Source organism: Oncorhynchus mykiss, chromosome Y (genome assembly GCF_013265735.2).
Source record: "Oncorhynchus mykiss isolate Arlee chromosome Y, USDA_OmykA_1.1, whole genome shotgun sequence".
In the NCBI taxonomy this organism is placed as follows: Eukaryota; Metazoa; Chordata; class Actinopteri; order Salmoniformes; family Salmonidae; genus Oncorhynchus; species Oncorhynchus mykiss.
The window spans coordinates 22,646,241-22,718,329 of record NC_048593.1 but is presented as its reverse complement, the minus strand read 5'-3'; positions in this window follow the sequence as shown (position 1 = coordinate 22,718,329).

Here is a 72,089-nt window from a genome sequence, read left to right as displayed (position 1 = left end):
ATCATGATGTCAAGCAAAGAGGCACTGAGTTTGAAGGTAGGCCTTGAAGTACATCCACAGTTGCACCTTCAATTGACTCAAATGATGTCAATTCGCCTATCATAATCTTCTAAAGCCAAGACAATTTTCTGGAATTCTCCAAGCTGTTTAAAGGCACAGTTAACTTAGTGTTCTGTAAACTTCTGACCCACTGGAATTGGGTACATTGAATACATTGAATTATAAGTGGAATAATCTGTCTGTAAACAATTTCTGGAAAAATTACTTGTGTCATGCACAAAGTAGATGTCCTAACCGATTTGCCAAAACTATAGATTGTTAACAAGAAATTTGTTTAGTGGTTGAAAAACAAGTTTTATTGACTCCAACCTAAGTGAATGTAAACTTCCGATTTCTACTGTACATAGGCGTACAGAGGCCCATTATCAACAACCATCACTCCTGTGTTCCAATGGCATGTTGTGTTAGCTATTCCAAGTTTATTGGAATGCATGATTTGTCACCAGAACTTGAAAACTTGAAGAAAAATATTTTCTGACATTGATTTATTGATACAAGTGGCCCTTTCCGGTGTTATGATACTGATGATTTGTCTCCAGAGTTGGTTTGTTTACGTTTCTACCATTGAGGTTAGGTGTAGTAGCTAGGCCTACAACAGCTATTTCTAGTGGTTGTGTCAGGGACAACAGTTGCTGACAACTGTAGCATTTTAGCAAAGCCTAAACATAACAATTTTCCTTACCTTTACATTATCTTAATTTCCTACGTTAATTCACCTAACCTGCTGCGTAAATTATCTTAACCTGCCACATTAATTATCCTAACCTGCTATGTAAACAAACCAACTCTGGAGACAAATCATCAGTATCATAACACCGGCAGCCAATCACTGACACTCAGTGTTGTTGTTTATGTATGTAGCTAGTGGGCTAAGCTGTAGCGTTAGCATGGTCTTTCAAAAGAAGACAACTCACAAATGGGATTTTTGTCAATTTAAAAAATGATTGAGTTTTGAGACATTGAGGAATCAGATTCTGACAGTGAAGAGCTGCCCCCAAACCTTGTGGCCATTGAGAACCCTGAATCAGAGGACCCCTTGGCCACCAACAAAGTCCCAGGTCCCTCTGAAGACGCTGGTGGTGATGGAGCCAGACCAACAGTGGATGAAGTACTGTACAGTAGGTTTACGGTAGCTGGAAGGCCTCCAGCCTTTTCACCCCTCCTGGCCCTGCTGTTGGCTTTGATGAGTCCCAGTCTGGAGTGCAAAGCCCCTTGCCATCTCCTTTTGAGGCAGAGTGCTTCAAGCTGTTTCTGACATAGGAGCTGGTGGGAGACATAGTGGAGGAGACCAATTGCTATGCCTTGGAGCTACAGAAGAAGACCGAGCCCCAGGGTAGGTGGACCACCTCACGGGAGAGAGAAAGACCAAATCAGACTGTGTAGTTGACTATAATAGCAAAATGGGGGCAGTGGATAAACATCTTTGTGGCATGCGCTCAGAAAACACCCAAGTGGTATAATATATATTTTTTCTTCCATCTGATCAACACAGCTCTCCTCAATGGCTACATAGTTCACCACAAGTTCATCAAGTGAGATGATTCATTAATGTTTTTTGTAATAGGACATACAGTTCACATACAAATCAAACACAGTTCCGTTATGCAATTATATTGAAAATATCTCACCAAACTTCGATTACAACTAACGATTACATTTTGGAACAGTGAGTGAATTCTGACATCATGCGCATAAGAAAACTCACGATGGGAGGACCCCAAAAGATATTTGATGTGACAAGGTTAAAAACGAAAATATTAAATGTCTCTCAGTATTCAACCCCTTTGTTATGATAAGCCTACATAAGTTCAGGAGTAAAAATGTGCTTATTAACAAGTCATAATAACATGCTTGGACTCTATGTGCAATAATAGTGTTTAACATGATTTTTGAATGGAGACCTCATCTCTGTATCCCACACATACTGTACAATTATCTGTAAGGTCCCTCAGTTGAGCAGTAAATTTCACACACAAAGACCAGGGAGGTTTTCCAATGCCTTGCAAAGAAGGGCACCTATTGGTAGATGGGTAAAATAATAAAAAGCAGACAATGAATATCCCTTTGAGCATGTTGTAATTAAAGTGGAACTGAAAGCGTTTTAGCAACATGAAATATTAAAAAAATCTGTTCATACAGTATATACCCCAGGACGAATACCACACTTTTATTTTTACATTTTCTGAGAAGTAAGCACTATTCACATTTTCATAAATTCATAAAACGTTTGGGAATTTGACATTTGAGACCGACCGGCTCGATTTGGTCCTACGTAGCAAAATTAGATAAAAGTAGAGAGTAGAAAATGGTAAATTATTCTGAGATGAAAGTTGATAAACTTGTAACCCCACGTTTGAGAAAATGGCCCTTGAGAGACCCTTTTTGTATACACGAATTCAATATCGTTCACACCCTCTTAAGCCTTAGCCCCACCCCTCTCTTGAAGGATTCATATGTGAGGCCATGTGCTGAACAGGGTGAGTAAGGTAGTGTATTAACAACCAAATGTTTCAAGACTTAAAGGGGTGAAAGTAGTAGCAAAAATACACTTCATCTAGTCCTTGGCCCATATCCTAATCTGACTTTGGTGCAGGTCATGTTGTTATTAACGTTACCGTCTCCGGGAAACACACACCATAGCAATTACAGCCTCGAGTCTTCTTGGGTATGATGCTACAAGCTTGCATACCTGTATTTGGGGAGTTTCTCCCATTCTTCTCTGCAGATGCTTTCATGCTCTGTCAGGTTGGATAGGGAGTGTCGCTGCACAACTATTTTCAGGTCTCTCCAGAGATGTTCAATCAGGTTCAGGTACAGCTCTGGCTGGGCCACACAAGGACATTAAGAGACTTGTCCCGAAGCCATTCCTTTTTGGTTACAGTGACCATTCTCTGGCTCAGGAACACATTTGAAACCAATACAAGTTCAAAGTTAATCAAGCTACAAACAAACCAAAAAGAAAAGAACCAAAAAGGGCACACAGGAAGTGATGCAGCCCAGGAGGCCGACGCGCCCATTTTCTTTAAACAGTTCATATCACAATCTCCAGCAGCCACTTGCTCTCTACAAACAGTGCTCCAGCATTCATCTGGACTGCATCCCCTCCTGTGGGCGGCCACCTAGAGCAAAAAAAGATGTGAGTTTAAATTAAAGTAGGGAATATACAACTTATCCAATGCGATCACTTCCTGCATTAACAAAGAAATGCTCAATAACATAGATTTAAACAAAGTTGTTTTAAGAAACACATTTCTGAGATCTTTTATTTCAACGTCTGAAACATGGGACGGAACCTTTAACTGTTGCGTTTATATTTTTCTTCAGTATATTTAGCTACTTACATCACAGTATGATAGCTAGCTAGCTACTCACCACACACCAGCCTTATTCTAAAATGGATTAAATTATATATTTTTTCCTTCATCGATCTATAAACTATACCCCATAATGACAAATAAAAAGCAGGTTTTTAGAAATGTTTGCAAATTTATAAAAAATAAACAACTGAAACATGACATTTACATAAGTATTCAGACCCTTTACTCAGTACTTTGTTGAAGCACCTTTGGCAGTGATTACAGACGCGAGTCTTTTTGGGTATGACGCTACAATCTTGGCACACATGTATTTGGCGAGTTTCTCCCATTCTTCTCTGCAGATCTTCTCAACTTCTGTCAGGTTGGATGGGGAGCGTTGCTGCACAACGATCTTTCCCTCGATCCTGACTAGTCTTCCAGTCCCTGCCGCTGAAAAACATTCCCACAGCATCACGCTGACACCCCCATGTTTCACCGTAGGGATGGTGCCAGGTTTCCTCCAGACATGAAGCTTGGCATTCAGGCCAAAGGATTCAATCTTGGTTTCATCAGACTAGAGAATCTTGTTTATCATACTCTGAGAGTCCTTTAGGTTCCTTTTGGCAAACTTCAAGCGGGCTGTCATGTGCCTGGAGCTCTGTCAAAGTGACCATCGGATTCTTGGTCACCTCCATGACCAAGGCCCTTCTCCCCCGATTGCTCAGTTTAACCAGACAGCCAGCTATAGGAAGAGTCTTGGTGGTTCAAACTTCTTCCATATAATAATGATGAAGGCCACTGTGTTCTTGGGGACCTTCAATGCTGCAGACATTTTCTGGTACCCTTCCCCAGATCTGTGCCTTGACACAATCCTGTCTCGGAGCTCTACAAACAATTCCTTTGACCTCATGGCTTGTTTTTCGCTCTGACATGCACTGTCAACTGTGGGACCTTATATAGACCGGTGTGTGCCTTTCCAAATCATGTTCAATTAATTGAATTTACCACAGGTGGACTCCAATCAAGTTGTAGAAATATCTCAAGGATGATCAATGGAAGCTCAATTTCGAGTCTCATAGCAAAAGGTCAGAATACTAATGTAATTAAGTTTTTTAAATATTTTAAATATAAATTTGCAAACATTCCTACAAACCTGTTTTTGCTTTGTCATTATGGGGTATTGTGTATAGATTAATGAGGAAAACAATGTATTTAATACATTTTAGAATAAGGCTGTAATGTAACAAAATGTGGAAAAAGTCAAGGGGTCTGAATACTTTCTGAATGCACTGTATGCACTGTGTGCTGGGATATATGCGGATGTTTGGTTAAAGTTAAACACTTTAATTGATTTATTTTCCTTTCAGGAAGTGACTAATGCCGGCAATAAGTACAGAATCCCAAAAGCCTTTGCAACTCTTAGAGAATTAATTTCGCAGTCAATTCACATTCCAAGGACCTGCTCCTGAAGACTTGCTCCTGAAAATGAGAAGCGTCAGGAAAACTTCTTCATGGCTCTTGGTATTTTGTGGGAATTGTTTTTGGGAGCTTACAGTTAAAAGAAAATTGCTTATTGAGATCAAGAATCTTCTAAAATAAAGACCTTAAAATACAAAATGTACAATCTTTTAAGATCCTCTTGTAACGCTCGTCAAAATGGGTAGACCAAGGCGCAGCGTGATTTGGGTCCATCATAATTTATTTAAATGTGAACCAGCAACAAAACAATAAAGAGAAACAAACAAACGAACGTACAGCCTTGAAGAGCTCAAAAGCAACAATACAAAAACAAGATCCCACAAACAACAGGTGGGAAAAGGCTGCCTAAATATGATCCTCAATCAGAGACAACGATAAACCGCTGCCTCTGATTGGGAACCATACCAGGCCAACACAGAAATACAAAAACTAGACTACACATAGAAATAATAAACTAGAACAACCTCCCCCAGTCACACCCTGACCTACTCCACCATAGAAAAGAAAGGCTTTCTATGGTCAGGACGTGACACCTCTGCAGGTGTCATCTCATGACAGCTTTATGACTGTATAAAAATGTTTTGAGTTGTCTAAAAAAAAAACACTGTCAGTGAAATCATGAACTGCTCCTTCAAAACAATAGATTGCCCAAAATAATGTGCATAGTCACATACGTTATTACATTTGTCAAGATATAACAACAGCATACTGCCGCAGGATCAGAGTCTATGGTGAGCTTCCCCCCCTAACTGGTTGTAATGTGGCGTCACAGGCGCGGCCTCATTAGGCGATGGGGCGGCACATTTGCTAACACAGCAGTAGACGTTGGCAGATGGGTAACATTCACCAGTCATCATGATCTCACAGGAGGGCACCTGCCTCCATCAGAAAGCAACGCTAATTAGATCAGTGTATTCTCCAGGAGGCCTCAAACAGAAACAAATGAAGGTTAAAATCAGCACACATTCAGCAATTAAAACCAAACACTGTTAAAATTAATTCCCTTAAGCAAAGATTGTGGAACTGTATTATACTCTGGGGTAAGGTAAAACATTAAAGCCACAGTATCACAATGGGCTTGCAAGTAGGGTAATCTGCCCTTTTAATGTTTCTGTTCACATTGTGCGTCCTGCCTTTTGTATGATTACAGTACATGGGAACAATTCACTTACAGGTACTGTATGAATCAGTACCCACAGGCAGACACTGGTTGAATCAATGTTGTTTCAATGTAATTTATCAACGAATTGTGTCGTAGAATCAATGTGAAAAATACATTGGATTTGAAACCAGTACTGTTTGCATCTCATTTCAACATGCATTGTAAACATTGACATTTAGGTAAAACTTAAATACAGTGACTTAACCTTAACCAGAACTATGTATAGTTTGAAATTGCACATAAACACATAAAAAAAAGTTTTTGGGTGGTTGATATGTTGAATTTCAGATTTTAATAGACAACTTTTCTTGCACAAGCTGTATGTGAAAGTAAATTCGGAGTGACATTGTGTTTATGTAGGCTAAATGGACATATGATATGCCCAACAAAGAACAGCATAATTTCAATGTGTAGCTATCAAATCAAATCAAATGTATTTATATAGCCCTTCGTACATCAGCTGATATCTCAAAGTGCTGTACAGAAACCCAGCCTAAAACCCCAAACAGCAAGCAATGCAGGTGTAGAAGCACGGTGGCTAGGAAAAACTCCCTAGAAAGGCAAAAACCTAGGAAGAAACCAAGAGAGGAACCAGGCTATGTGGGGTGGCCAGTCCTCTTCTGGCTGTGCCGGGTGGAGATTATAACAGAACGTGGCCAAGATGTTCAAATGTTCATAAATGACCAGCATGGTCCAATAATAATAAGGCAGAACAGTTGAAACTGGAGCAGCAGCACGGCCAGGTGGACTGGGGACAGCAAGGCGTCATCATGTCAGGTAGTCCTGAGGCATGGTCCTAGGGCTCAGGTCCTCCAAGAAAGAGAGAAAGAGAGAATTAGAGAGAGCACACTTAAATTCACACAGGACACCGAATAGGACAGGAGAAGTACTCCAGATATAGCAAACTGACCCTAGCCCCCTGACACATAAACTACTGCAGCATAAATACTGGAGGCTGAGACAGGAGGGGTCAGGAGACTCTGTGGCCCCATCCGAGGACACCCCCGGACAGGGCCAAACAGGAAGGATATAACCCCACCCACTTTGCCAAAGCAAAGTTAGCTAGGTATACTATCATTCATCCATGGATGACTGGATACACAGAACATTTGAAAGTGTTAATTTAACACCAGGCATGTTAATCTTAACACATGTCCAGTGTTTATATAGGTCCACTCACATCAGTGTTAATTTAACACTTGTTGTAGTGTTAATATTGAAACACTCCAAGTGTTAAGATATAACGCTTCAGGTGTTGTTCAAATGACCCATGTTTTTTTTTTCAACACTCATATAGGGTCACTCAGTGTTAATGTAACACTTTGAAATATGACATTTTAGATGTTGTTCAAATGACACATGGGAGTGTTTTTTCAACACCCTCAGTATTAAGCAGCAACACCTTTCAGTGTTGATGATCAACTCTAGAGAATGCATCCTGTACCTGAGTTGACACCAGGAAGTGCTAAATATTCACGCTATGAAAATCATATTTTGTCTGGTTCTCTCCCACTCATAAATCAAGCCTGCAAGTTGTAGGTGAGTTAAACAGGAGCAATAAAGGATTTGTTACAAGAGTAGTGACTGATTTGTTTAATTTATTTAGGCCACAAAGAGCGGGTGCATCAGAATGAAATTAGTGCATCACAGACACATTCAAATTAAATCAGTGCATCACAGACTCATCAGAATGAAATCAGTGCATCACAGGCGCATCAGAATGAAATCTGTGCATCACAGGCGCATCAAAATGAAATCAGTGCATCATAGGCACCTCAGTACATGTACTATATGAGAACAAGAGTATTTGCGGAGTTGCTATTTAACACAAGTGGAAGACTAGGTATGCAATTTTCTTGACAAAGTTGCCAATAATCTATTACTCAATCATGTCAAACAAAGGAACAACGTAAAGGCTCTCATCTGCACCATAAGCACTTTGAAGGACAAAAGGCTTATAAAATGTCAGATCGTCAACTTACACAACAACTTTGTCATAAACACCATCAACCACAGCAAATGCATGGTAATGTCCACTGAAATTATCAGTATGCAACTTGTCAAGCAATAGGTATACAATATTGTCAACCATAATGATCTTAGTTATTTTACAAAAGACTGGCATTTCATGCTCCATATTACTGCAAACTAACAGTCACTCTTTGTACTCCGTGCCATCTATCTTAACCAAGCTGGTAAAGAAAATGGCTTTCTTCATTGTGAACTGAAGTGAGGCTGCCAACTCCTCACCACGAGTATAATGACTCAGGGAAAATGCTTTCATCGTTACATACTCAGTTTGTGACAATGGTGATGTCTCCCTAGCAAATCTGTGTTTTTTGGCAAGGGACTTAGTAATGTTCTTGAAGGTTTTTAGAGTGTTCTAAAAGAGTTAGTGCTTTGCCTCGAACCTCATGCGCCACATACAGTCGAAATCAAAAGTTTACATAGACTTAGGTTGGAGTCAATAAAACTCATTTTTCAAGCACTCCACAAATTTCTTGTTAACAAACTATAGTTTTGGCAAGTCGGTTAGGACATCTACTTTGTGCATGACACAAGTAATTTTTCCAACAATTGTTTACAGACAGATTATTTCACCTATAATTCACTGTATCACAATTCCAGTGGGTCAGAAGTTTACAGAACACTAAGTTGACTGTGCCTTTAAACAGCATGGAAAATTCCAGAAAATTGTGTCATGGCTTTAGAAGCTTCTGATAGACTAATTGACATCATTTGAGTCATTTGGAGGTGTACCTGTGGATGAATTTCAAGGCCTACCTTCAAACTCAGTGCCTCTTTGCTTGACATCATGGGAAAATCAAAAGATATCAGCCAAGACCTCAGAAAAAAAAATTGTAGACCTCTACACGTCTGGTTCATCCTTGGGAGCAATTTCCAAGTGTCTGAAGGTACCACGTTCATCTGTACAAACAATTGCATGCAAGTATAAACACCATGGCACCACGCAGCCATCATACCGCTCAGGAAGTCTTCTAGAGATGAACGTACTTTGGTGCGAAAAGTGCAAATCAATACCAGAACAACAGTACCTCGTGGAGATGTTGGAGGAAACAGGTACAAAAGTATCTATATAGTAAAACTAGTCCTATATCGACATAACCTGAAAGGCTTCTTAGCAAGGATAAGCCACTACTCCAACATCGCCATAAATGAGCCAGACTACGGTTTGCAACTGCACATGAGGACAAAGATCATACTTTTTGGAGAAATGTAATCTGGTCTGATGAAACAAAAATAGAACTGTTTGGCCATAATGACCATTGTTATGTTTGGAGGAAAAGGGGGGAGGTTTGCAAGCCAAATAACACCATCCCAACCGTGAAGCACGGGGGTGGCAACATCATGTTGTGGGGGTGCTTTGCTGCAGGAGGGAAAACAGCACTTCACAAAATAGATGGCATCATGAGGTAAGAAAATGATGTGGCTATATTGAAGCAACATCTCAAGACATCAGTTAGAAAGTTAAAGCTTGGTCGCAAATGGGTCTTCCAAATGGACAATGACCCCAAGCATACTTCCAAAGTTGTGGCAAAATGGCTTAAGGACAACAAAGTCAAGGTATTGGAGTGGCCATCACAAAGCCATGACCTCAACCCTATAGAAACTTTGTGGGCAGAACTGAAAAAGCTTGTGCGAGCAAGGAGGCCGACAAACCTGACTCGGTTACACCAGCTCTGTCAGGAGGAATTGGCCAAAATTCACCCAATGTATTGTGGGAAGCTTGGGGAAGGCTTCCCGAAATGTTTGATCCAAGTAAAACATTTTAAAGGCAATGCTACCAAAAACGAATTGAGTGTATGTAATCTTCTGACCCACTGGGAATGTGATGAAAGAAATAAAAGCTGAAATAAATCTCTCTACTATTATTCTGACATTACACATTCTTATTAAAATAAAGTGGTGATCCTAACTGACCTAAGACAGGAAATTTTTACTTGGAATAAATGTCAGGAATAGTTAAAAACTGAGTTTAAATGTATTTGTCTAAGGTGTATGTACATTTCTGACTTCAACTGTATTTAATAAAGGACCTACAGTATTTGTCTTATGCATGCTGGGTAACGCATCATGTTTGGGTATTACGTTTTTATATGGGTAAAAATGTTTGAAAAGTGTGTTCAATTATCAAATGCTTCAGACACATAGTCATGCCCTGGCTAAGAAAAGGGGAAAAAACAATATTGATTATTTGCAGTAAGATGAGCAGCAAATTCCAGTTCTCATTTCCTGGTTGAACAACGTCACCCAAGGGAATATTTCTAACAAGACACAGAGTTTGAATAGAATTAAGTGCTATGCTATTTCTACTGTTCTCTAGGTTGACTTTTGTTGGACTGTCATGCATTATGTCCACATAAAAATGACTACAAACATGAAAGTGCTGCAAACTGTTTAGTTTAGAATTTGTCTTTACACCATACACAGATGGGAGCTGTGGGTCTGATTGCAGCTGATTCAAATGCATTTCAAATTGATCTTTACCATGCAAGACAATCCTCACTGTAAACCGTCTGAGCATTAGACTTTTCTATCAAACAGAACTGGCAACAGTAATGACCACTGAAGGACTCTGTGAAACCAAGGAATGCATGCATCCCCAAATCGTCTCCAGTTATTTTTCAGATAATGCCATAAACACTATCAGTTGAAAAAGGCAAATTTACACCACTCTCCAGTTTTCTCATCATTAACCAAGGGCTCTAGAATGGCATCACAGCCATATTTCTTAAGATCTTGATAATAAAATAATATACATCACAGCAGAGTTAAACTTGGGTGGCAGATTCCCGAGGACAAAATAAATGGCACCACACTTGGATCCAAACGGGTTGGCAGTTTCAAAGTCATCATAGTACAATTGGATCTGTAAAGCATTTATATGTTTTGAGAACAAAGGATGAGTCTAAAAGTAATTTCCATCACAAAGTCTTCATAAGTGTCTTTCAAAGATGCAAAGGTGCATTTTCCAATAACTTACAGATTTAATATGAACGTCAATGTTTCCAGTATATGAATATATAGAACAGTGTCTTTCACTGGGATTTGATCATACACGTCTGTTTGTTTATTTCGACTCCTATCATATCTAACTCCCAAACCTACTTCTACTGGCTCCACAACAACACCCCGTTTTTGGTTGAAGTACTTTGTTCCCTTGGTTTCTGTGCTAATGGGTTTTCAAAGTTCTCAAAACTATACTTTGCAGCAGATGTAGAGCGGTTATCCATAGGCATAACTGACAGAACATCTTGTTTAATTTGAGAGTGCATTCCAGTAGTAAGCTCTTCTAACTCACACACTATTGTTAAACAACACTATTTGCAACCCCACTAGCTTGCAACTTGGCAATGATGGAGGCACACATATCTTTAGCATGACTATGTCTATTCTTCTTTATGTGGGAAACCGATGTCGCCACCCATTTGTGGAGCTTCTGGCTGGACTGGAGAACCAGCAAAATGAGAGGGCCCTTCTAAGCTTAATGCTACTTGACCAATATCCTTATGAATACTATTGTCACGGTCGTCATAAACAGGAGACCAAGGCACAGCAAGCGTACATCCTACTTTAATAACCAACCGTGACGCTAATATGGCTAGTGCAGACAGGCAACTAAACACAGAATAACAACCCACAAAATAACCAAGGAATATGGCTACCTAAATAGGGTTCCCAATCAGAGACGATAAACAGCTGCATCTGATTGAGAACCAATCTAGGCAACCATAGACATATAAACACCTAGACTTGCGAAATCACCTAGACTAGCAAAAAACACTAGAAATACAAAAAAAACCTAGACAATACAAAAACTAAACAAACCACCACTGTCACACCCTGACCTAACCAAATAATAAAGAAAACAAAGATAACTAAGGTCGGGGCGTGAAAACTATTCAAATGTTTTCTAAATGTTTTCTGAAACCTGAGTATGTTGAAAACTTCAATTTACAACCATCTTGAGCACAGACCAATCTAAATTTGGTGGAGGGATAGAAGCTATGCTCAAATCTCAAATGAGATATCAATGACTGGCTGTTTCTGTGCAACGCTTGACAACCAAATCAAATCAAATCAAGTCAAATGTATTTATATAGCCCTTCGTACATCAGCTGATATCTCAAAGTGCTGTACAGAAACCCAGCCTAAAATGCCAAACAGCAAGCAATGCAGGTGTAGAAGCACGGTGGCTAGGAAAAACTCCCTAGAAAGGCCAAAACCTAGGAAGAAACCTAGAGAGGAACCAGGCTATGTGGGGTGGCCAGTCCTCTTCTGGCTGTGCCGGGTGGAGATTATAACAAAACATGGTCAAGATGTTCAAATGTTCATAAATGACCAGCATGGTCGAATAATAATAAGGCAGAATAGTTGAAACTGGAGCAGCAGCACAGTCAGGTGGACTGGGGACAGCAAGGAGTCATCATGTCAGGTAGTCCTGGGGCATGGTCCTAGGGCTCAGGTCCTCCGAGAGAGAGAAAGAAAGAGAGAATTAGAGAGAGCATATGTGGGATGGCCAGTCCTCTTCTGGCTGTGCCGGGTGGAGATTATAACAGAACATGGCCAAGATGTTCAAATGTTCATAAATGACCAGCATGGTCGAATAATAATAAGGCAGAACAGTTGAAACTGGAGCAGCAGCACAGCCAGGTGGACTGGGGACAGCAAGGAGTCATCATGTCAGGTAGTCCTGGGGCATGGTCCTAGGGCTCAGGTCCTCCGAGAGAGAGAAAGAGAGAAGGAGAGAATTAGAGAACGCACACTTAGATTCACACAGGACACCAAATAGGACAGGAGAAGTACTCCAGATATAACAAACTGACCCTAGCCCCCCGACACATAAACTACTGCAGCATAAATACTGGAGGCTGAGACAGGAGGGGTCAGGAGACACTGTGGCCCACTCCGAGGACACCCCCGGACAGGGCCAAACAGGAAGGATATAACCCCACCCACTTTGCCAAAGCACAGCCCCCACACCACTAGAGGGATATCTTCAACCACCAACTTACCATCCTGAGACAAGGCTGAGTATAGCCCACAAAGACCTCCGCCACGGCACAACCCAAGGGGGGGGGGGGGGGGGGGGGGGGGGGGCGCCAACCCAGACAGGATGACCACATCAGTGACTCAACCCACTCAGGTGACGCACCCCCTCCAGGGACGGCATGAGAGAGCCCCAGTAAAGCCAGTGACTCAGCCCCTGTAATAGGGTTAGAGGCAGAGAATCCCAGTGGAAAGAGGGGAACCGGCCAGGCAAAGACAGCAAGGGCGGTTCGTTGCTCCAGAGCCTTTCCGTTCACCCTCCCACTTCTGGGCCAGACTACACTCAATCATATGACCCACTGAAGAGATGAGTCTTCAGTAGAGACTTAAAGGTTGAGACCGAGTTTGCGTCTCTGACATGGGTAGGCAGACCGTTCCATAAAAATGGAGCTCTATAGGAGAAAGCCCTGCCTCCAGCTGTTTGCTTAAAAATTCTAGGGACAATTAGGAGGCCTGCGTCTTGTGACCGTAGCGTACGTGTAGGTATGTACGGCAGGACCAAATCAGAGAGATAGGTAGGAGCAAGCCCATGTAATGCTTTGTAGGTTAGCAGTAAAACCTTGAAATCAGCCCTTGCTTTGACAGGAAGCCAGTGTAGAGAGGCTAGCACTGGAGTAATATGATACATTTTTTTGGTTCTAGTCAGGATTCTAGCAGCCGTATTTAGCACTAACTGAAGTTTATTTAGTGCTTTATCCGGGTAGCCGGAAAGTAGAGCATTGCAGTAGTCTAACCTAGAAGTGACAAAAGCATGGATTCATTTTTCTAAAGCACCGAAACATACATTTATCGAGTTAAGAAGTTTTGTCCTCAACTCTGTCACGCTAGGGGCCTCTCTTGTTTTGCCTACATCAATGTTGTAGATGGTTGTCGGCACATATGTGTAGAATTTGACAAGAGCATCATCATACGTCAGGTTAAAGACAAAGTGGGCTTTGAACAGTTCATCAAACACACAGACCTCTAGTTGCCTGGCAGGGAACAAGCCTCGTGTCCACCACGATGTAGTAGTTGTCAATCTTGCTCTGTCTTTTTCCGACGGCAAGGAGGTATGGCTGTCGACCATGGCTCCCATTAAGATGGTCTTCAGTGCTGCATCATAACTGCAACACACGAATGACATTTTTAAGTCACTCTCCACATGTTAAGACAATGAGACAACCCAAACAATAAATTACATAACAATTACTGTATCATCTTACCTTAGGAAAGTGTACTTGTCTGCCCACAGCATTACTTGCGCTCATCTTCAAATCAAGTCAAAGTTTACGTGCGCCGAATACAACAGGTGTAGTAGGCCTTACAGTGAAATGCTTACTTACAGGCTCTAACCAATAGTGCAAAAAATGTATTAGGTGAACAATAGGTAGTTAAAGAAATAAAACAACAGGAAAAAGACAGGCTATATACAGTAGCTAGGCTATAAAAGTAGCGAGGCTACATACAGACACCGGTTAGTCAGGCTGATTGAGGTAGTATGTACATGTAGATATGGTTAAGGTGATTATGCATATATGAGGGGTTGGCGGGTGGTGGGTGGGACACAATGCAGATAGCCCGGTTAGCCAATGTGTGGTAGCACTGTGTGGTTGGCCCAATTGATGTAGTATGTACATGCATGTATAGTTAAAGTGACTATACATACAGTGGGGAGAACAAGTATTTGATACACAAGTATTTGATAAACTGCCGATTTTGCAGGTTTTCCTACTTACAAAGCATGTAGAGGTCTGTAATTTCTATCATAGGTACACTTCAACTGTAGTATATCAAATACTTGTTCTCCCCACTGTATATGATAGGCAGAGAGTAGCAGCAGCATAAAAATAAGGGTTGGGGGGGAACACAATGCAAATAGTCCTGGTAGCCATTTGATTACCTGTTCAGGACTCTTATGGCTTGGGGGTAAAAACTGTTGAGAAGCCTTTTTGTCCTGGACTTGGCACTCTGCGAACAGAGTGCCTCTCATAGAACAGTCTGTGACTGGGGTGGCTGCGGTCTTTGACATTTTTTAGGGCCTTCCTCTGACACCGTCTGGTGTAGCGGTCCTGGATGGCAGGCAGCTTAGCACCAATGATGTACTGGGCTATACGCACTACCCTCTGTAGTGCCTTGTGGTCAGAGGCCGAGCAATTGCCGTACCAGGCAGTGATGCAACCAGGTTCTCCTCCCTCCTGTTGGTGGTGGGAGGAGATGAAGCAGCAGCAGCAGCAGGGAGGACATATCATTGTCCCAGTCTGAGGGCAAGGAAAGGCAAACACCCCAAATCACATAAAACAATATCCTTGAGTTTGAAACATTGCACTACCCATGAGATAATCCACTTGTTTTCGCTGTCATTTTCTGGCAGTTTTTCTGCAGACTTCTGGAGGTGACGCAAATTGGTGGTTGTAGTCAGGGATTTTGACAGTTTGATGACTTTAGGCTTCAATATAGTGTCCCACTTTTCAAGGAGCTTAGAGGATGTTTCATCGTCGAGCATCCTGATTCACCTAAAACAAAGTGGATCAACTCAACTTCATGACCAAACAAAATCATGCTCTCAATCAGACAAATAGCCTGTAGTTCTGATTGCAAGATATATTTCATCACTCACCAATCCTTTAATGCCCAGAAACCTGGGAAAGACTGTGAGGACATCTGTGCTTCTGTCTGGACTATAAACTAGCTCCTGGCGATACTGGAACACTTCCTTCATCTTCTGATAGATTTGTTTTCATCGACAAAGTGGACAAGACATTATGTGGCCTCCTTGCAAACATCACCAACAAGCTGGTGATCCAGGTCAATCTTCCTCCTATGGGTTGGGCTGAAATACTCTTCTTGATGGGTCGAAGTGAGGTCTTCATTGATATCGTCTTCACGCGATAATTCAGAAATCCTTTGCCTGTGTTAGTATCATAGAAGTGTTCCTTGGATGTGGGAAAAGATTACCAACATGGTAGTCAAATGATTATTATTTGTAGACTTGATGCCCCTATCAGTCCACAGAACAAGTGTCAAAATATTAAAGCAAGCATGCTCTATCAGCACTTACATAGTCTTTGGTGGAAAAAGGATCTCTTAATTAATTAAAGAAGGAAAGAGGGTCACAATTCCAAGAGCATAACGTTCTCTATGTTCACGAGTGAGCTCAAAGTCTGCTCAAAAACAGTAAAGCATACACACGCCAAATATGTTTAACCAAAGTTTTGCTGATGAAGGTACTGTATCTTTCTACAGTCTCATAATGATGGCAAATAACGTGTCATGCTAATCACATCTGCGCACGTTAGCTCAACCATTTCGCTATAGGAACACCGATCCAGGATCAGACCTTTTTTTTTTTTTATCACAAAAAATACCCAAATCGAACTGCCTCTAGCTCAGGCCCTGAAGCAAGGATATGCACATTATTGGTACCATTTGAAAGGAAACACTTTGAAGTTTGTGGAAATGTGAAAGGAATGTAGGAGAATATAACACATTAGATCTGGAAAAAGATAATACCTTTTTTTGTACCATCATCTTTGAAATGCAAGAGAAAGGCCAAAATGTATTATTCCAGCCCAGCTGCAATTTAGATTTTGGCCACTAGATGGTAGCAGTGTATGTACAAAGTTTTATATTGATCCAATGAATCATTGCATTTCTGTTCAAAATATTGTATCAAGGCTGCCCAAATGTGCCTCATTGGTTTATTAATAACTTTTCATGTTCAAAACTGTGCACTCTCCTCAAACAATAGCATTGTATTCTTTCACTGTAATAGTGACTGTAAATTGGACAGTGCAGTTAAATTAACAAAATATCAGATATGTCTATGTCCTGGGAAATGTTCTTGTTACTTACAACCTCATACTAATCGCATTAGCCTATGTTAGCTCAACTGTCCTGCAGGGGACCCACTGATCCTGAAGAAGTCTCTTTTCCAAGCTTAATATGATAAACATTCAACATTTGCCATGCTGTCAATCCAGCATGATTTCTGCCATATTCAAAACAACTGGAAACTCAGAAATCTCAGACTTCAGTGAGTTCAAGACAACTGGGAACTCGGGAAAAAACGAGCTTCGACTGGCAAAATACGTTTTGAACGGTCATCAAACTCGGAATTCCAAGTTGGGAACTCGGGCCTCTTTCTAGAGATCCGACCTGAACGATCATTAAACGTAGTTTTTTTTTGTGTTCCCAGATGTCTTGAAAGCACCATAAATCCAGAGAATGTCAGACCTTGATGACAAAGTTTGATGACAATATTTGCCCACGAAGGATCGCCATGCCACCAAGATGAGTCTAAAAAGGACTTGTATGCTGCTGCATAAATGATGTAATATGCCAGGGAGATATGTATGCTGTAGCTAAGCTAGTAGCTAAGAAAGTCTGCTTCTATACCCTGCTTTATTTCTCCTACAGTTATGACAGTTATGTACAGGGAGAATACTGTAAGAATGGCCCATGTTCGGAATTCTGTCACTGTACATTTCAAAAGTGCTGAACAAATAACTATATTGACTACTTCCGTCCTAGCTCGCTCATTAATGTTCTTGTGGAAGTTCTTACAAAGGGACACCTGAAGTCAATCTTAAATGAATCAGTGTTTATTATCAGTTAATTGGAGAGGTTCCAACCAACTTGATGCATCATAGTGAACGTCTGTCAGGAGCTTTCTCGGAGCAGTCCCGTTAGATCTCTTATATACTTACACAGAAAGTAATATGTGCATGATTTAGATTATTCATTATTCATAATTAATTTATGATTAATGTTTGCTATCATTCATGTGACCGACCAATACTGGTTCATGCATGTGTAAGACCAATATCTCACGAGGCTTCTTCTCTCCAAGCTGAGACCATGAAACTGAGATATCGTTCTCAAAACAAGGGTCTGGGCATACTGCAAAATTGCAGATACTACAGTGAGGATTTCTTTCAGGCGTTCAATCAGTCACTTGCATAACACAGAAATTGGTTATTAGAAAAGCACAAACATACACATTCCATCCTCTTATCTTTTAAACCTTTCACATGAGCTCCAAATATCTCTAATGGTCGCCCCAGTGTTTTTTACGCATGTGATGTCAGAACGAGCTTACTGTTCCAAAATGTGATTGTTACGCAACAGGACAGTTAATTCGCGCTGCCCTCAAACTGCCTGCCCGCACACTGCCTGCTTTTATTTATAGGCTGATTCAACTTGTCAATTTAAAATGTTTTTCAAACAAGTTTTATTTTCTAACAACAGTTTGAATTGAGGTGTAGGACATTTCACTTTTGCGGACAATACATTTATTTAGGCATTACTAAGCCGGACAAACTTCCCAGGCACTTATTGTTCCCCAGATCAAGTATGCAGAAATGTGGGCATCTCCAGTCAGAACAGGACCTGCACAAACTTTTCACATTATCTAGCTGGTGCCCGCTTCGCCTTCACTGTTGTTTTCATTACTATATGATAATAACTTTTGACATGTGTGCGTTGCTATCAAAGTAAGTGCCTTGTTACGTTATAATAGTTTCTGTATGTCGTGTTATGACGTTTCTACTGTAGCTCCTTGTATGTATAGAGCATAATACATTTGTTTATATTCCTCATAACCGCGGACACGCGAGGTAAAGTTACTAATTTCATAACCTTCATGGTGTTATACTCAATCGTGCTTATGTAGCTAGCTACGATCTTCTATTAGCTCTGTAAAACAATGTAATTTGCGTCAGAGAATTATTCACTTGTGTTGTCTTTTGAAGCTACCCTGGCCTTATGACCATGGTTTGTTTTCATTTGGACTGTTTAGCAGAATTCTGTTCTGCCCTGCTTTGCCCCGTTGTGGAGCTCAACATTTACTGTTTCTTACTATTATAAAACTCATATTTGCGATTTTGTTTTTTGAATACAATATGTTATATTTATAGCAGTGTTATTATATTACTTCTTTGTAATATTGTTGTATTGCTATATCCTAATATTGTATTCTACTTACTAATAATTCCTCTTTAATTATGTACTTTCAGAAACCACATACGCAAACAATATTGAACATTATTTGCCGATATCACAAGTGGAACTGGACGTCTTTGGAGCTGAAGATTGAGGCCAGCTTTTGTATGAAAACACACCGAGAAAACACGTAGGCCAATATGTAATAGTCGTCTATCTTATTTGAAGTATTGGTGGTGGTTAAACAAAAACAACAACAAAAACTTGTTTTACTACAGGAACAAAAAACTGCAAGAAAGGACTGACAAGTTAGGGATATGCATAACCCATATTTCATATTCATGCAGGGATTGAACAACAACTGCATTTCCACCCAACACCTCTAAAGGCATAATATCATGGCAGATCACCGGTCATGTCACCTGTCACGTCAGTCAGTCAGTCAGTAATTGATGCAGATGTGCTCAGTAGTGCTTGAGCATATGGTACCCCCCAAAGCGTGATGAAACACATAGAGGTGTGTCACAAGCTAAACACTTGTACTTTGTCAACTTCCTCTGCTTCCTTGTCCTGGTGCCAGACAGTCAGACTTTGCAGTGCCTCCATGTGTGACTACCTTGAGCAGCAGTTTGAGGGACTTGCTGTGCAGTGAGGCGTAGGGGATTCTCTGCTGCAGGGCGCCCCCCAGTGGATGGGCGTCGAGGGGTGTGTTGTGCAGCTCCCGCATTAGGTTCTCTCTGTACTTTTGGTAGGTAATTACTTTACCTATGGGGGAGAGGGAGTGGGGAGGATGATGGAAGGGAGAGGATGATGAGGCAGTGGGTAGGTGGGTGAGATATTTTCACTATAATTGCATAATGAAACTGTATGTGATCTGTCCAATTACAAAACATACGTTTTTCGGTAATCATCTCACATGTTAGTTGGAGGTGAACTATGTGGCCATTGAGGCAGAAGTGTCAATCAGATGGGGAAATATCTTCTTGTACCAATTGCCAGCTTTCCAAGCACATTACACATAGCTATTTATCATGTTGGCCTTATCCGCAGCCCTCATTTGAAGTTATAGTCAAGCACACAGTCTGGTTTGATCTTTCTCTCTACTGTCTGGTGTTCCACCTTCCCTGTGGCCGGCATGGTTGCTGTATAGACAGTGGGCAAGACGTGGACGTCTCCTTTGTCATGCCACTTTACTGCCAGCTGTTGACCATTCTCCTTGAACTCCACCTTCCCTCTCTGCATCTTCCTGCATCCGAATGCCGGCATCCCCTTCCTGTTCGACCTGACTGTGCTACAGGCCCCTGTGCTGCTGGAGAGCAGATGCTGGAAGAGTGTGGGACTGCTGTACCAATTGTCCTCATATAAAGTGTGTCCCTTGCCGAGATGAGGAGCCAGCCTGGTCATCACCACTGACCCAGACACCCCAAGCCCCTCATAATGTTGGATGTCAGTGGTGGACCCTGTGCAGACTATGTTCTGGACAAATCCTGTCTTCACGTTGCACATGACAAAGAACTTGACCCCAAACCTGTGTCTTTTGGAGGGAATATATTGATGGAACGCCAGCCTACCCTTTCATAACATCAGGGACTCATCAATGCACAGGTCCTTGAATGGCACAAAGACCCAATCAAATGATGTCAGGCTGGTAAGAACGTTTCTTATTTTGTGTAAAGGGTCATTTAGGTTGGCAGTGTCCTTGCTGACAAATTACAGTCATCACAGCAGAACTAGGAAGCGGTCTTGGGAAAAGAGGGTGGCAAAGAAGGGAGTTACAAACATAGGATTTGTGCTCCAGTATTCTCTTAGGCAGTTCTTCTTTACTATTCCCATGACATGGACTGTCACCAGGAAGGTATACATTTCACTAATTGTGGTTGTCACCCATTTAGCGAGTTTCCCCACACTCCTGACTCTCTCTTCTCCTGTAGCTCCAAGGCATAGTGATTGGTCTCCTCTACTTTGTCTCCCACCAGGTCCTCTGTCAGAAACAGCTTGAAGCAATCTGCCTCAGAGGGAAATGACAAGGGGCTTTGCACTCCAGACTGGGACTCATCAAAGCAAACAGCAGGGTCAGGAGGGGTGAAATGGCTGGCGGCCGTCCTGCTACCACAAACCTCCCGTACTTGATCCACTGTCCGTCTGCCTCCATCACCAGCAGCATCTTCAAAGGGACCTGGGACTTCGTCAGTGCACAAGGGGTCCTCTGATTCAGGGTTCTCAGTGGCAAAAAAATTGGGGGGCAGCTCCTCACTGTCACTGTCAAAATCTGATTCCTGATTTTCATACTCAGACTCATTGTCAGAATTTATAAAAATCTCCAGAATTTCTGCATTTGTGAGTTGTTTCCTTTTGAAAGACATTACTAATACAGCTTAGCCCACTAGCTACATACATAAACAACAACACTGAATGGCTCAGATTGGGAGTTAAGGGTTACGTGATTGACTGTCAATAAATCACTATCAGAAAATGATTTGTGTGGTAATTGTTTATTTATTTACTGTTTTATTCACATTTTCAAGTACTGGTGAAAAATCATGCATTCCGATTTTGCATAGATTGTAATGGACACATATTATATGTAACATACTTTTTTGAAGGTTGTACTGATAATGATGAGCTAAGCTAATTCCAGCTATGTGTGGAGCCATGTTTGTTGATATACAATGCATTCTGGGTTTCATATCAACGTCTGACGGACCAAAAATGTAATATCGAAATGAGGTGAGTAAACTTCCGGAAGTGAAGGATGGGATGTGAACGATGGTAGACAACACACCCCCTTCAACATGCATACTGCAAACAGACCAACCTCATCTTGTCGTGAAAAAACAACCATGGCGGTGTGCACAAACTACTCGTCGTTGGATTACTTTTGATTTCAAGAAAGTGTTTTACTCAATTATTTCGAACAATAGTGAGCTCACCCATGATGTGATGAATTATAAATTGTAATTTCCATTAGCTAATTCATATTGTAGTTTCTGTCAGGCGAGAGTTATCTAAATCTGACCACTTGTGTTATGTACATTTTTCCTCAGTTACATTGTAGAATAATAGTGAAGACATCCAAACTATATACTAACAAATTTGGACTCATGTAGAAACCTCTTGCGATGAGCAATCCCGTATCCGGGAGCGTAATCATAGCCTCAAATGCATTAGCATAACGCAGCGGACATAAATACCCCTAGAAACTTTTCCTATTCATGAAAATCGCAAATGAAATGAAATAAATATATTCAAACACAAGCTTAGCCTTCTGTTAACAACACTGTCATCTCAGATTTTCAAAATATGTGTTACAGCCAACGCTAGACAAGCATTTGTGTAAGTTTATCATGGCATAATGCTATGCTAGGCTCTGCTGGCAGCAGGCAACATTTTCACGAAAATAAGAAAAGCAACCAAATTAAATCATTTACCTTTGAAGAACTTCAGATGCTTTCACTCAGGAGACTCCCAGTTAGATAGCAAATGTTCCTTTTTTCCCAAAATATTATTTTTGTAGGCGAAATAGCTCCCGTTTCTTCATCATGCATGGCTGAGAAATCGACCGGAAAATGCTACAACTATAACGCCAAATTATTTTCAAAATTCGCTCCATAATATCGACAGAAACAAGGCAAAGGTTGTTTAGGATCCGTCCTCAAGGTGTTTTTAACATATATATTCGATAATATATCCGTCGAGGCAAATGGTTTCTCATAAGAAGCGATTGGAAAAATGGCTACCTCAGTATTTTACGCAAGATTTTCTGCGGGAGACACCATGTGCTATACATGGTCCCTTACAGCCATTCTTCAATGGAAATGCCTAAAAAGACATTACAATGCTGTAGACACCTTGGGGAATACGTGGAAAACGTAAGCTCATTCGTAGCTCATTCACAGCCACATAAGGAGTCATTGGCATGAGGCGGTTTAAAAAAATGCAGCACTTCCTGGTTGGATTTTTATCTGGGTTTCGCCTATAACATCAGTTCTGTGGCACTCACAGACAATGTCTTGGCAGTTTTGGAAACGTCAGAGTGTCTTCTTTCCAAAGCTGGATAGTCAAGCATCTTTTTGTCGCAAAACATCTTGTTTAAAACGGGAACGTTTTTCATCCCAAAAATTAAAATAGCGCCCCTCAAACAAATCAAGATATATTTTAGATTTTAGATTCTTCAAAGTAGACACCCTTTGCCTTGATGACAGATTTGAACACTCTCTCAACCAGCTTCACCTGGAATGCTTTTCCAACAGTCTTGAAGGGGTTCCTACATATTCTGAGCACTTGTTTGCTGCTTTTCCTTCACTCTGCGGTCCGACTCATCCCAAACAATCTCAATTGGATTGAGTTCAGGGGATTGTGGAGGCCAGGTCATCTGATGCAGCACTCCTTCACTCTCCTTCTTGGTCAAATAGCCCTTACACAGCCTAGAGGTGTGTTGGGTCATTGTCCTGTAGAAAAACAATTGATAGTTGACTACGCGCAAACCAGATGGAATGGCGTATCGCTGCGGAATGATGTGGTAGCCATGCTGGTTAAGTGTGCCTTGAAATCTAAATAAACTACAGACATTGTCACCAGCAAAGCACACCCACACCATCACACATCCTCCTACGTGCTTCATGGTGGGAACCACACATGTGGAGATCATCCATTCACCAACTCTTTGTCTTACAAAGACACGGCGGTTGGAAACAAAAATCTAACATTTGGACTCATCAGACCAATTGACAGATTTCCACTGGTCTTGTGTCCATTGCTTGTGTTTCTTGGTCCATGCAAGTCTCTTCTTATTATTGGTGTGCTTTAGTAGTGGTTTCTTTTCAGCAATTTGACCATGAAAGCCTGATTCACACAAATTCCTCTGAACAGTTGATTTTGAGATGTGTCTATTACTTGAACTCCGTGAAACATGTATTTGGTCTGCAATTTATGAGGCTGGTAACTCTAATGAACTTATCCTCTGCAGCAAAGGTAACTATGGGTCTTCCTTTCCTGTGGCGGCCCTCATGAGAACCAGTTTCATCATAGCGCTTGATGGTTTTTGTGACTGCACTTGAAGAAACTTTCAAAGTTCTTGAAATGTTCTGTATTGACTGACCTTCATGTCTTAAAATAATTATGGCACACCTGTTAATTGAAATGCATTCCAGGTAACTACCTCGTTCCAGGTAACTACCTCATGCCAAGAGTGTGCAAAGCTGTCATCAAGGCAAATTATGGCTACTTTGAACAATCTCAATATGAAGTATATTTAGATTTGTACAACACTTTTTTAGTTACTACATTATTCCTTATGTGTTATTTCATAGTTTGGATGTCTTCATTATAATTCTGCAATGTAGAAAATAGTAAAAATAAAGAAAAACCCTGGAATGAGTAGGTGTGTCCAAACTTTTGACTGGTACTGTATGTGCTAATAACCGTAGATAACGTTATAGATTGAAAAACTCAGCTCACTGAACTGGTTGGGGTATTCTTCTTTCACTCACTCAGTAATCACACAACTTTCACATCCATTTACTACCATTCCCAAACACACTTCCCTTATTACCCCATGTGCATCTTGAACAATTCTCTTATCATTGCTTGCTATGCACCATATGTATCTCCTGTACATGTTTAATAAGACCATGTGCTATTGTTAGTGACATCAGACCATGTAGACATTTCTTATAAATGCCTACAGATAGCTGTCAGCGAGGCTTTCCATGGTACCGTTACGCCCTAGTGAATAATCTCATATCTATAAGACTATGGTTACCTTTTTATGTGTTACTCGCCTTGATTGAATTTTTGTCTCATTTATTTTTATATTTATACATTCATTTAAATTGACTTACTGAAATCAGTTGCAGTTTCGAAATTATTTTTCTCCTCCTGGGCAACTCACTGTAAGGGTCTGGTCTGAGTGGGTCTCGTCATCTTTTGGTCAGACAGATATTTCCCTCATGCTTCATAAAATGCACCACCGGTTTTCCTAGCAGAACCCAACTGGAAATCTCTGCAGACAGAATCAATCATCCTGTTTGTCGATACCAAATTGTTGTGTAAATTCTTACACAGCGACACTCAAAGTCAATCTTAAATTAATCAATGTTTATTATCAGCTCACTGGAGAGGTCCCAACAAACTTGATGCAACATAGTGAATGTCTGTCAGGAGCTCTCTTGGGGCAGTCCCGTCAGTTATCTTATATGGTTACACAGAAATAAATATTTGCATGATTTAGCTTATTCATTATTCACAATTAATTTATAATTAATGATTGTTATCATTCACTTATCCCAAGATGGCATAGCAGTTCAGACGTATTTTTGTCCTCGTCCTGTCGTGTATATAAATATATAGATATATTTACAACTTTTTTTCACATACATTTTTAATTTTCCAAAAACTCATCTTCAGAACACTCTCCTGCAATCCGCTTCACCAATTTATATTTATATAAAAAAGTATTATTTACCTCAGATCTGTAATCCTCCGAGAGGCTAGCCAGAAATTAGCCAGAAGCTAGCCGGGAGCTAGCCAGAAGCTGGTCCAGAAGCTACTCTGAAGCTGGATCAGAAGCTAGTTAGCTTATTTACTGGCTAATCGTTAGTACTCAGCTAACCACGGTTTGTGGTCATCGTCTGTCCTTTGGCTCGAGAATCTATCGCCAGTTTTGTACGGCGCGGTGCAGCGCAGCGCGGCTCGGAACATACCGGATTTCGGCCGCTGGCTCTGGACATCCATACCTGGATCTCACAGCTAGCTAGCTGCTATCCGTGTGACTATCGGCTTTCGTCGATTCCGGAGCTAACATCAATTGTTCCGGAGCTAGCCAGCTGAAGAGTTCCATCAATCACTCCTGGGCTGCAGTCACCTATCCGGACCCGTTTTTCTGCCTACGCGGAGCCCCACCGGGCCTTCACAGTTGGACTGCCGACGTTGTCTACCCGAGGGAATTGTCCGGCTGGCTCCTCCGGCACAACGTTGCCTGGGCGCCCATCTGCGGCCTGCTAGCCGTTGGCTATCTTATCGGCTGCTATCTGAATAGACAATCGGACAATTTTTATTTTATTTTATTTTTATTTATTTATTTATTTTTATTCTTGGGCCTCTATAACTATATCTATTGTTTTTATTTTTGTTGTTGTTGTGTGATTTGGATTAATCCCCTCTACCACACGGAAACCCACTAATCTACTGACGGAACGCAAGAGTTGGCTAATAACAGACCTCCATTCTATGCTAGCTTGCTCCTATGCTAGCTTGCTACCGATTTAGCTGTCTAAATCGCTGTGACCCCCAACCAACCTCTCCACTCACTGGACCCTTTTGATCACTCGACTGAGCATGCCTCTCCTTAATGTCAATATGCCTTGTCCAATGCTGTTCTGGTTAGTGTTTATTGGCTTATTTCACTGTAGAGCCTCTAGTCCTGCTCATTCTACCTTATCCAACCTATTAGTTCCACCACCCACACATGCAATGACATCTCCTGGTTTCAATGATGTTTCTAGAGACAATATCTCTCTCTTCATCACTCAATACCTAGGTTTACCTCCACTGTATTCACATCCTACCTTACCTTTGTCTGTACATTATACCTTGATGCTATTTTATTGCCCCCAGAAACCTCCTTTCACTCTCTGTTCCAGACGTTCTAAACGACCAATTCTTATTGTTTTTAGCCGCACCCTTATTCTACTCCTACTCTGTTCCTCTGGCGATGTAGAGGTGAATCCAGGCCCTGCAGTGCCTAGCTCCACTCCTATTCCCCAGGCGCTCTCTTTTGACGACTTCTGTAACCGTAATAGCCTTGGTTTCATGCATGTTAACATTAGAAGCCTCCTCCCTAAGTTTGTTCTATTCACTGCTTTAGCACACTCTGCCAACCCGGATGTTCTAGCTGTGTCTGAATCCTGGCTTAGGAAGACCACCAAAAATTCAGACATTTTAATTCCAATCTACAACATTTTCAGACAAGATAGAACTGCCAAAGGGGGCGGTGTTGCAATCTACTGCAAAGATAACCTGCAGAGTTCTGTCCTACTATCCAGGTCTGTACCCAAACAATTTGAACTTCTACTTTTAAAAATCCACCTCTCTAAAAACAAGTCTCTCACCGTTGCCGCCTGCTATAGACCACCCTCTGCCCCCAGCTGTGCTCTGGACACCATATGTGAACTGATTGCCCCCCATCTATCTTCAGAGCTCGTGCTGCTAGGCGACCTAAACTGGAACATGCTTAACACCCCAGCCATCCTACAATCTAAACTTGATGCCCTCAACCTCACACAAATTATCAATGAACCTACCAGGTACCTCCCCAAAGCCTTAAACACGGGCACCCTCATAGATATCATCCTAACCAACTTGCCCTCTAAATACACCTCTGCTGTTTTCAACCAAGATCTCAGCGATCACTGCCTCATTGCCTGCATCCGTAATGGGTCAGCGGTCAAACGACCTCCACTCATCACTGTAAAACGCTCCCTGAAACACTTCAGCGAGCAGGCCTTTCTAATCGACCTGGCCGGGGTATCCTGGAAGGATATTGATCTCATCCCGTCAGTAGAGGATGCCTGGATATTTTTTTTAAATGCCTTCCTAACCATCTTAAATAAACATGCCCCATTCAAGAAATTTAGAACCAGGAACAGATATAGCCCTTGGTTCTCCCCAGACCTGACTGCCCTTAACCAACACAAAAACATCCTATGGCGTTCTGCATTAGCATCGAACAGCCCCCGTGATATGCAGCTGTTCAGGGAAGCTAGAAACCATTATACACAGGCAGTTAGAAAAGCCAAGGCTAGCTTTTTCAAGCAGAAATTTGCTTCCTGCAACACTAACTCAAAAAGGTTCTGGGACACTGTAAAGTCCATGGAGAATAAGAACACCTCCTCCCAGCTGCCCACTGCACTGAAGATAGGAAACTCTTTCACCACTGATAAATCCACCATAATTGAAAATTTCAATAAGCATTTTTCTACGGCTGGCCATGCTTTCCACCTGGCTACTCCTACCCCGGTCAACAGCACTGCACCCCCCACAACAACTCGCCCAAGCCTTCCCCATTTCTCCTTCTCCCAAATCTGCTCAGCTGATGTTCTGAATGAGCTGCAAAATCTGGACCCCTACAAATCAGCTGGGCAAGACAATCTGGACCCTTTCTTTCTAAAATTATCTGCCAAAATTGTTGCCACCCCTATTACTAGCCTGTTCAACCTCTCTTTCGTGTCGTCTGAGATTCCCAAAGATTGGAAAGCAGCTGCGGTCATCCCCCTCTTCAAAGGGGGTGACACTCTTGACCCAAACTGCTACAGACCTATATCTATCCTACCATGCCTTTCTAAGGTCTTCGAAAGACAAGTCAACAAACAGATTACCGACCATTTCGAATCTCACCATACCTTCTCTGCTATGCAATCTGGTTTCAGAGCTGGTCATGGGTGCACCTCAGCCACGCTCAAGGTCCTAAATGATATCTTAACCGCCATCGATAAGAAACATTACTGAGCAGCCGTATTCAATTATCATGCAAAGGCTTTCGACTCTGTCAATCACCACATCCTCATCGGCAGACTCGACAGCCTTGGTTTCTCAAATGATTGCCTCGCCTGGTTCACCAACTACTTCTCTGATAGAGTTCAGTGTGTCAAATCAGAGGGTTCTTGGACCGACTCTCTTCTCTGTATACATCAATGAGGTCGCTCTTGCTGCTGGTGAGTCTCTGATCCACCTCTACGCAGACGACACCATTCTGTATACTTCTGGCCCTTCTTTGGACACTGTGTTAACAACCCTCCAGGCAAGCTTCAATGCCATACAACTCTCCTTCCGTGGCCTCCAATTGCTCTTAAATACAAGTAAAACTAAATGCATGCCCTTCAACCGATCGCTACCTGTACCTACCCGCCTGTCCAACATTACTACTCTGGACTGCTCTGACTTAGAATACGTGGACAACTACAAATACTTAGGTGTCTGGTTAGACTGTAAACTCTCCTTCCAGACCCATATCAAACATCTCCAATCCAAAGTTAAATCTAGAATTGGCTTCCTATTTCGCAACAAAGCATCCTTCACTCATGCTGCCAAACATACCCTTGTAAAACTGACCATCCTACCAATCCTCGACTTTGGCGATGTCATTTACAAAATAGCCTCCAATACCCTACTCAACAAATTGGATGCAGTCTATCACAGTGCAATCCGTTTTGTCACCAAAGCCCCATATACTACCCACCATTGCGACCTGTACGCTCTCGTTGGCTGGCCCTCGCTTCATACTCGTCGCCAAACCCACTGGCTCCATGTCATCTACAAGACCCTGCTAGGTAAAGTCCCCCCTTATCTCAGCTCGCTGGTCACCATTGCATCTCCCACCTGTAGCACACGCTCCAGCAGGTATATCCCTCTAGTCACCCCCAAAACCAATTATTTCTTTGGCCGCCTCTCCTTCCAGTTCTCTGCTGCCAATGACTGGAACGAACTACAAAAATCTCTGAAACTGGAAACACTTATCTCCCTCACTAGCTTTAAGCACCAACTGTCAGAGCAGCTCACAGATTACTGCACCTGTACATAGCCCACTTATAATTTAGCCCAAACAACTACCTCTTTCCCTACTGTATTTTATTTATTTATTTATTTTGCTCCTTTGCACCCCATTATTTTTATTTCTACTTTGCACATTCTCCCATTGCAAAGCTACCATTCCAGTGTTTTACTTGCTATATTGTATCTACTTTGCCACCATGGCCTTTTTGCCTTTGCCTCCCTTATCTCACCTCATTTGCTCACATCATATATAGACTTGTTTATACTGTATTATTGACTGTATGTTTGTTTTACTCCATGTGTAACTCCGTGTCGTTGTATGTGTCGAACTGCTTTGCTTTATCTTGGCCAGGTCGCAATTGTAAATGAGAACTTGTTCTCAACTTGCCTACCTGGTTAAATAAAGGTGAAATAAAAATTAAAAAAAATGTGACTGACCAATACTGGTTCATACATGTGGCAGATCAATACCTCATGAGGCTTCTTTTCTCCAAGCTGAGACCTTGAAACTGAGATATAGTTGTCAAAACAAGGGCCTGGGTGTACTGCTAAATTGCAAATACTACAGTGAGGATTTCTCCCAGGCGTTCAATCAGTCACTTGTATGAACACAGAAATTAGTTATTAGAAAAGCACAAACAGAACTCAGAAATTGGTTATTAGAAAAGCACAAACACAATTTTCCATCACAATGTTTAAATCGAAATGTAGGAATTGCCTCTTATCTGCTCATCGTCCCCTTATGCCATAGTTTGTACATCTCAATTGTCAGTAGAAACCACATTTGTTTATGCAAGTCAGCCATATCAGCTATGTTTTTTTTAAAGGCAATAAATGAGGACGAATGAACGGTTTCACTGCCAGACAAGGTTCTGCTGATAGTCAGGTGTAGCAGTGGTAAGTTGATGGGACAGCTTTATGTAGGCTCTAACAGTTTCTGGGAACTGTTTGTCACCATTATAGTGCAATTAATGTATAGTTTAGTGTTGTGTTGTCTTGTGTAGTGGCTTTCCTGACATGATATGATATGTTGGATTTGCGTCTCCAACTAAACCGAAAATAGTTAAAGAGTATGATTAAGCCAATGGCTCAGATGAAACTATCCTGAGTTGTCAACCAAACACAATTTATTAATATTTTTGTGACACAGTAAATCACCAAATAGTCTTTCTTTAAAATAACTTCAATCAAATCAAATTTTATTGGTCGCATACACATATTTAGCAGATGTTATTGCAGGTGTAGCGAAACTAATGTAACAGTATTTACTCAACATTAAAATGAGTAACACATCCATGGCCACATTTTGAGGTTACTGTAACTATAAATTTCTTCTTATGTAATCATAGAAAGCATGCACGTTCAAGATAGCATGCAAAGGTCGCAGGTCTGTGGAGATCTTCACAATTGCCGTAATAATCTGTGCAGAATGCTGAACAGCATTTATCACTTGCACTATATACTTTTAATGTTATCACAACTTCAATCTAGGTAATTTGGTTGTGCTTTTAGATGAAGCACAGTGATAACACATTAAGTTGTTGTATAAACACAAAATATCTGACATTGTATTCCAATTTGAACTTTGTTGTGGTTTCAAATGGTTGAAAGCGCAGATAACACATTTAGATGACAAATAAAGCAAAAATCTGACATTGAATTTGGTTGTTCTTTTAGATGTTTGAAAGCATAAAGAAAACACATTGGGAATTCAACAAACTTCTGGCTGTCATTTTGAGTGGGTGAATAAAGATTGAAATCTCATTGATCTACTGTCTCAACCAAACATTACCCAAAAGTACAGGTTGAAATTATCTGGTGTGCCCAGTGGGTTGTTTGTCCTATGAATGTAGACTCCATCAGATAAGAGCTTGAGAAGGGGACCCATCCCTCCGTGTGTCGACTCTGCTGTGCTGTTGAATGTGGCAGGTTTGATAATACAGCATTTGTTTCCTCTTTGAGTCAGATGTCTGCTACCACTGCACACGTCTCGTTTTCATTTACTTTTGGTTGAGTTGTCAACTAATGTGAAATTGTCATGAAATCAACAACAAATGTTGAATTTAGGTTAAAAGCTGGGTGAAAAAAATATTAAATACGTTGATGACTTTTTGCAAATCCAATCAGTTTTCCACATAGATTTTATGGGGTTGAAATGACGTGGAAACAGCATTGATTCAACCAGTTATTGCCCAGTGGGATGTACCAACCTGTAAGTCAGGTTTTTTAGTTGAAGTGTATTTCAGTTGAAGTTTTACCCTCATTTCAATGTTTACAAAGCTGGTTGAAATTAGATGAAAACAGTACTGGTTGATTACTTTTTTCAAATCCAATATATTTTCCGTGTTGATTCCGCTTCACAATACATTGACAAATTGCGTTGAAAGAACATTGATTCAACCAGTGTGTGCACAGTGTGTATACACTCAGTTGAATAGTTGTGGAGAAGCCTGTCTTCTGCTTTGGTTGTCTCATGTTGACTCTCTAACACTGCTTAGGCTTTATGTTCACTGGAGAAAAGCCAAAGAAAGAGTTTTCGCTTAACCCTTCAAATCAGCTGGGATGTCTGTTCAAAGCATGCCTACTGGGAGAAACTTACTTTATATGTTCAGGCCTTAACTTATTCATGAAGTCAACTAACATGGGATCCTCTGTAACATAGCTAAGAGAGACAATATAGGTGAGGGCATTTGTTGTTTTAAAATGTCTTATGTTATGTTATCGATTACTTTCTTTTGGCACCATACTGCATGTAGGGCTAGTGCGAAGGAGTACTACATGTCATTTTGGTTTCTTGTGGTTGTCTTTCTGTGTGTTTCTGTGTGTGTGTGTGTGTGTGTGTGTGTGTGTGTGTGTGTGTGTGTGTGTGTGTGTGTGTGTGTGTGTGTGTGTGTGTGTGTGTGTGTGTGTGTGTGTGTGTGTGCGTGCGTGCGTGCTGGCGTGCGTGCGTGCGTGCGTGCGTGTGTGTGTGTGTGCGTGCGTGTGTGCGTGCGTGTAGGCTTTTCCCTTAAGCTGTGAAGGATGCCTCCACTGTATAGTGTTTGACTTGAGTTTCTGTCTGATTAAGGTTTGGTTGCACAGAGTACAGCAGTTGGACATCCAGGCGGATTGGAAGGTTATAAGGTTATGAAGCACAAACAAACTCCCAATATCTGAGCCATCTTTGACAGTATCCATAGAACATAATGGCATTATTGACACTTTTGTGCCAGCCCACGGAAAACATTGCCCGATGTTAGCCTACAAACAATAAACACTTCCCACTTTAATATTGAGGAAATATTGTGTGAGTAGATATGTGGGAGGATATGGACAGTGTGAGCCAAAATGACTCACATTAACACCTTGATACAGTATGTAGCTATCACATATGGAACCATATCAAATGCTTGCTGTCTTTGATATAGTTTTGACTGAAAAATAAATCCACGTTAATTCTCATTGTGAACAATAAGATTTTTTTGGCACAAGCATATGGATACTTTGTTGCATGCTTTCTGGAAAGTCCAAATATTACTTAATTGAAAAAGTTATCTCTGGTAAAATGGTATTCATACTGTATATGATTATATATCTTTAGCATATCCCATTTCAAACTTCAACAGTTCTTACTTTACAAGAATGACAGTCTTGTTTGCCCTTTGTTGATAAATTATTTTGAATGGGTGACGTCAACAACAAGTTTTCATCAGCTTCCTGACTGCTTCATGTTTACTTTTGGAAGTGTGGAGATGTAAGGAGGGTGTAAAGGAGTACAATTTGTATTTAGCACCAGGCAGATTGGTAGACACCTAGCCAATTGTCATTCTTGACGGACCACTTGCTGTCATACACTGTCTCCATGGCAACTGATTACTCACCCTGTCTGGGCAGTGTGTACTCGGCAGTTCTAGGAAGAGAGCTGTGAAATAAAGTGTTGAATCCCTCTGACAGCTTTTCCAAACAAACACACACAGACGGAAAGGGGAGACAAAACAGGATGAAGCAATATTCTGAGGTCTGCTGAGTTGTTTCCTCCATATCTTCTGCTGAAAATCTAGACGCTGAAACATGAGGCAATAAGATTAAGAAATGAGAAGACAATCATACATTTTTCAGAGTGACTGATATGCAGTTAGTATTGTTATTGTTTTCTTTTGAATACATTTTATGTAATAGCGCCAATTGAATGAGTTGGTAATTAATTTATGAAGCTTTACTTGACAACTTATTTAGCCTTCAGATTGATGATGTCGGCCATGGCCTTTTTCTTGAAATGCTTAACTTTTGACAAGCTAATTTCACATGGTACAGCAAATGTGACATAGGGGGCATTTTAGACATGATCACTTAATGTAGGTTATACTACTTTTTTCTAATTACTCAACAGGGCTTACTTAAATTGTAGACCTCCACTGGCTCTCACATCAAAGCTTATTTCCTAAATCAATACAAATTAAATACATATTTGCTGAGGTGATGATATCCACCATTTTCCCCTTCGCTCCTCCCTAAAACATTCACAACCACAACACAGAGCCTTTTCAGTTGGTGCTGTCAACCATATACAGCAGCAAATGACAAAGAATCCCAATTTGGCTGCCAAAAAAACATTTAAATACATATTTAGCTCCCAGTCAATGTGTCCATATCAAGATGCCAGCTGTTTCTTTCAGATGCAATTGGAATTGAGTTTATAGCTCATTGTTTTCTGAAGTTAAAGCTAAAATGGCACCACTGTCCATATTCCCATTTCAGCCACCATTTTAGGTCCTACCGGTATGTACAATCCCCAATTTTTCAGCCTCTCAGTATCACAGAAACACTACACTTTGAATAAATAACACATTAAAAAAATGCATGAGAAAGCTTCTATGTAAAACAATTGAAATAACTGTTCAAAACATGAAAAACATACAAAACATACATCTTTAAACATCAAATTTGACTATACATTTGTGATTTTTTTTAAATATGCTTATTAAGGGGACTTTACTTGTGTTTAAAAGGTGTCTTTGCAATCATTACCCAGCTGGTGCTTTCAGGGTTATAAATATGTTGTCCCTTTTAGGGTTAACAGTGTTTCTAGCGTTCACTCTCACCAAAAGACTGGATTAGCATTCACAATTACATAAGCCTCTTCTGACTTCAGTAGCAAAAAGATGAACCTATCTGAGCAGCAGTTACCTTAAATGGTTTTGCAGTCAATGTCTGAATATGAATGTATTGGTTATATACATGGTAGTATTTCAATGTGTTTCTCTGTGTGCCTTTATTATGCAAGAATGTATAACACAGACAAACTGGAGCAAAATGGGCAGCCTACTTCCCCTGGTGGGTGGTTGTGAGAGTCTTGACATGGTTCAATTTGAATGATTAGGCATGCTGCAATACATTTCAAATCAAATCAAATGTCTTGGTCACAGACACATATTTAGCAGATGTTATTACTGGTGTAGCAAAATGATTGTGTTCCTAGCTCCAACAGTGCACAATTCACAACAATACACAAATCTAAAAGTAAAGAATGGAACTAAGAAATATATACAGTACCAGTCAAACGTTTGGACACATATCAACTCATTCAAGGGTTTTTCTTTATTTGTACTATCTTAAACATTGTAGAAAAATAGTGAAGACATCAAAACTATGAAATAACACATATGGAATCATGTAATAACCAAAAACGTGTTAAAAAAATCAAAACATATTTTATATTTGAGATTCCTTAAAGTAGACACCCTTTGCCTTGATGACAGCTTTGTACACTCTTGGCATGATCTCAATCAGCTTCGCCTGCAATGCCTTTCCAAAAGTTTTGAAAGAGTTCCCACATATGCTTAGCACTTCTTGATTGCTTTTCCTGCACTCTGTGGTCCAACTCATCTCAAACCATCTCCATTGGGTTGAGGTCTGGTGATTTTTGAGGCCAGATCATCTGATACAGCACTCCATCACTCTCATTCTACTTCAAATAGCTCTTACACTGCTTGTAGGTGTGTTGGGTCATTGTCCTGTTAAAACAAATGGTAGTCCCACTAAGCGCAAACCAGATGGGATGGCATATCGCTGCAGAATGCTGTGGTAGCCATGCTGGATAAATGTGCCTTATCACCCACAAAGCACCCCCACACCATCACACCTCCTCCTCCATGCATAATGGTGGGAACCACACATGCGAAGATCATCCGTTCACCTACTCTGCGTCTCACAAAGCCACGGTGGTTGGAACCAAAAATCAAACATTTGGACTCATCAGACCAAAGGCCAGATTTCTACTGGTCTAATGTTCATTGCTCGTGGACCAAGCAAATATTTTCTTCTTATTGGTGTCCTTTAGTAGTGGTTTCTTTGCAGCAGTTTGACTATGAAGGATTCACGCAGATTCCTCAGAAAAGTTGAAGTTGAGTTGTGTCTGTTACTTGTACTCTGTGAAGCATTTATTCGGGCTGCAATCTGAACTGCAGTTAATTCTAATGAACTTAACCTCTGCAGCAAAGGTAACTATGGGTCTTCCTTTCCTGTGGCGGTCCTCATGAAGCCAGTTTCATAATAGCGCATAATGGTTTTTGTGACTGCACTTGAAGAAACTTTCCAAATTCTTGAAATGTTCTGTATTGACTGACCGTCATGTCTTAAAGTAATGATGGACTGTGGTTTCTATTAGCTTATTTGAGCTGTTCTTGCCATAATATGGACTTATATGGACCAAATAGTGTTTTCTTCTGTATACCACCCCTACCTTGTCACAACACAACTGATTGGTTCAAATGCATTGAGAAGGAAAGAAATTTCACAAATTAACTTTTAAGAAGGTACACCTGTTAATTTAAATGCATTCCAGGTGACTACCTCATGAAGCTGGTTGAGAGAATGCCAAGAGTGTGCAAAGCGTTCATCAAGGGAAATTATGGCTACTTTGAAATATATTAAGTATATTTTTATTTGTATAACACTTCAGCCTCTAACATGCAACGTTGAGTAGCCGGGTGGTACCCGGCTAGTGATGGCTATTGAACAGTCTGATGGAATTGATATAGAAGCTGTTTTTCAATCTCTTGGTCCCACTTTTGATGCACCTGTACTGACCTCGCCTACTGGATGGTAGCGGAGTGAACAGGCCGTGGCTCGGGTGGTTGATGTCCTTAATGATATTTTTGGCCTTCCTGTGACATCGGGTGCTGTAGGTGTACTGGAGGGCTGGTAGTTTCCCCCGGTGATGCGTTGGGCAGACCGTAACACCCTCTGCAGAGCCCTGCGGTTGTAAATTTCCTCAGCTTCCTGAGGTTGAAGAGGCGCTGTTGCGCCTTCTTCACCACTGTCTGTGTGGGTGGGCCAAATCAGATATTCAGTGTACACCGAGGAATTTGAAGCTTTCCACCTTCTCCACTGCAGTCCCGTCGATGTGTATAGAGGCGTGCTCCCTCTGCTGTTTCCTGAAGTGCACAATGAGCTCCTTCGTTTTGTTGACGTTGAGGGAGAGGTTATTTTCCTGGGCCCTCACCTCCTCTCTATAGGATTTCTTTATGCATCACGTTTGTTTCATTCTAGTACACAGCCTTTAACTTGCAATCGGCAAAGGCATCCATTTAGAGCTAAGAGGGCTTTTGAGACAGGAACAATGCTCCAATTGGATGGCATGTTGGTGCCTAAGATTTGAATATAACAAGATAATTTCCCCTTAACCTGATCTTGCAAATAGAATAGAAGTATTTTCTAAAATCCTATCTCCTAAAAAGTGATCACTTAAGCAGTTGTTACGAGGGACAATTCCCAGTCTCAACAGAAAAATAAAAGACTGAAGTGTCAAAGTTTATTCTCCACGTGAACAGGATACAATAGAGATCTCTTTCCCAACAATGCAGTGTTAATAATAATAACATAGATAATGATAATAGAAAATATTGATTTTTTTTTAAATAAAAAATAAGTACAATATAGGTTGAGGTATATAGTGGTTGAGGTAGGTTTATTCTTAAAAGTGACTGGTAGTAGGATATACATGTAAACAGGACTGAAAAGTGACTGGTAGCAGGAATATATAAATACTTATGGTAATATACTAATGGTAATATATACACGTAAACAAGAGTAATAGTGCTATAGATACTGTGCTAATGGTTATGGCAATCAATAATCAATCATTATCAGCAGCGTAGGTGTGAGGGGATGTGTGCCTGAGTGGGTAGAGACCTATGGATGGGCATAGGGTCTGTATGGATTGTCTTTGAAAATCGTCTGATGATTCGTCTGATGGCTGTAGTCGCTAGACGGTCACCGTTCAAATACTATCTTCCAGGCTGTACTCACTCGCTCAGAGGAAGAGAAAATGTATTATTTGTCTGGATAGGCCAGAAAATGTGACACGTCACTCCATATGCAAATGAGGGGTCTGAAACCTGACACTTCAAGTCAGCTCCGCTAAGAGAGTGGAAACAGAGAGTAGACAGATGTAGCTTTTTGGCACTATAAAGCACAATATCACATTTCTGTACAAAACATTTCAGTCTGAACCGGTCCAGAACCGCTCAAGGTCCCGTATATGGGGGACTTAACAACTAGACCTGACACTGGAACCTCTTGCCGGACTGGAGCATGGAGAATAGTCCAAGTCTCAGGTGGCAGGAGTGTTTGGCAATTCTTCAGGCCCCCAGTGATGGGCTGGGCCGTCAGCACCACCCTCTGTAGGGACTTCAATTTGAAGGCGGTGCAGTTTCCATACCAGACAATGATGCAACCAGTCAGGATGCCCTTGATGGTGCAGCTGTAAAAGTTCCTGGGGATCTGAGGGGACATGTCAAATCGTTTCAACCTCCTGAGTGAAAAGAGAGTAATGGGAAAGGGCAGTGAGACAACTGATGCAGCCACAACTGCATCTGGTGAAATGCTCAATCTCTCTGCCAGCATGGTTGCTAGCTCTTCCTCAACCCAGAGAAACTATTGCCAGCACCACTGTCATACCCTGATCTGTTTCACCTGGCTTTGTGCTTGTCTCCACCTGTCTGTTGCCTGCCACCTGTTTGGGTCAATAAACATAATCTGGGTCTTATCCTGAGTTCTGATACCACTGTTAATGGTTTGGTAGCTATAACTGAAACATTTCAACAGTTTGCATATTATTACATTTTGTTAATGAGGGGCAATACTCCTAACTTCAACATCAGTTCATTTGAAAAGTCTGAAGTAATGTCAACATTGCCATTTTACAGAAGATTTTAAAATGGATTCATTACAGCTGAAACTATTTGATATTCTATGCACTTTAGAACATTGCCCTTCAGCCTTAGTTGTTTCTTTAAGCTAAGTGCTTTGATATGATTTTGTGTGCTGAGATAAATGGAACGCTTTTGTTGTTTGTTGTTTTTCACTGGCTCAAATACTCAGTAATATAATATGTACAATTACACATGCAGTATTTTATAATGTAAATATAATAAAAAAAACACATAATGGAAAACTTTCCAGCATTGCAAAACTTTGAAAAACCATTGTGTTGTTTTGAAGTTGACATCTGTCCTTTTTCCAGAAGATTACTTTAGAAACTGGTTTATTTAACCTTTACAGCCCAGAGTCGCAACAACAATTCAAAAAACTTATTTATTCTTCATTATCCATCTTTTGTCAGGAATACAACAGTGCACATTGACAGAATCTACAGCAAAGTGACTCAGACAACAGGGCTAGAACATAACATCACAGACCCAAAATCCAGACTCATTGGATACTGGGTGGCATCCAGACATGACATGTGAAATGTTCTCTCTTTGCCAGCTGGGGCACACTGGCAGAGGAAGAGTGGACAAGAGTTTTCCAGTCAGCTGCTTCTTTGAGCAATCATCTCTAGCCTCTTTCCTCTTCCCTCTCTCCTATCAAAGTTTTATCATCAGTTGACAAGCACATCCAGAGATATAGTAAGCAGTGGTGTGCAAAGCAAACCAGGACTCCTGGGCATCTGGCTTTTCATTTTCGCACCAGCAATGATGGCAAGGGGAAGTGAGGTAGAGAGAGAGAGAGAGAGAGAGAGACAGTACCAAATCAAAGATAACCGTGGAGTGGAAATATACAGAAGTAGAGCGGGAAATTAAGATGAAAAAGACAGACACTGACCTCGATAGCTTATTTATGTGATGTTCACATGGAAATACTGTATGTGCTTATTGCCCATAAAACCTTGGAAAAGAGTGAAGGAAAGCAAATTTATGTTTTATAAGGTAAACATTGAGAAAGAGCATTTGTATGACTCAAATATATATTTTTGTACTCTTTCTTAGGAAGGGAATTTTAAAGTGGACCAGAGCCATGGGAGCACTGGTTCGAAATTAGATTATCAAAAAAAGTACTTATAAAGGAGTCACTAGAAAAAAAGAATGAATCAAAAACCATTAAAGACCTTGTGTATCACAGGATATGGAGATAGGTTGATAAAGAAAAGCTGTCAAACAAATGCCATGAAATCAAATGAATCTCCTGCTCAGGCAGTGGCGGTCGGTGACGTTTAAGATGAGGGAGGAAGATCATTTTTTTCCTATGCATGGCCGTATTTCTATTACAGCATATTGGATGACTGTCATTCATATTCCATTCATCCAGCTCAATTTAACATCGATAGGTTTAGACTACTACATGATACTCAAATTTTAGAGTAAAAATGTGAGAAATCAAGGTTGGGAAGTCGACATTCTCGTTATCAGATTCAGATGGAATTGTTGTGCAATTTAAACGTTTAAATATGGAACTACTTGTGAAAAGATTAAATGTAATTTTAGCTTCTTAAATGAGAGAACGGTTTGTCATAGAGAAACTCTGCTCACTCAGAGGCCCCGCCCAAGTGAACAGACTTTGGTTGTAAACTATGAAACAAGCCCTTCTTTCACCACTATATAAACCCGGTGACGAAAATTCAACTTTCTGTTCCGAGGACGTGAGTTCGACGGTCCTACGTTAAAAGGGCTCAGATAATAACCTAACCAAATTAGCATTGTGTTCAATGTGACGATTGACACGCCGAAAGGATAAATTTCGACTATACCAGCCAGAATATAGCACAAGCTTAAAACTATGGCAACTTGGTATGAACTTTGAACTCTTATTCACTAAAGAAGTGATAACTCCTAGCCGTTGCGTTAGCAACAGCAGCTGTAAACGTGGGCTAGGAGAGGACGGACAGAGTATCCATTCTACCACGCTCCAGTTCACCACTAGACATTCTTCACTTAAAACGAATCATCCAGACTTAAAGACTTAAAACGAATCATCCAGCGATCATACACTGTTTACCAGGGGGCAGGGCTACCGCCGTTAAGGCTAATCTGAAGATGGTGCTGGCTAAAGCTAAAACTGGCGAGTGTAGAGAGTATAGAGATATTGTTATCCACGTCGGCACCAACGATGTTAGGATGAAACAGTCAGAGATCACCAAGCGCAACATAGCTTCTGCGTGTAAATCAGCTAGAAAGATGTGTCGGCATCGAGTAATTGTCTCTGGCCCCCTCCCAGTTAGGGGGAGTGATGAGCTCTACAGCAGAGTCTCACAACTCAATCGCTGGTTGAAAACTGTTTTCTGCCCCTCCCAAAATATAGAATTTGTAGATAATTGGCCCTTTTTCTGGGACTCACCCAAAAACAGGACCAAGCCTGACCTGCTGAGGAGTGACGGACTCCATCCTAGCTGGAGGGGTGCTCTCATCTTATCTACCAACATAGACAGGGCTCTAACTCCTCTAGCTCCACAATGAAATAGGGTGCAGGCCAGGCAGCAGGCTGTTAGCCAGCCTGCCAGCATAGTGGAGTCTGCCACTAGCACAGTCAGTGTAGTCAGCTCAGCTATCACCATTGAGACCGTGTCTGTGCCTCGACCTAGGTTGGGCAAAACTAAACATGGCGGTATTCGCCTTAGCAATCTCACTAGGATAAAGACCACCTCCATTCCTGTCATTATTGAAAGAGATCATGATACCTCACATCTCAAAATAGGGCTACTTAATGTTAGATCCCTTACTTCAAAGGCAATTATAGTCAATGAACTAATCACTGATCATAATCTTGATGTGATTGGCCTGACTGAAACATGGCTCAAGCCTGATGAATTTACTGTGTTAAATGAGGCCTCACCTCCTGGCTACACTAGTGACCATATCCCCCGTGCATCCCGCAAAGGCGGAGGTGTTGCTAACATTTACGATAGCAAATTTCAATTTACAAAAAAAAAAAAAATGTTTTCGTCTTTTGAGCTTCTAGTCATGAAATCTATGCAGCCTACTCAATCACTTTTTATAGCTACTGTTTATAGGCCTCCTGGTCCATATACAGCGTTCCTCACTGAGTTCCCTGAATTCCTATCGGACCTTGTAGTCATAGCAGATAATATTCTAATCTTTAGTGACTTTAATATTCACATGGAAAAGTCCACAGACCCACTTCAAAAGGCTTTCGGAGAGTCTCTGGACCCACTCACTGTCACAGTCATACGCTGGACCTAGTTTTGTCCCATGGAATAAAAGTTGTGGATCTTAATGTTTTTCCTCATAATCCTGGACTACCGGAACACCATTTTATTATGTTTGCAATTGCAACAAATAATCTGCTCAGACCCCAACCAAGGAACATAAAAAGTTGTGCTATAAATTCACAGACAACACAAAGATTCCTTGATGTCCTTTCAGATTCCCTCTGTCTACCCAAGGACGCCAGAGGACAAAAATCAGTTAACCACCTAACTGAGGAACTCAATTTAACCTTGCGCAATACCCTAGATGCAGTTGCACCCCTAAAAACTAAAAACATTTCTCATAAGAAACTAGCTCCTGGTACACAGAAAATACCCGAGCTTTGAAGCAAGCTTCCAGAATATTGGAACGGAAATGGCGCCACACCAAACTGGAAGTCTTCCGACTAGCTTGGAAAGACAGTACCGTGCAGTACCGAAGAGCCCTTACTGCTGCTCGATCATCCTATTTTTCTAACTTAATTGAGGAAAATAAGAACAATCCAAAATTCCTTTTTGATACTGTCGCAAAGCTAACTAAAAAGCAGCATTCCCCAAGAGAGGATGACTTTCACTTCAGCAGTGATAAATTCATGAACTTCTTTGAGGAAAAGATTATGATTATTAGAAAGCAAATTACGGACTCCTCTTTAAACCTGCGTATTCCTTCCGGAAAGATATCAGTTTGTCTCTGTGAATGGTTTGTCCTCTGACAAATCAACTGTAAATTTCGGTGTTCCTCAAGGTTCCGTTTTAGGACCACTATTGTTTTCACTATATATTTTACCTCTTGGGGATGTTATTCGAAAACATAATGTTAACTTTCACTGCTCTGCGGATGACACACAGCTGTACATTTCAATGAAACATGGTGAAGCCCCAAAATTGCCCTTGCTAGAAGCATGTGTTTCAGACATAAGGAAGTGGATGGCTGCAAACGTTCTACTTTTAAACTCGGACAAAACAGAGATGCTTGTTCTAGGTCCCAAGAAACAAAGAGATCTTCTGTTGAATCTGACAATTAATCTTAATGGCTATACAGTTGTCTCAAATAAAACTGTGAAGGACCTCGGCGTTACTCTGGACCCTGATCTCTCTTTTGAAGAACATATCAAGACCATTTCAAGGACAGCTTTTTTCCATCTACGTAACATTACAAAAATCAGAAACTTTCTGTCCAAAAATGATGCAGAAAAATTAATCCATGCTTTTGTCACTTCTAGGTTAGACTACTGCAATGCTCTACTTTCCGGCTACCCGGATAAAGCACTAAATAAACTTCAGTTAGTGCTAAATACGGCTGCTAGAATCCTGACTAGAACCAAAATAATTGATCATATTACTCCAGTGCTAGCCTCTCTACATTGGCTTCCTGTCAAAGCAAGGGCTGATTTCAAGGTTTTACTGCTAACCTACAAAGCATTACATGGGCTTGCTCCTACCTATCTCTCTGATTTGGTCCTGCCGTGCATACCTACACGTACGCTACGGTCACAAGACGCAGGCCTCCTAATTGTCCCTAAAATTTCTAAGCAAACAGCTGGAGGCAGGGCTTTCTCCTATAGAGCTCCATTTTTATGGAACGGTCTGCCTACCCATGTCAGAGACGCAAACTCGGTCTCAACCTTTAAGTCTTTACTGAAGACTCATCTCTTCAGTGGGTCATATGATTGAGTGTAGTCTGGCCCAGGAGTGGGAAGGTGAACGGAAAGGCTCTGGAGCAACGAACCGCCCTTGCTGTCTCTGCCTGGCCGGTTCCCCTCTTTCCACTGGGATTCTCTGCCTCTAACCCTATTACAGGGGCTGAGTCACTGGCTTACTGGGGCTCTCTCATGCCGTCCCTGGAAGGGGTGCGTCACCTGAGTGGGTTGATTCACTGATGTGGTCATCCTGTCTGGGTTGGCGCCCCCCCCCCCCTTGGGTTGTGCCGTGGCGGAAGTCTTTGTGGGCTATACTCAGCCTTGTCTCAGGATGGTAGGTTGGTGGTAGAATATATCCCTCTAGTGGTGTGGGGGCTGTGCTTTGGCAAAGTGGGTGGGGTTATATCCTTCCTGTTTGGCCCTGTCTGGGGGTGTCCTCGGATGGGGCCACAGTGTCTCCTGACCCCTCCTGTCTCAGCCTCCATTATTTATGCTGCAGTAGTTTATGTGTCGGGGGCTAGGGTCAGTTTGTTATATCTGGAGTACTTCTCCTGTTCTATTTGGTGTCCTGTGTGAATCTAAGTGTGCGTTCTCTAATTCTCTCCTTCTCTCTTTCTTTCTCTCTCTCGGAGGACCTGAGCCCTAGGACCATGCCCCAGGACTACCTGACATGATGACTCCTTGCTGTCCCCAGTCCACCTGACCATGCTGCTGCTCCAGTTTCAACTGTTCTGCCTTATTATTATTGGACCATGCTGGTCATTTATGAACATTTGAACATCTTGGCCATGTTCTGTTATAATCTCCACCCGGCACAGCCAGAAGAGGACTGGCCACCCCACATAGCCTGGTTCCTCTCTAGGTTTCTTCCTAGGTTTTGGCCTTTCTAGGGAGTTTTTCCTAGCCACTGTGCTTCTACTCCTGCATTGCTTGCTGTTTGGGGATTTAGGCTGCGTTTCTGTACAGCACTTTGAGATATCAGCTGATGTACAAAGGGCTATATAAATAAAATTTGATTTGATTTGGATTCTTCAGAGGACAAGAGATCCATGCTGGACAACCCGGCTGTCTATCTACGACCAATCTACCGAAGCGCAGCTCAGAGTAAATATTTATTGCATTTTCCTTTTTTTTCCGGTTATTTAGAATGCATAAGATACTGTATTTATGATAGCATAGCTGCCTACGGCCCGATAGAGACACAAAATCGCTTTGTTCCTCAGTCTTCCCGCTCTTTCAATCAAAACCCAACCCCATTTCTTTGTGTAACCAGCCGTAATATCTGTTCCATCCGCTAGGGACGTTTTCCTTTATGACATAATTTGTAATCAATGTATGATCCACTCTGTGTAGATGTAATTCTGTGTGATCATTTAGGTATTTAGTAAATAAATAATTAAACCAAATGTTGTATTGCTGATTCAACTTGTTAGCCAGGGTTCGTGAAGATAACCAAGAATTTACAACTTTCAGATGAGACTGAATAAAGTGACAATTAAATATTGACTGCTACTAATGTAAAAGATTACTAGGTCTTTAAGAGTTTATTCGGAAGATAACACCTCTATAAACAGTCTTTTGTGGTGCCCCGACTTTCTAGTTAATTACATTTACCTGATTAGCTTAATCAGGTAATATTAATTACAGAGAAACTATTTTATAGAATAGCATGTCATATCACTTAATCTGGCATAGCCAAAGACATGACACATGCATTCCTTCTTGCATCAACTTGGCTGTCCTCCTCTCACCTTTTCCCTTCCCTTGTTGACTTCAGTGCACAACACATCAGCTATCTGTGACCAGCCCAAAAAAACTTTCCAAGCCAAACCTTCATATAATAACCGCTACACACAGCTTACATTGTTGTCACCATATTAGCTAACGTCATGGTCAACAAAGCTACTAGAACTAACGTATTAGTAAAACTGCTACAATCGTGCAGCACAGTGTCGAGTCAGCAAGCAGATTAGCAGTTACAGCGGTGGGCTCCGGTGGCAAGAAATGTATAAAACCAAAAGCTTACCTTGACCTGGAAGAGTTCCAGTGTTGGATACCATAGCCAGATAGCGAACATAGCATCCCTCTCAGTTTATGCCGGGTGTTTGAGTAGGCTGAACTAGCTAGCTTCATTCGCTGTCTTAGTCAAAGTTAAAGAAAAACACAGTGAAATAAAGCTCTCTCTTTCTCTGGCTTTTCCTTCATTTTGTAAAGTTAAACCATGCAGAAATCACTCTGCTATTTCTTGGTTGCTAAAACTCAAGTAGTTTGCCTAATTTCAGTTGATGGGACAAAAGCTAGTATAGTGTAGAGAATCGTTGTACCATCTAAACCGCTTTGAAATATAATTCCCATAACAACAAATATTGTTGTTTCAGCTGTTTGAAGCTGATATACAAAGGTAAAAGAGGCAAACACAAAGCGTATTCATGGGAAGCACAGAAATAATGCACATAGAACAGATCTACCGCTTCTTAGACTTCCTATCAAGTAGAATGATAGATCTATAACTCACACTTCTATGTGAATATGGTTTGGTCATCCAAAAAGTTACATATTGACACTTTAAAGAAAGAAATTAATTTGTTTAAACCTGTTCAACTATTGTCTTTCTCTCTCTTTTAGTCAACTACTCACCACGTTTTATGCACAGTGCTAGATAGCTTTAGCTTATGCTTTCAGTACTAGGACAACATGCCAGTTCATGCTGCAAAGTCTCTGATAGGTGGGAGGACGTCCTCCGGACATTTTCATAATTACTGTGTAAGTCTATGGAAGGGGGTGGGAACCATGAGCCTCCTAGGTTTTGTATTGAAGTCAGTGTACCCAGAGGAGGATGGAAACTAGCTGTGCTACTCTACAGAGTACTGTAAAAACAGAAATAGCGTATTTACATGAGACTCAAAATTGAGCTCAAGTGCGTCCAGTTTCCATTGATCATCTTTGAGATGTTTCCACAACTTGATTGGAGTCCACTTGTGGTAAATTCAATTGATGGGACATGATTTTAAAGGCACACACCTGTCAATATAAGGTTCCACGGTTGACAGTGGATGTCAGAGCAAAAACCAAGCCATGAGGTTGAAGGAGTTGTTTGTAGAGCTCTGAGACATGATTGTATCGAGGCACAGATCTGGGGAAGGGTACCAAAACAATTCTGCAGCATTGAAGGTCCCCAAGAGCACAGTGGCCTCCATCATTCTTAAATGGAAGAGGTTTGAAACCTCCAAGATTCTTCCTAGAAATGGCCACCCGGCCAAACGGAGCAATCGGGGGAGAAGGCCATTGGTCAGGGAGGTGACCAAGAACCCAATGGTTACACTGACAGAGCTCCAGAGTTCCTCTGTGGAGATGGGAGAACCTTCCAGAAGGACAACCATCTTCGCAGCACTCTACCAATCAAGCATTTATGGCAGAGTGGCCAGACAGAAGCCACTCCTCAGTAAAAGGCACATGACAGCCTGCTTCGAGTTTGCCAAAAGGCATCTGAAGGACTCAGACCATAAGAAACAAGATTCTCTGTTCTGATGAAACCAAGATTGAACTCTTTGGCCTGAATGCCAAATGTCTTGTCTGGAGGAAACCTGGCACCATCCCTACAGTGAAGCACGGTGGTGGCAGCATAATGCTGTGGGGGTGTTTTTCAGTGGCAAGGACTGGGAGAGTAGTCAGGATTCAGGGAAAGATGAACAAAGTAAAGTACAGAGAGATCCTTGATGAAACCCTGTTTCAGAGCACTCAGGACCTCAGAATGGGGCGAAGGTGGCGCCAATAGAGATGGCGCCGATAGAGATGGCCACTTCGCTTCTAGTCCTTAGGAAACTGAGCAGTATTTTGTTTTTTTATGTATTATTTCGTTCTTTGTTTGCCTATATGATTTTAAAGGCACACACCTGTCAATATAAGGTTCCACGGTTGACAGTGGATGTCAGAGCAAAAACCAAGCCATGAGGTTGAAGGAGTTGTTTGTAGAGCTCTGAGACATGATTGTATCGAGGCACAGATCTGGGGAAGGGTACCAAAACAATTCTGCAGCATTGAAGGTCCCCAAGAGCACAGTGGCCTCCATCATTCTTAAATGGAAGAGGTTTGAAACCTCCAAGATTCTTCCTAGAAATGGCCACCCGGCCAAACGGAGCAATCGGGGGAGAAGGCCATTGGTCAGGGAGGTGACCAAGAACCCAATGGTTACACTGACAGAGCTCCAGAGTTCCTCTGTGGAGATGGGAGAACCTTCCAGAAGGACAACCATCTTCGCAGCACTCTACCAATCAAGCATTTATGGCAGAGTGGCCAGACAGAAGCCACTCCTCAGTAAAAGGCACATGACAGCCTGCTTCGAGTTTGCCAAAAGGCATCTGAAGGACTCAGACCATAAGAAACAAGATTCTCTGTTCTGATGAAACCAAGATTGAACTCTTTGGCCTGAATGCCAAATGTCTTGTCTGGAGGAAACCTGGCACCATCCCTACAGTGAAGCACGGTGGTGGCAGCATAATGCTGTGGGGGTGTTTTTCAGTGGCAAGGACTGGGAGAGTAGTCAGGATTCAGGGAAAGATGAACAAAGTAAAGTACAGAGAGATCCTTGATGAAAACCTGTTTCAGAGCACTCAGGACCTCAGAATGGGGCGAAGGTGGCGCCAATAGAGATGGCGCCGATAGAGATGGCCACTTCGCTTCTAGTCCTTAGGAAACTGAGCAGTATTTTGTTTTTTTATGTATTATTTCGTTCTTTGTTTGCCTATATGATTTTAAAGGCACACACCTGTCAATATAAGGTTCCACGGTTGACAGTGGATGTCAGAGCAAAAACCAAGCCATGAGGTTGAAGGAGTTGTTTGTAGAGCTCTGAGACATGATTGTATCGAGGCACAGATCTGGGGAAGGGTACCAAAACAATTCTGCAGCATTGAAGGTCCCCAAGAGCACAGTGGCCTCCATCATTCTTAAATGGAAGAGGTTTGAAACCTCCAAGATTCTTCCTAGAAATGGCCACCCGGCCAAACGGAGCAATCGGGGGAGAAGGCCATTGGTCAGGGAGGTGACCAAGAACCCAATGGTTACACTGACAGAGCTCCAGAGTTCCTCTGTGGAGATGGGAGAACCTTCCAGAAGGACAACCATCTTCGCAGCACTCTACCAATCAAGCATTTATGGCAGAGTGGCCAGACAGAAGCCACTCCTCAGTAAAAGGCACATGACAGCCTGCTTCGAGTTTGCCAAAAGGCATCTGAAGGACTCAGACCATAAGAAACAAGATTCTCTGTTCTGATGAAACCAAGATTGAACTCTTTGGCCTGAATGCCAAATGTCTTGTCTGGAGGAAACCTGGCACCATCCCTACAGTGAAGCACGGTGGTGGCAGCATAATGCTGTGGGGGTGTTTTTCAGTGGCAAGGACTGGGAGAGTAGTCAGGATTCAGGGAAAGATGAACAAAGTAAAGTACAGAGAGATCCTTGATGAAAACCTGTTTCAGAGCACTCAGGACCTCAGAATGGGGCGAAGGTGGCGCCAATAGAGATGGCGCCGATAGAGATGGCCACTTCGCTTCTAGTCCTTAGGAAACTGAGCAGTATTTTGTTTTTTTATGTATTATTTCGTTCTTTGTTTGCCTATATGATTTTAAAGGCACACACCTGTCAATATAAGGTTCCACGGTTGACAGTGGATGTCAGAGCAAAAACCAAGCCATGAGGTTGAAGGAGTTGTTTGTAGAGCTCTGAGACATGATTGTATCGAGGCACAGATCTGGGGAAGGGTACCAAAACAATTCTGCAGCATTGAAGGTCCCCAAGAGCACAGTGGCCTCCATCATTCTTAAATGGAAGAGGTTTGAAACCTCCAAGATTCTTCCTAGAAATGGCCACCCGGCCAAACGGAGCAATCGGGGGAGAAGGCCATTGGTCAGGGAGGTGACCAAGAACCCAATGGTTACACTGACAGAGCTCCAGAGTTCCTCTGTGGAGATGGGAGAACCTTCCAGAAGGACAACCATCTTCGCAGCACTCTACCAATCAAGCATTTATGGCAGAGTGGCCAGACAGAAGCCACTCCTCAGTAAAAGGCACATGACAGCCTGCTTCGAGTTTGCCAAAAGGCATCTGAAGGACTCAGACCATAAGAAACAAGATTCTCTGTTCTGATGAAACCAAGATTGAACTCTTTGGCCTGAATGCCAAATGTCTTGTCTGGAGGAAACCTGGCACCATCCCTACAGTGAAGCACGGTGGTGGCAGCATAATGCTGTGGGGGTGTTTTTCAGTGGCAAGGACTGGGAGAGTAGTCAGGATTCAGGGAAAGATGAACAAAGTAAAGTACAGAGAGATCCTTGATGAAAACCTGTTTCAGAGCACTCAGGACCTCAGAATGGGGCGAAGGTGGCGCCAATAGAGATGGCGCCGATAGAGATGGCCACTTCGCTTCTAGTCCTTAGGAAACTGAGCAGTATTTTGTTTTTTTATGTATTATTTCGTTCTTTGTTTGCCTATATGATTTTAAAGGCACACACCTGTCAATATAAGGTTCCACGGTTGACAGTGGATGTCAGAGCAAAAACCAAGCCATGAGGTTGAAGGAGTTGTTTGTAGAGCTCTGAGACATGATTGTATCGAGGCACAGATCTGGGGAAGGGTACCAAAACAATTCTGCAGCATTGAAGGTCCCCAAGAGCACAGTGGCCTCCATCATTCTTAAATGGAAGAGGTTTGAAACCTCCAAGATTCTTCCTAGAAATGGCCACCCGGCCAAACGGAGCAATCGGGGGAGAAGGCCATTGGTCAGGGAGGTGACCAAGAACCCAATGGTTACACTGACAGAGCTCCAGAGTTCCTCTGTGGAGATGGGAGAACCTTCCAGAAGGACAACCATCTTCGCAGCACTCTACCAATCAAGCATTTATGGCAGAGTGGCCAGACAGAAGCCACTCCTCAGTAAAAGGCACATGACAGCCTGCTTCGAGTTTGCCAAAAGGCATCTGAAGGACTCAGACCATAAGAAACAAGATTCTCTGTTCTGATGAAACCAAGATTGAACTCTTTGGCCTGAATGCCAAATGTCTTGTCTGGAGGAAACCTGGCACCATCCCTACAGTGAAGCACGGTGGTGGCAGCATAATGCTGTGGGGGTGTTTTTCAGTGGCAAGGACTGGGAGAGTAGTCAGGATTCAGGGAAAGATGAACAAAGTAAAGTACAGAGAGATCCTTGATGAAAACCTGTTTCAGAGCACTCAGGACCTCAGAATGGGGCGAAGGTGGCGCCAATAGAGATGGCGCCGATAGAGATGGCCACTTCGCTTCTAGTCCTTAGGAAACTGAGCAGTATTTTGTTTTTTTATGTATTATTTCGTTCTTTGTTTGCCTATAAAATATTAAATGTTATTACATACAGCCTGGAAGAAGTATTGGATATCAGAGAGACGTCAATTTACCAGCACAACCAGCATTACGACCAGGAATACGACTGTCCCCAAGCGGATCCTTTGTTTGCATCTCCCAGGGCATTTGAACTGATTCCAGAGGCCGGAGGAGAGGGTAATGGAGCAGTCTTCTAGTGAGGCTTCGGATGCGAGCATTCCACCCACCGCTTCCAAGTATATGACTTGCTAATGTCCAGTCCCTAGTTTAACATAGTTTAAGGATTTTCAGTGCATCGCACCAACAGGAATAAACATCTCTCTGGTAAGAAGAAGGGCGGGGGTGTATGTTTCATGATTAATGACTCATGGTAGAATTGTAACAGCATACAGAAACTCACAATCACAATCAAATACCGACCGCATTACCTCCCATGAGAATTCCCCTTTGTTGTCGTCACAGCCGTGTATATCTTCCCGCAAGCAGATACCAAGACGGCCATAAAGGAACTTCATTGGACTTTATGCAAACTAGAAACCATATATCCTGAGACTGCATTTACTGTAGCTGGGGATTTAAACAAAGCTAATTTGAGAAAAAGGCTACCTAATTTCTATCAGCATATCAATTGCAGTACACGAGCGAGCAACATGCGATGCATACAAGGCCCTCCCCCGCCCTCCTTTTGGCAAATCTGACCATGACTCCATCTTGTTGCTCCTCTCCTATAGGCAGAAACTAAAACAGGATGTGCCCGTGCTTAGGTCCATCCAACGCTGCCCAATCAGATTCCATGCTCCAAGAATGCTTCGATCATGTGGACTGGAATATATTCCGGGTAGCCTCAGACATCAACATTGACATATATGCTGACTCGGTGAGCGAGTTTATAAGGACATGTATAAGAGATGTTGTATCCACCATGACTACTAAAACCTTCCCTAACCAGAAACCGTGGATTGATGGCAGCATTCGTGCAAAACTGAAAGCACGTACCACCGAATTTAATCATGGCAAGGCAACTGGGAATATGGCCGAATACAAAAAATGTAGTTATTCCCTCCGTAAGGCAATAAAACAAGCATAGTGTCAGTATAGAGACAAAGTGGAGTTGCAATTCAACGGCTCAAACACGTGTGTCAGCGTCTACAGACAATCACGGATTACAAAAAGAAAACCAGCTCCGTCGCAGACATCGACCTGTTGCTTCCAGACATATTAAACTACTTCTTTGCTCGCTTTGAGGACAATACAATGCCAACGACGCGGCCCGCTACCAAAGTCTGTGGGCTCTCCTTCTCCTTGGCCAAAGTGAGTAAAATCTATTTTTATGAGTTAACCCTCACAAAGCTGCTGGCCCAGACAGCATCCCTACCCGTGTCCTCAGAGCATGCACAAACCAGCTGGCTGCTGTGTTTATGGACATATTCAATCAATCCCTATCCCAGTCTGCTGTCCCCACATGCTTCAAGATGGCCACCATTTTTCCTGTTCCAAAGAGCCAAGGTAACTGAACTAAATTACTATCGATCCATACCACTCACTTCTGTCATCATTAAGTGTTTTGAGAGACTAGTCATGGATCATATCACCTCCACCCTACCTGTCACCCTAGACCCACTTCAATTTGCCTACCGCCCCAAAAGGTCCACAGATGATGCAATCACCATCACACTGCACACTGCCCTCTCCCATCTGGACAAGAGGAATACCTATGTAAGAATGCTGTTCATTGACTACAGCTCAGCATTCAACACCATAGTACCCTCCAAGCTCATCATTAAGTTAGAGTTCCTGGGTCTTTACCCCGCTCTGTGCAACTGGGTCCTGGACTTCCTGACAGAATCCCCTCCGCTGATCCTCAACACTGGGGCCCCACAAGGGTGCGTTCTCAGCCCCCTCCCGTACTCCCTGTTCACCCACGACTGTGTGGCCATGCACGCCTCCAACTCAATCATCAAGTTTGAAGACGACATAACAGTGGTAGGCTTGATAACCAACAAAGGCGAGACAGTCTTCAGGGAGGAGGTGAGGGCCATCGGAGTGTGGTGTCAGGAAAATAACCTCTCACTCAATGTTAGCAAAACAAAAGAGATTATCGTCGACTTCAGGAAACAGCAAAGGGAGCACCCCCCGATACACAACAATTGAACAGCAGTGGAGAAAGTGGAAAATGTTAAGTTCCTCGGTGTACAAACTGAAATGGTCCACACACACAAAGACAATGTGGTGAAGAAGGCGTAAAAGTATTCACACACCTTGGCGTTTTTCCTATTTTGTTGGATTACAACCTGTAACTTAAAATGATTTTTATTTGGATTTCATGTAATGGACATATACAAAATAGTCCAAATTGATGAAGTGAAATGTAAAAAATAACTTGTTAAAAAAGTTGTGGGTGCATATGTATTCACCCCCTTTGCTTTGAAACCCCTGAATAAGATCTGGTGCAACCAATTACCTTCAGAAGTCACATAATTAGTTAAATAAAGTCCACCTGTGTGCAATCTAAGTGTCACATGATCTGTCAGATGATCTCAGTATATATACACCTGTTCTGAAAGGCACCAGAGTCTGCAACAAGCAGTAAGCAAGAAACACCACCAAGCAAGAGGCACTATGAAGACCAAGGAGCTCTCCAAACAGGTCAGGGACAATGTAGTGGGGGATCAGGGTTGGGTTGTAAATAAATATCTGAAACTTTGAACATCCCAAGGAGCACTGTTAAATCCATCATTAAACATTTGAAAGAATATGGCACCATCACAAACCTGCCCAGAGAGAGTCGTCCACCAAAACTCACAGACCTGGCAAGGAGGGCATTAATCAGAGAAGCAAAAAAGAGACCAAAGATAACCCTGAAGGAGCTGCAAAGCTCCACAGTGGAGATTGGAGTATCTGTCCATAGGACCACTTTAAGCCGTACACTCCATAGAGCTGAGCTTTATGGAAGAGTAGCCAGAAAAAAGCCATTGCTTAAAGGAAAAAGTAGCAAACAGGTTTGGTGTTCACCAAAAGGCATGTGGGAGACTCCCCATACATATGGAAGAAGGTACTCTGGTCAGGTGAGACTAAAATTTAGCTTTATGGCCATCAAGGAAAACGCTATGTCTGGCACAAACCCAACACCTCATCACCACGAGAACACCAAGCCACTGTATGTATGAGTGCATGGGTAGAGTCCAGTGTGTGTGCATAGGTAGTGCAAAAAAGGGTCAGTTCTGGTAGTCTGGGTAGACATTTGGTTAGCTGTTTGGCAGTCTTATCATCTGCATTCTATTCAAATCAAAGTTTATTTGTTGTGTGCACATATTTCCAGATGTTATTGCTGGTCCAGTAAAATGCTTGTGTTTCTATCTCCAACAGTGCAGTAATTCCTAGCATTATTCACCTCCTGTTGATGTCTGATCGGTATTTCCTTTAGTAAACTCTTGAAGCATTCAGTCCTTGTATAGCGGTGAAACCTCTATCATTGAGCAATATATTTCAAAATACACCAGCTAAACCATTTCGGAGACACAGGTTGTGAGCATAGTGTTTCAGATCGGGTTGACAATTATCTTCCAATGTATTTGTCTGCCATCTTTAGCGCACATCATTTTCTGCTTGGTTTCCAGAGAAATTAACTGAAAGAGAGAATAGATCTAACTTCTAATGTTTTATGTTTTTTCATTCATGATGCATGGATTTGATCAATGTATTTTTGGTGTATTCAAAATAAGTAATTGTATTTGCCAGCGGCATATCCAGGGTGTGGCTCAGGGTGGCCATGTTTTTGGGTAAGCCTGGCTTCCCATGGCATCCATGAATATACATCACTTTGTAGGCTGAATGTCATTACAAGTATAGTATGTAGATTGTGTGTATTTTGATTTGTTTTGGAATTTCTTAGATATTAGGTTTTGTTGTGAAATTGTTAGATATTTCCTGTTATATACTGCTGCATCTGTCAGATCTAGAAGCATAAGCATTTTGCTACACTCACAATAACATCTGCTAACCACGTGTATGTGACCAATTACATTTGATTTAATTTGAGGTTCACCTTCCAACCGGACATTTCAACTCTAAGCACACAGCCAAGACAACGCAGGAGTGGCTTCGTGACAAGTCTCTGAATGTCCTTGAGTGGCCCAGCCAGAGCATCTCTGGAGAGACCTGAAAATAGCTGTGCAGCGACACTCCCCATCCAACCTGACAGAACTTGTGAGGATCTGCAGAGAATAATGGGAGAACCTCCCCAAATAGAGGTGTGCCAAGCTTGTAGCGTCATACTCAAGAAGACCCAAAGCTGTAATCGCTGCCAAAGGTGCTTCATCCAAGCACGGAGTAAAGGGTCTGAATCTTTGTCATATTTCATTTTTTTAAAACTTTAATACATTTGATATTAGTGATACATGGATTTGATCAATGCATTTTTGGTGTATTCAAAATAACTAATGGTAAGGGCCAGTGGCGTGTTCAGGGTGGACACATTTTGGGGTAAGCCTGGCATCCCTGGCATCCCTTGGCATCCATGAATAGACATCACTTTGTAGGCTGAATGTCATTACACTTCCAGTACACTATGGTGTACTGTAATATATGTCCTTTTTATTCAAATGGTAGGTGCACAGTACCCTGTTCGGATGCCAGACTTATTTCAGAATAGACGAACATGCACAGGTACCCTGCTTAACCTAGTTTTTGAAGAAATTTGTTAGATTATTAGGTGAAAACATCACAAATGGTTATGTTCCTGACACATTAAAAGGTATTACTTTTTTTTCAGTTAAAATACATCTCAACTAAGAGGGCACATTCAAATGAATATACTGCTGAATGCTAATACTCTTATATACAATCCTGACCTTGAATGCAAACACTGTAAGAATACTTTTGGAATTGATTAATGACTTATTTGAACAGGGAAATGTACCAAACCTAAGCTGAAGCATATAATGTGTTGAACCATCATAATTATATTGACAAAATCCACCTTGCATTCATTAAGGTTCAACGTGTTCTGCACACACCACTGGTAAGAGCATGCAGCCAGGCAATCCCTGGCATGTACTGTACACTACATGACAGGAACTAACGCATAGATCTCGTGCACTAAAAGATGCCAGGTTAGAATGTAAGGATTCTGTGCCTTTCTCCCCTTGAAGAGGATGGCAGATGTTTAATTATTCATGTATGAGCCATACATTGACATGTCAAGTCCAAAAATAACAAGGTTGTTTTCAATCGTCCTTAGTTTCCCTTTAACAAGATTTTACATTGAACAAAAATATGAACACAACATGCAACCATTTAAAAGATTTTACTGAGTTAGAGTTCATATATGGAAATCTGTCAATTTAAATAAATAAATTAGGTCCTAATCTATGAATTCAGATATGCATCTGGTGATCACAGATACCTTAAAGGTAGGGGTGTGGATCAGAAAACCAGTCAGTATCTGGTGTGACCACCATTTGCCACATGCAGCACGACACATCTCATTTGCGTAGAGTTGATCAGGCTGTTGATTGTGGCCTGTGGAATGTTATCCCACTCCTCTTCAATGGCTGTGCGAAGTTTCTGGATATTGGCGGGAACTGGAACACGCTGTCATACACGTCAATCCAAACAGGCTCACATGTCAGGTGGATGGATTATCTTAGCAAAGAAAAAATGCTCACTAACAGGGATGTAAACGAATTTGTGAATTTGAGAGAAATAGGCTTTTGTGCATATGGAAGATTTCTGAGATCTTTTATTTAAGCTCATGAAACTTGGGACCAACACTTTACATTTTGTGTTTATATTTTTGTTCAGTGTAATATTAATGAATATTTACTTCTTATTAGATGATGGTAGAGATATACTGTATTACATGTGATATTAAGTTACATTTATATTGGAACTATTTCGTACGTGATAAAACAGTGTTACTGTCAACATAGAAGTTCACTTGTACTAATTTATTTCTTATTGACAATAAAAGGAACAGTTGACCAGATACTCCATACATGTCCCTGATAATGATTCACCAGCTGATCTCTAGCAGTAGTCCAATTAAGCAGTGATAATTACTGCGACAGGTATTTCCAGATTGACCAGGGCCTCCCCCCGGTTGAGTAAATTGAGCTTTTAAAGTGTATGACAATGTGGTTTACAGCGGAAAAGTTGATGATCTAATCCCACTCTTACTGGCCACAATTGAAGCAGAAGCCCAATATACACATTTAATTGAATCAGAAGCTGAGGCTAAGGGCCTCCAATGAAGGAAAACAGACAGTTAATGAAGAGTAATGGAGGGGATATCCACTTTCAGGGCAGGTAGTCCAAGGACAGATCACATGTGGTCAATCAGGATGGTCGACTATGCCTAGATTAGAATGGGAGTAGGCTAAACCACATCAGGGAAAATTAAGGAAGCAAGCTAAATGGTTGGAGAACATTGTGTAAGTTTGGGAATTTTTACAAATGTATATTTATTCCATACCCAGCCTAACCTGTGTGCCAAGTTGATGTTAGCATAAAGGGGCTTGTATGTGTAAGTGCACTTATTTGATATGACAAGGTGCAATAGACATTTAGATAGAGGTTTTCATCTGGCATTGCTACTGACAGAGAATTCATGTCACTCAAATTGTTTTTTCCGAATTGTCAGGTGGATGTTCATTAACAAGATTAGAGACATCATATAATCTATAGTTAACTGTCAAAATAAAGGAAACACCAACATAAACTGTCTTGATAGGGCATTGGGCCACCACGAGCCGCCAGAACAGCTTCAGTGCGCCTTGGCATAGATTCTTCAAGTGTCAGGAACTCTATTGGAGGGATGCTACACCATTCTTCCACGAGAAATGCCAGAATTTTGTGTTTTGTTGATGGTTGAGATCTGGTGACTGACACACACACACACACACACACACACACACACACACACACACACAGTTTAGTCCCCCCTTTCCTTTGAGAACCCTCTTTCAAAGTCAATGAGATCTATTCTTCTACCCATGGTAGCCTAATATGTATACACGACCCTAAGTATGATTGAATGCTAATTGCTTAATGAACTCCGGAACCACACCTGCGTGGAAGCACCTGCTTTCAATACAGTATACATTGTATCGCTCTTTTATTCAAATGTTTTCTTTATTTTGGCAATTACATGTACAGTGGGGCAAAAAAGTATTTAGTTAGCCACCAATTGTGCAAGTTCTTCCACTTAAAAAAGATGAGAAAGGCCTGTAATTTTCATCATAGGTACACTTCAACTATGACAGACAAAATGAGGAAAACAAATCCAGAAAATCACAATGGAGGATTTTTTATGAATTGATTTGCAAATTATGGTGGAAAATAAGTATTTGGTCACCTACAAAAAAGCAAGATTTCTGGCTCTCACAGACCTGTAACTTCTTCTTTAAGAGGCTCCTCTGTCCTCCACTCGTTCCCTGTATTAATGGCACCTGTTTGAACTTGTTATCAGTATAAAAGACACCTGTCCACAACCTCAAACAGTCGCACTCCAAACTATGGCCAAGACCAAAGAGCTGTCAAAGGACACCCGAAACAAAATTGTAGACTTGCACCAGGCTGGGAAGACTGAATCTGCAATAGGTAAGCAGCTTGGTTTGAAGAAATCAACTGTGGGAGCAATTATTAGGAAATGGAAGACATACAAGACCACTGATAATCTCCCTCGATCTGGGGCTCCACGCAAGATCTCACCACGTGGGTTCAAAATGATCACAAGAACGGTGAGCAAAAATCCCAGAATCACACGGGGGGACCAAATGAATGACCTGCAGAGAGCTGGGACCAAAGTAACAAAGCCTACCATCAGCAAGGGCATTGAAGATGAAACGTGGCTGGGTCTTTCAGCATGATAATGATCCCAAACCCACCGCCCGGGTAACGAAGGAGTGGCTTCGTAAGAAGCATTTCAAGGTCCTGGAGTGGCCTAGCCAGTCTCCAGATCTCAACCCCATAGAAAATCTTTGGAGGGAGTTGAAAGTCCATGTTGCCCAGTAACAGCCCCAAAACATCACTGCTCTAGAGGAGATCTGCATGGAGGAATTGGCCAAAATACCAGCAACAGTGTGTGAAAACCTTGTGAAGACTTACAGAAAACGTTTGACCTCTGTCATTGCCAACAAAGGGTATATAACAAAGTATTGAGAAACTTTTGTTATTGACCAAATACTTATTTTCCACCATAATTTGCAAATAAATTCATAAAAAATCCTACAATGTGATTTTCTGGATTTTTTTTTCTAATTTTGTCTGTCATAGTTGAAGTGTTCCTATGATGAAAATTACAGGCCTCTCTCATCTTTTTAAGTGGGAGAACATGCACAATTGGTGGCTGACTAAATACTTTTTTGCCCCACTGTATATAGCTAAATTGATCATTACAAAATGAGAAATGCATTTTATTCCTGCAAGAGTGGAAGATTTGTTATTTTGCCATCTCTGGTCAAATCAGATTTAAGCGGATGTTACCCCTTGTTAATGATTTTATGTCATATTAATATAACATCCATCTTGAACTATCAACAAGAGCTGAGTACCACTTGAGAATCTTTCGACCTTTAACCCCCTAATAGACCATTATATTAACCAAGCAAAACATACAGAATGAAGGAAAACATCAAGTCTGAGTTACAAAAAAACTGTCTATAGAGTACATGCTCCTTATCTATGTACACCTATGGAAGAAAATGGCTTGAAGCAATGAGCCTGACTCCAACACAACATCCACAACAACAACAAAAAGCCAGATGGCTTATTAGATTGCTCATCGAGTGAACAGCATCAGGTTACGTGTCGGATGTGAGTTTAGCTAAACAGAAATAAGTAAAAGGTGGGATGAGGCATGATGCAACTCCTGGGAGGATATAACTTCATTTGTTGGTGATTTATGTTTAGGGAACGTTTCCTTGTGTCTTTTAGTGTATCATTGTCCTTGCTTGTACAGCTATTTAATATGTATGACTTTTTAACTGACCCAGGCAAAGCTTTGCATGCATCGACCCATGTCTGCCAAGTCAAATCAAAGTGTAATAGACAAGTGGTGTGTCATAGCCTTGGAAGATATATTCCCCTTTCGGCCATATTAATGCAGATGTAATCCAGAATTAGTGAACCAAAGTGGGTTCCTGACCGAAATGCAATTACACATCCAAACCCTCTGGTGGACTCCAAAACACCATGCAGCTCACTGTTGAATTTCGGACTAAATCCAGAAATATTAGCACCTTGATAGCACAACTTAGCTATTAAAATAACCAGTCTGCTCAGGGATATTTATTTTCCCCCTCTGTCACCAGATCTAATTACTTTTTTAAATCCTCATTGATGTTTAATTATTTTAACTCTGCCTTTAGAAGTTATGTGTTCAATAATTTTAATTGGACTTACAGGATTGATTACTTATTTCTATTCACATATACGCAACCCATATTAAGATAATCTCACCATTAGTTCATTTCTCTGTTGTGTTTTTGCTTATAAGTTGGACATTTGAAAGGCTAGTCTACAAACTCCCAAATATACTGTTGTCAGCAGTCTAAAAATGAAATATTGGTGCAAAGCAAGCCTGAAATAGGGTTCAAATATGGATGTCATCTAAACAGAGCGGAACCTCTAACCAGGATTGACATACATTATATCATGCCATTGATGTTTGTTATTTAAACCAAACAAAATAGCAACAACAACATTTGGGCCTGTGTTATCGAGTCATTTCTGGCATGCACACTGTACAGTACTTAAACTACATAGAGCACATTCTTCAATGATGAAACGTGTGTCTGTGGCAATGGAAACAATGGCTCATTGGTCAGGGTTGGGTAATTAGTGACAGCTGAGATAGGAGCAGCTGCCCAGTTGAAAAGGGATTAGTCAGTCTGGCCTGTGTGTGTGTGTGTGTGTGGGTGTGTGTGGGTGTGTTCATGCTGATGACACGGCTACAGTGTCAACGCATCCTAACCCAAATCAAAGCCAGCCTTGACGCACCTCAAACTCTCTAACACACAACTCAGAAACACACAGACTATCCACCCATCTCACGCACGCACTCACTCACACACTGCAGCTGGGATTCGTTTAATCAGTGCCAAACACTGCAGTTAATGTGGCTCGGTGGCAGAAAGGTGGACCCATGTGAGGCTTCCCTATTGTTAGAACTAAACCTCTTTGTACAGTAATTTATGAGTATCACCACTGAATGCAAAATACATGCAGTTAACATACAAGGACTTCTGAAAATAGTCCAAGCATAAACAACATGATAAAGTGGATGTTACCATCAAAGTATTATACTAAATTGGAACAGGGCTACTGTGTGGTATATATCCTGCAGTGAAACTGAATGCTGAATCCCATAACTGAAAACAGTCAATAATGCTATTGTTCCCTGCACTAGTGAACTGATACTGCATTCTGATATATTTGCTCATCATATTTAGCCCCTGGGGTTCTAATATCATGGCGCTTGTGCATTCTAATTATGGGTTTTTGCTGCCCCAACTTCTATAGACTTTCCATGTATGAATGATTATCAGGCACGTTCCAGTGAAGGTCAGTGCAGGGAATACACCTGATGTTTTTCCTGCATGTACACTATTGCTCTATGATCTATGCAGAGAGCTACATTGACCATGTTGCCCCACTCATACAGGACCTGGCTCCAACTGAACTCAATGTAAAAATCTGCATATTTCACAGATGATGACAGAGTATATTCAATACTGACCCCTGCTCCACGAGGCCAAGGGTAAGTAGGTTCAACAGTGTTGTTGGGGTAGAATGAATGAAGGGTAATGAAGTCCTCAGTAACAAGAGAGTATATTTAAACAATAAGGTCCAAGGGTTTTGGTGTATTGGCCAATATACCACGGCTAAAGACAGTTCTTAGGCACAAAGCAAAGTGGAGTGCCTGGATATGCTGTTTCAGCCAATCAACATCCAGGACCCAAACTACCCAGTTTATAATCAGTGTTATCTTGCTAACAACACTGTTACTAAGGTTTGTAAAGACAAGTGTGGTTTTGTAAGGACAAGTGCTGTTATTTGACCTTTTAGCCACTTGCTTCAGCATCTGGCCATGTAGAGCCAAGTAGAACAACTGGTCTATTACTGTCTCCAATCTGATCACTGAAACCATTTCGGACAGTAGTTTGACAGTGGCACCAGCCAGTGCTTAAAAGTCCCCATGAATACAGTATGGAGGGATGAGACAAGGATGTGCTCATGGACTGAGGTTGCAATATCGGCACGCCATCTGTAGTCAATCCACGGGAACTTAAGCAGCACCATTTATTGCACATATGATTATGGAGTGGCATGCTGTCTATTTTACAAGCCATCTGCTCAGGAGAAGCTAGATGCGATCTTGTATAAAAAAAACAGCCACGGGGATGCTTGACACAACATTACAACACTAAAATTGTATATTTAACTTCATTTAACACATACATTATATCCTGATAGTGTTGTGGGATCTATTTGCAAAACTGCACAGGTGATGGTTATGGTTTCATTAGATTTAAAACCTGGGAAAGTGTTTTTGATTACAGGATTATTTAATTATGAAATACTATTTTTTTGAATTTAAAATGCTGTTTGTGGTTGCGTAATATTAACAGATTTGGTATTTTATATGTTATTAGGATCCCCATTAGTTGTTGCAAAAGCAGCATCTACTCTTCCTGGGGTCCACACAACACATGAAACATAATACAGAACATCAATAGACAGGAACAGCTTAAGGACAGAACTACATACATTTTTTTAAAGGCACATGTATCCTACACATCAATGCATACACACAAACTATCTAGGTCAAATAGGGGAGAGGTGTTGTGCCACAAGGTGTTGCTTTATCTGTTTTGTGAAACCAGGTTTGCTGTTTATTTGAGCAATAAGAGATGGAAGGAAGTTCCATGCAATTAGGGCTCTATGTAATACTGTACACTTTCTTGAATTTGTTCTGATTTGGGGACTTTGAAAACACCCCTGGTGGCATGTCTGCTGTGATAAGTCTGTGTGTCAGAGCTGTGTGTAAATTGACTATGCAAACAATTTGGGATTTTCAACACATTAATGTTTCTTATAAAAAAAAAAGTGATGCAGTCAGTCTCTCCTCAACTCTTAGCCAAGAGAGACTGGCATGCATAGTATTTATATCAGCCCTCTGATCACAATTAAGAGCAAAACGTGCCACTCTGTTCTGAGCCAGCTGCAGCTTAACTAGGTATTTCCTTGCAGCACTGGACCACACGACTGGAAAATAATCAAGATTATACAAAACTAGAGCTGCAGAACTTGCTTTTTGGAGTGTGGTGTCAAAAAAGCAGAGCATTTCTTTATTATGGGCAGGCCTGTCCCCTTCTTTACAACCATTGAATCTACATGTTTTTACCATGACAATTTGCAATCTAAAGTAACAGCAAGTAATTTACAAGTATGATTTACAAGTATGACCTAGCCATAGTCATATTTACTGTACCAAAATGAGCACTAGCACAAAGAGCACTAGCACACAGCAAAAATAATGTCCAGTCTCGCTTTTAAAAGCTAGCTCTAACAAGGCATGCGTCACACTGTATCTAATGCTGAGAGATAGACAAATATTGTGCAAGAAGCCCACTTCCTGCCCAGCTCTGGGGCTAATACTTTTAGAATTGACTGACAGACTTAGATAAAAAAAAATTGTCAGTGCTAAAGAGGGAGATATCTGCTCATGTTGACATATCTTTCAATCTGCCCCATCTGCTGCACAGAGTGATGGGTTAATGAGGGCCACATATGTCTTGTCCTATTTCCAGCAATCCGCTCACTCAGACATTTTGACAGGAGGCAATTATAGACGGAAAATAGGGAGGAGGGGAGGCTAGATCCGTGAGACATACATACACCCAGATATCTCTATTTGGATGGTCAAGGCTATATATAGGAGAGAAAGTTCAGCACACCTGATTGGCACAGGGTTGAAAACAAAGCTGTGGAAACACTAAAGAAATTCACCAGATGCATTATGGATAGGGTACTGTGATCGACTGTGGATAGTGAACATATGGCTACAAGTGAGTTAGTTGGTTTTGTAGAATAATTACATCTGGTACTTCTCTTTGAAAGAGAGATGGAAACAAATTTTGTTGATGAAACGATCAAAGCAACCAACAACATTACATGACATTGTAAGCATACAGCATCTTTTGGAGAGAATAGAGAATTGTGCCAACAATGGGAAAGCATTACTCTTGTTTAAGGTCTCCTGAGAACTATCCACTCAATTATCTAGGGTCACCAGGGCCAAGCACAGTACTGTTTCATTCCAACAATAAGCATTATGTTGTGTGGTGTTTTTGTTTATAAAATGCAACCAAAGTGAGTTTACAGGCTGATACCATTTCAATAGAGCTAGGATAGAACTGTTGGAAAGAGAGAGATTAAGGTTTAGCTATCATGCTGCTGACTGGGGAAGAGGTTGGGGTCATGAAGACAGTTAGCCGGTGAGTCTCCATCTCCTTGACTGATCGAATGACAAGGCAGAGTCACAAATGATGCTGGCTGGTCATATATCAACTCAACACTTTGCAATATTGTTTTCTCCCTTGGTGGAATTGAATTGAGTATGATGTAGAAAGGCAAGCCAAAATACCAAGACTCAGCATCTCACTATCCTAAATTCAACACAGATGACACAACATTGGAAAAGCATCTATAGTGGGTTTTGTGGGTCAAATTATTCGATTTGTTGATGGCTGTGTACTTGTGCCAAATGGACAAGTCATGTAATAGAAAGGCTGCTTCAAGACATTACATGCTTATGCATGTTCACCTTTTGTCTTACATGAGTAGTGCAATAGTCACTAATTTACTATAAACTCATTTGCTACTGTCTACAGGCAGGTGCTTGCATCTGACTCTTAACACGAACATAATGTCATTATGGCTATCAAAATGTATTTAATATGATTGTCACTTTCTGGAAAGTGTGCCTATGTACATTTCCAATTGGTTGAGGAAAGAGGCATGAGAAAAAAGGAAATTGTGAAAGAACAATGTGAAACTGTCTGCCGTCTGACAAGAAACAGATAAAACCCTTTAAGAGTTTTCTAATCTGCCCTCCACCCAGGGCAATCAATCATGATTGACAGCATGTGTGTTTCAGTGCAACAACACCAACATCCAATCTGACTGCCGAGGCCCCCAAAGGCATTTAATTTCCACCAATAAGCCGGCTCGGGAGACAACTCTGTGATTACAGGTGCGGCAGAGTTAAAGTTCAGCGCAGCAGGACTCTCTGGTGATTCCCCCCCATTAACATCCAAGACGCTCAGATGATTTGTGTGCACTGTCAGCACTTCACACACAGGCGCCGGCACAGGCGTTCTGCACTGGGGCCAGGGGGCTCACAACCCTCACACCTCTCTGTCTGATTTGCGTTTCTAATAGTGATGGGGTCTGTGAACCCCATAATGGGATGTTGTGGTGGAGATTAAATTGTTTGTCTTGAATAAGATAGAAAAGTATTTGTGTTATTGTTATGATCATTTTAACCCTTTACACTCGTGGGAATTGGCCTACATGGATAGGGCTAAATTTAAATATTTTTTCACAGAAGAAATATGAAAATCATACGCATAAGCATGGTAGCAATTGAATGAGAACAGTTTGGACATTATGAGGAAAATATTTGACCAAAGGTGAGGACACAGCAATTCACCTGACACAAGACTGAATAACAACATTACACTGTTGATGTTATGTGCATTTTACATTTGATGTGCATTTTCCCACATTTGTTGATAACAAAATCTGAAAACTATGTAACATGAAAATAATATTCCGGGAAAATGTGGTGTAGGTGCAACATAAGACAAAAAAATGACAAGTGTTTGAGTGAGAGGAATAACTGGTGTCTCCAAGTGGCCACACACCTCTCCAAAGTGTGCACAGTGCCTAAGTCATTTCAATGGACTTTTATGACTGAAAAAAAGTCTTCAACTATAAAGTACTTTTTTGAGCTCTCCTAGCTGTGCCATTGAGAAACTAGAGCATGCACACGTGTAGTTGTTTTGTTTGGAACACAGCCCTGCATCCCTGCCATCACACATTACTGTTGTTGTTTATGTAATCCAAAAACAGCCCATTATAAATCGCAATCTGGGTCAGATGGGCGTCATTTGAAAGCCTGTTTTATTGCCAACATGACTAGCTAAGTTATAAAATACAATCTTACAGTGTGTTAGGCTTTTACAGGGCAATTCAGAGAAACAGATCGTAAATTTGGTGTCCATAGAAAGGAGTCTTGCGTGCATTCAGGTGTGTTCCATGGTGAATTTTCTTCACAATAGACAAATAGGCTCATTCTGTTCAGAGCAACCCAGGGTATGACACCATGCCATCATGTAACTGTACATCAAACTTAGTGATCATAAACACTGTTTATGACATGACTTTTGGACTCAGTGGTGTTTGGCTTGCTTGTATGACATCAAAGCAGTATTTATTATAATCCTCAATTTCTCCTCTTTTAAAATACATAGTCATAGTCTTTTACAGCATTTCCCTCACTCAGACAACAATAAATGTTCAAAAGTAGCTCAATAAACAGAAGGAATGGGGACAACTTAACTTAAGTTCAGAAATGCTGTCAGTCTCAAAATAGTGCCTATTAAGTGTTTGAGTTTGAGTTTATTTTTACAGGGACAGTGCACATTAATCAACGTTTCCGTAAAAGTGCCGGTTTTAGCCAGCTGGCTAATTTTCAACCTCAGTCCCTGGGCAAGTGCCAAATACAGTAACAGAGTTGACCATAACAGGGTTGACAATTTCATCTTAAATCTGCCATAAATCCCCTTGTGACAGGGGGAATGGAAGTTTGTTGTACGCAACAGGAAGTGGTATTTAAATGCAAGCTTCACCAAACAATTGAAATAATTAAAACATTTCTAACCTGTCTATCTAAGGGCAGCCTTAGTGGATGTATCCGGTTTTCAGGGACACAGCAAATTCAACGTAGCTTCCTTTTCCACTGAAAACCAGATGTGGGAACTCCACTCCACACGTTTTCTTTTATGCCTGCTACGTTAGGTTAATGTATGTGTAACAGGGTTGACGTATTATGCTCAACCCACTCAGTTATCCACCACAGAACACCATAAAGGGCAAAAATGAGTAGAACCAGCTAACCTGCTTTTACGCTATCATTATTATGTTCAATGTTTGAAAAAAATATTTTAAAAGCAATACTTTTACCATGTTAAAATGAGCATTAAATTGTTGTTTTTAAAACCTTTATTTTGACAGGGAAGTCAGTTCACATAAAAGTGTTGACCTTAAAATACGGGACAGACATAAATGAATAACTAATCACATAAAATCAATTATAATCTTCAGAAATGACTTTGTCAAAGCAACAAAACAACTAGGGATTTACAATGATGGTGAGCATTTGGGGACATTTTGTGGTTGAGTTAAAAATCTTCCTAGAGGTGACACAGGATGACAGAGGATGAATTTTGTCACCTTAGCAAGTCTTTATTCATATAAAACATCAGATTTATTGAATTCTCCATGTTGTCTACATTAAAGGGCACTTCATTTAATATAACAGGTTTTTGAAATGCAATATTGGAGCACAATGTATATTTAAAATATCAAAGGGTTACAAAAGGCACTCTTTTCATGGAATGACCCAATTATCATAATTGCTTCATCCGTGTTCAACATGTCTGTGTCTCTCTTCAGCAAAGACATTTATTCCGTGACAGGAGGGAGATGAACTGAGTTTACAGCGAATAACAAAATGTATCCGTTAACTTGATAATTTAAGTGCTAGAGCACACCGGCCGATCTCAGTGCGTCATTCGCTATTTCAGCAGTAGAGAAAGTAGTGCTGACACATCCCCAAGCTTTAATACAACACTGAATCAAATGAGGGCAATTAGGAGGATTTAAGAACACGCTGTCCTTCCTGTCTCCTTCGCTGACTCACCTTTTTAGAATTTGGAGTGCTGCTGTGTCCCTAGACCTGTTGTGATAAACGAGCTCAGCATTTGTTACACATTTGGATGGATGGCTGACTGGAGGGACAATGTTTATGCTAATTTAGCCATAACCTTTCGTTTCACTGATAAGGCCTACAGCTTTTCTTACTCTTATTTTCTCCTCTATTCTCTTCTTTCATCTTCATGCTTGTGTTATCCTCCCACAGTCCAAAGAGAGAAGCATTGGTTTTGTCTCCTGATCTCACCACATTAACATACTAGACAAATAATGCACCATTATTGCTCATGTTGATGTTGTTTAAACTCAAGTTGTTGTTGTTTATACTGGAACCTTTATACGCAGGTTGTTGTTGTTGTTTATACTCAGGTTCTTGTTGTTGTTGTTTATACTCCGGTTGTTGTTGTTTATACTGGAACCTTTATACGCAGGTTGTTGTTGTTTATACTCAGGTTCTTGTTGTTATACTAAGGTTTGTGTTGTTGTTGTTTATACTCAGGTTGTTGTTGTTCATATTGGAACCTTTATACGCAGGTTGTTGTTTATACTCAGGTGCTTGCTGTTATACTAAGGTTTGTGTTGTTGTTTATACTCAGGTTGTTGTTGTTTTCGCATCATTCGACTGCCACAGTAAACTGCAGACAACAGCTGAAGACCAGTCATAGTTCACACCAGTATTTACAGTTTACACCATATTACTCATACATGTACTACTCACCCAGGAGTGTAATGCTATCCACAGATGTGCCTGTCAGCCTGTTTCTCTGAAATTGCACTATTTTGATCCTTAAAGTACTCTGACACTATTCTATATGTCTTTCATGTTTTGTGAGTGTGTATGAGATGTCTGCTCCATCAAGTACTCTGGCCAACTGTGTCCACTTAACCCTCCTGCTGTGTTCCGGTCGAATTGGACCGATTTACAAGTTTTCTCTCTGAAAAATGCAGTTAATTTAGTCTGATTGTCATAAAGTTCCACGACTTTGTCCACACAGGGCAACTGAACACACAAAATACATGTTGATGATTTTCATAACATTGTGGGTGTTTAATTGAACTTTTGTACACAGTCAAAAATGACCGGTCATTAGAAATTAATGGGTGAGAATACAATTAGTGTATAAAATTGAGTTCAGGCACATGCCCATTTAATCAGATGGACACACTTCCTCTTCCAGACCCCCACATACATGTGTGTGTTTGAGCACACACACACAACTCACTCCCCTTCTTGGCTTCCATGGCAACCCCCACTGGAACCTTTCCCCAAAATAATCTTTCCCCCACAGGAACCACACCTGTTGGCATTCTCACAAACAATCGGAACATTGTTTGAATAATATATAGAACTTTTCTCAGAGCTCTGGCATAAAAAGCTTTTTTTGAGTCCTTGCTCACAATTAATTCTGTGGCAGCACAATGACCAAATGATTTACTGTATGTGAGGCTCTTGATCATGTCTTTGATTATGACACTGATGAGGAGGAGAGTCCTTGTTAAACTTTGACACAAAGTAGTCTGATAAATAGCACAATATGTTTCATTTGAGTATTTGTTATAGTCAAAATAATCCATACATTATGCTTTTTTTAAATCTCAAAAACTAGTTGTATGAGCTCAGGTCAATGAGGCCTACAGGCCATAAATAGCAAACAGAAGTTCAAAACGTATAATGTTCACAATAACTTAAGTTGATAAAAAGATCTAACACAACATTAGGTTATAATATACATATTATTATGGATTTATAATCCGGTATAATGGGGCGGTCATTTTGGACTGGGAACACAGAATTAATTAACATGAAATGAACACAACAGGAGTGTTAAACTAGATAGGAGTGAAACCCTATTCTGATTAGACTTGCACGTATCAGATCATTCTCCAACCGTTTTATGAAGTGCTGTGTAAAATCCCAACTGATATCAAATGGATTTAAATACATTTTATATCCCTATTACATTAGTGTTTGTGCAGGTGTCGAAGAATTGACCAAAACTTGTTATCTTTCTCCTACATAAAATAAACTGTATAGTTTATACTGAAGTTATACCATGTAAGTATTTTCACATTTCAGCAGATGAAAATGGAGCACAGTCATGTTCATAACAAATAGTGTTGGTGTCTTCAAAATGGTGTATTCAATTTTGGACACCGACCATAGCCGCGGGAAGTAGGGGTACTTGAGGTGCTGCAGCACCCTCTGATAAATCACAATTTAAAAAATAATTTACGTTTATTAAAAAAAATAAAAAAAAACACCAAATAAGTGAATTAGGCATTTATTACTCCTGTATGTGTAGAGACAATTTCTCGTCAGCAGAGTGGGAAGAAAAAGACCCCCTTGACAGAACCCCCCACCCCAAAACATCTTCCCGTAGCCATGACACCGACGACAGACAGTTTTGTACATAATCTTGTATTTGTTCCCTCACCCTATATGGGCCCGTGCTATGTACATACATTTACAGTACCTTATCATAATGTGGTCCTTATCTTGAACAGCCGTGCTGCTGCATGTTAGATACACAGCTGTATGTAAGATAGCATTGTATCATTATTTAATTCACAGTGTGACTGTCAGTGTGGTCATGGTATCTGTGGTATCATGTTGTACAAAGAGAGCTAATTTAAATCAAAAACATTTGTGTGTCAAACACTTACGACATGGGGCAACGGTGATCTTAGAATGTGAATTCATCAGACACCACGGCAACGTAACAACACATCAAAGAGAACATACATTCCCATGTCTGTGGTAAAACTTGACCTTGATACAACAACCCTAATTCCAACAATAACATAAACACACACCTACACTCCAGATGTTAATATAGAGACACCAGCCTCAATAGTGGCCCATAATCCATAATTGTTGTCAAGTACATGTGAAGGAAGGCTTAATTACACTGGGAATCCTCTTCCATCCCAAGATGAAAGCCAGCCAGCAATTTACTCCCATATGTGATTCATCAACACCTGTTAATGTTAAAGACCTGGTGAACTGTGCAGGGCTTTCACTCACAAAAACTTGAAAATTCCACTGCCTTGTGTTTAAAAAAGCAAGTGTAGATAGTTCATTTTTGGTACCACTACTACTATTCGAAGATTTTATATTTATACAAATCATCGCTGCTTTCAATTATAATCCATGTAGACCCCATACCATGGTGAAGCCAACAACCATGGAATGGGGTCCAAATCTGCTGGCCATAGTGTAAATGTCCATGTTGATGAAAGGGAGACCCTGGTTTGATTTAATGGTGACTTAAAGTCTAATCCAAAACTCCCACTGTCAACATATTGTCTACCAGTTAACCTACTGAGGTTTTAAGACAGGGATGTTTAGAGAGAGAGTCTTGTCCCTTTTCATAAGAGGATTTACTGAGAATTGGGCAGGCCATGTCACACCAGGGGAACCAAAGTTACATTCAGATGCATATTCAAAAGCTCAGCAAGATCTCACTCGTCCTGCCAACTTCCATGCTGTGTGTCTGTCAATCTCAGCCGAGGTACAAGACAGCAAGATGGCTTCCTCTTATCATTGACGATACCAAGTAGAGCAGAGAAAAAAGTACTTTTCTTATTTCAGTATGACAGTTGATTCAATTCATTTTGAAACACAAATGCAAAGAAGCTGTCCTTGACTCAGAGTTATCTAAACGTGTCTACATTCAAAATGAGTCATATTAAATGCCCTGCCTTATATTGTAGTTGTAATCAATGATGACCACACAATCTGAGTTTTTAGAAAAATACAGCCAGACTGAACAAATACGTCAAGCGCTTTTTAAGTAAATTGTACTTTGACATGTTAGAGTGTGCCATCAGATCTGGAGTTACTTTTTGTCTGAGGCTTATGAAGTATTTAGTCCTGACCCATTGTGACCTAAAAAATCCACAGGGTTTTGCATTTTGAATCAAATTACAGACTGAAATAGGCCATGCCATGTCTATCGAAAGAAAAAATGAACGTCTGCAGCACAATATCTCAATATGAATCATCACCTTAAGATGGAGCCGGAGCAGAAGGCAGACGCCCCAACCGATTGTGTTTTTTTGTTTGTTTATGTGCGTTGTTTTTAACTTATTTTTTT